This window comes from Amblyomma americanum, chromosome 7 (genome assembly GCF_052857255.1).
Source record: "Amblyomma americanum isolate KBUSLIRL-KWMA chromosome 7, ASM5285725v1, whole genome shotgun sequence".
Taxonomy (NCBI): Eukaryota; Metazoa; Arthropoda; class Arachnida; order Ixodida; family Ixodidae; genus Amblyomma; species Amblyomma americanum.
Genome location: NC_135503.1, coordinates 98,306,713 through 98,378,801, shown reverse-complemented (window position 1 = coordinate 98,378,801; position 72,089 = coordinate 98,306,713). Strand labels below are relative to the sequence as shown.

The 72,089-nt window shown below is 46.1% G+C and overlaps 1 protein-coding gene and 2 long non-coding RNA genes across 3 annotated transcripts; all 3 read left to right on the top strand.

Annotated features, from left to right (window-relative positions):
* The first annotated feature begins 24,941 nt into the window (after positions 1-24,941).
* On the top strand, positions 24,942-28,136 carry LOC144097354 (uncharacterized). The gene is made up of 3 exons (XR_013306990.1): positions 24,942-25,017; positions 26,477-26,585; positions 28,038-28,136. It is a non-coding gene; the product is annotated as an uncharacterized LOC144097354 (long non-coding RNA).
* Positions 28,137-29,005: 869 nt separating this feature from the next.
* On the top strand, positions 29,006-55,957 carry LOC144097353 (uncharacterized). The gene is made up of 4 exons (XR_013306989.1): positions 29,006-29,044; positions 51,556-51,603; positions 52,707-52,760; positions 55,830-55,957. It is a non-coding gene; the product is annotated as an uncharacterized LOC144097353 (long non-coding RNA).
* Positions 36,104-37,007, top strand: LOC144097352 (uncharacterized). Its single transcript, XM_077630092.1, has 2 exons — positions 36,104-36,385; positions 36,469-37,007. Exons 1-2 carry the CDS (start codon positions 36,188-36,190, stop codon positions 36,745-36,747), a joined length of 477 nt encoding a protein of 158 aa, XP_077486218.1. The 5' UTR covers positions 36,104-36,187; the 3' UTR covers positions 36,748-37,007.
* Positions 55,958-72,089: the final 16,132 nt, after the last annotated feature.

Genomic DNA, 72,089 nt, shown 5'->3' with positions numbered 1-72,089 from the left:
AATCATAGTCAATTTCAAACTCATCAAAGGCAGATTCCAGGTAGTCAAGAATGGAGGTGTCGTCCGCACGCTCATAATCCTTAACGCGCACAGGAATATAAGGCTTTGAACACTCGCTGATTCTAAGCGGTAAGGAAACAATAATCATCTTGTGGTCAGAGACACTATCTTCAACGTTAACGGTGTGTTCTTTTATATTATTTGACAGGAACACCAAGTCCAACAATGACTGCGAATCGGGCGTTATTCTTGTATCCTCTTGCACAATTTGTTTTAGGTTATACGCGAACATAATTTCTAATAGTTTCTCTCCGTTAGACGAATCAGGACCAACAGAACATAGGCATTGCCAATTTATGTGTGATAGGTTAAAATCGCCAGTCATTATTAGTCTCGTGTTCTTTTTCACATTCACACATAAAAAAGTGTTTACTTCATCAAAGAACTCGGGTGAAGCAGAGGGCGCGCGGTACACAGCTCCAATCATGTAAGCAACGTTGTAAAACTTTTTCTTGCACCAAACTGTTTCAGCAACTTTACAATCCATCACTACTGCAGATAAAGAGTTTTTTACTATGATACAAACGCCCACACCACGTGTGTCCCGGTCTTTTCTAAACATCATATAGTCCGGAGGAACAATGCAGTCAGAAGAAATATTGTTATTCAACCAGGTTTCTGTTATTATTACAACATGCGGACTTTGTGAAAGCAGCAAGTATTCTAACTCTGTAGTCTTATTTACAATGCTACGCGCATTCAGACTTAAAAGGCGTAGCTATATCTGCGATGACGTGTCCGACGTCGCACTCTTGATTGAGGAATCAAGGTCATCTGGGCTGCCTGGCTCATCTGACTGGTGCTGTTTGAAATTATCAGCCTTATCTCCGCGGCCTGTAGACAGCAGATAGCGTTCGTTTCGGCTGTGATCCCAGATATAGGTTTGGTAGTTTACGCGAAGTTTATCATGGATAAGGAAGACCTTTGCCTTCTTAGCCCTGTCTGCTGCCGCACTGTTCCATAGTTTTCGGCGTACTTCTACAGTTTCTTTGGCATAGTCAGGGCTAATACGCCAAGAAGTCCCTTTCAGCTTTGTGCCTTTCTTCAGGAGACTCTCCTCTTCTCTGGAATCGTAGAATTTAAGAATAATTGGCCTACATTTCTGTGGTTGGGCTTTACCAAGGCGATGAATTCGCTCCACTGTGTCAACCTGCACGCCCATAGTTTTCCGAAATATATTCTCTACAACAAGTTCCTTCAGTTTTTATTCTGTTTCCGTTTCAGTGTCTGTCTCAGTTTCAGTGACGCCTGAAGGGGGGGGGGGGGCGGCAGTTACGTGCAAGCAATGCGTATTGGCGAGGCTGCGGGGATTGAAGCTCCCATTGGAATTATGTGAGAAACGACAGCAGATACAGAAGTAGAATATGCGATAACAAAAATGTAAACCACAGATGCCCGCTCGCGAAAAAGAGGTGGAGCATCAAATGGGGGCTGAGTAACAAGCTATTAATATTAATAGTAATATTAACAACAAAGATTAGCATGAATGGTTATTATAAGAAATCAGTGGTTAAGATAGATGGCAGTATAGCTTCCGCTTCCGTTCGCATCATTGTCAATTAAACAAGCCACAGCATAAGATTTTAGAATACCACAAAAATCATTATCTCTTTACCTTGCTATATTGTTTTGTTTCAGAAGAAAAAAAGTGAAGAAGTGATATACTGCGGCGTTTCTGTGCTGTTTTGTGGAAGTGCTGGAGTGTCAATACTGATACGAAGCTTGGTTTTTGATATGATCGCAGACCATCAAGCAGATTCTGCACTTTGTTTGCGTGATAGTGTGGCTATTATTGAAAGTAAATGTGGCGCCTACAGCTTCAATATACGTTTATATTGCTGCATTGCTTTATTACAACAAGAAAAAATTGCCGGGAAAGGCAAATCTTAAAGGTAGACACCCAACCGAAATTTTCTTCTTTGTGAAGGTAATGCAGTATGAGCAGTGACCATTACAGTATCGCAATGATATAGGGTCTTAAAACCACATTGCAGGAAACGCTAGAAGTGAGCAACACAAGGTCGAGATGAAGGGACATACATAATATTCGTGGGCTCACGCACAGTAAATGTGCTAATAAACAAGTACTGAGTGAGAATAAGCATTCACTTGAGACAGGCTCCGGCCGCGAAGAAATTTTCTGTGGGTGTTTGTAGATGAATAAACAGTGTAAAAGGCTGTGTAATGGGCGAGTGGAATAGGAGAGACGCTGTCATATGTTTCCAGTCTTTGTTCATGTCCCAAATTGTGACCTATGGTTTAGTATTCAACTTACGCAACACCTGATTAATTTAAACCATTTTCTTCACTCAGCCGAGTCTGTTATAGACATAAAATTGAAATCAGTGTTTATCAAAACATTCGAATGCATGCGACCTCACCAAGTGTAGAAGACTGGCAACCAGACTGAGAAAGTGCCCAAAAGTGTAATCTTTTACTTGGGTAGAAGGTTGTATTTAGGCTACGTACTTGATCCGGATCAAAAGTTTGTGGGATGCACATTGTCGCAAAAAAGGTTTTTGTAGCTTTGACTTGTGATGTAGTCGCGTGATATTGCCACCATAGTAAAGGATATGCACGTCAGCTTATATATTGAACATTTCAGGCTACCTAATTACGTGACTAAGCCGATAATTTTTTATTCTGCACACTCCCACACCTTAAGATTTTGATGGCTACATGTGGCCGCTACAGCGGTTAAAGCCAAGTGGGGTGACCATCTCGGACGCCACAGTGACTTTTCGAAAGACAAGCAATGCAGCCATAAAACTTGATTGCTAAGGCTGCTTTCTGGTCGTCGCCTACTGAGATAGTATTCAATCTAGTACGGAATCTACCATTTTTCCTCTCTTCTACAATGTGCGAGCAGTCCATCGTTGCCTAATTTCGTGAAGCAGCATTGTGCTAAAATGCTGGTCATACCACTGGAGCATGATGCCCTCCGTAGAACTGATATCTGTTTTCTACGTTTTAAAGAGGCTCACTAATAGATTATAAAAGTGGTGATGTAGTTTTTGAGCCTAAACTCATAAAATCACGTACAATAAAACAGCGTGATGATGACCGGTGCAATTTCATGGTCTAAATATAGCAAAATGTTTCGCGCTAGTATATTTTGCAACTAAACCGCTACTTGAAGTTCTTAATGATGACCTTTAATGGCGCAAGGCAAGTTTTGGATAAACAGTGTCATGGTACCAAGAATTTTCGCCTCCTCAAGGTAGGGTCAGAGACCCATTTTCCAAGCATTTCAATCAGTCAATATTTCAACCAGGACAGGAAAAAGCTTGTTCCGATTGTACCACCCATTGGGTTAGTTGTATATCCAGAGCACATTCTGCCATGCGCCAAATCGTCTTTTGGGCGCCGAAACCATCTTCAATCAAACTTCCAACGCATGTTGTGCAACTTGTGTGCGGCGCTTCTGCTATCATTTGAGTAGCTTGGCTTCTTAAATAGAAACCGTGACTCTCGGAATCATGATTAATTCTCTAAAAATGCTTTCGTGATTTAGTGGATTTAATCCAGTTATCTTATTCGAAAACTGAACAACTGTTTATAGTTTATTTCCTTGTGCTGTACAACCATTCTGATATTTTGTTACAGAGAAAAACCCACTGACAGAATATCCTCTTTAGCTTTAGGGAAAGGCACTAACAGCAAATTACTATTGTTGTCAAACCATTATGTCCTGTAACGATGACAGAGTTGTGCGTTTGTCGATGTTTGACGGTAAGCATTTTATTTACATCGCTTTTGTCTGGTTCTCGTTTCACAGAGTGTCATCCTGTGCTCCCTCTTCGAGTATGAAGGCCACTTGTACAGGTGAGAAATTAGGGAGGCTCACCACATCGCGATTTTGACAATGGAGCCGAGTGACCATAGAACGCTACACGTGACATAATGAATGCGGCTATTGCTGCCATCATTGGACTTCCAATAAGACAAAAACTGTCAAAGAACGCTAAAAATAATTACAGAGGAATTTCGAAAAAAAAAATCTGGGGAAGCACGTAGCCTAAGACAAGTAGTGATTTTTTTTTGTATTTTCTCACCGCCTCTTTCACGGATAATTGTTAGAGATGGACGATATGCCAATTAATGATCACCTCGACCTTTCACATTAAACACAGTGATAGTCGCAGTTTTATGACATTTTCTTTACGTACTCACAATTTCAATAGAGTAGATAATTTTTCAGACATAAATGCAAACGTTGCCCAATTTGGCCAACTTTTTTTCATTTCGTAAAAATGCTTCTTTATGAGAGTCTCCTGTTGCACTGTTTTGTGCATTTGTATTGACAGCTGTTATTTTGAAGTTGAAATATTCTGCGATATTGTTTTTGACAAGCGCGCGATACACTCGTTCGATCACCCCACGTGAGCATGGAAAATCAGGACGCCTTAAGAATATATCCGCTTTATGTAAACTACCTAGAAAAGATCTATTTCCTCCAGCATATCTACCTGTATGAGAAAAATACGAATGACACTAAAAACTTGCGTTCTTGGAAAAAGAGATTCGAGTTTTCTCCTCAAAAACAGCAGCTGTTCTGCTCTCATTGAGACGGGGCCTACGGGTCGATTCTAATTCGCACTTGAACCAAATCGCGCATTACCAATTAAACAAGAACAAAAATGTTTAGGAGCCACTTTTGAAAGGAAACCAATTTCTACCGCACATAAGCAACCTTAAAAAGAAAGCTTCTCAATCACTCAATGTCCTAAATGTGCTCTCCCAAAAACAGTGGGGGTCTGTACAGCCTGCCTCTTACAAATCGATCACACTCTGCTTCGCTCTAAGCTGGACTACGAGAGCATAGCGCATCGTTCAGCAAAAGCATTCTACCTGAAACGATTAGACCCTGCTCATTATCTTGGTGTGCGCCTAAAATCTGGAGCATACAGAACATCGCCGGTAGCCAATTTATAGGTTGAATTTAATGAGCCCGCTCTACAGAATTGAACAATCGAACTTACATGCACATAAATCCTAAACATTCGTTCTCTGCCGAAAGATCTCTGCCATCCCAATGTCACCAAGTGCCCATCCAATAGATTATTGAACAACGATCCACAGTTTATTAGGACTTAGTGTACTGTGCTTTGAACATAAATTCGAAGAGTTAGCGGTATTGGATGCCCTACCAAGCATTGCCAAAATATATGAATATTTGCCAGCATGGTACAGCGTTCTTTTAGTATGTGACTTCACACGGGCACATTTGCTCAAAAAGCAAACGCCATATCAGCACATACTACAGGAAATCCTGCAACTGAAAGAAAAATATAACACCTACACTCAATTTTACACTGATATGGCTCAAAACCAGTCGTATTAGAAATGCAGCATTGCAAGGCACGAGTAAAACAATGATACGGGTTCCACGGTGTGCACCGCTTTTTACTGCCAGTGCAATGCCTTCTTTGTAGCTGTAAAGCAAATAGTAAAATAAAACATCAAAAACAGCATCGTCTACACTGATTCCCTGGGCATGATCGAAGCACTGCGCTTTAGAAATGCTGCTGAATTCTTAATAGGAATCATCTTACGTAATAAGTAACAACACGAAAACATAACATTAAATTTTCTCGGTCCCTAGCCACGTCGGAATTTCGGTTAATGAATAAGTAGGTGCCTGCGCTGCGCAAGTACGATTTGGTGAAGTACAATATGGGAATTAACCCCGCTGGGATGTTTGAAGTTAATGAGCAGTAAACTCCGAAATAAGTGGCAGGCCGCGTGCGATGAACAGATAAACATCAAACTGCTTTTTGTAGGTCCAATTTTAGAAGAATTAAAATTACCTTGACATCAGGAACATTTTACAGAAGTTATTTTATGTTGAATACGCATCGGATACACACACCTTACTCAAAGCTTCTTACTGACAAAGCAAAGCAAACACCACTGCGAAATGTGGGGTGATGAACTCACTACAACCGCATTTCCTGTACAAAACATGAAGGAATAAGAAAAAAATAATTTACAACAATTTTCAATCAGTTCATTCCTTTAGACCACATGTTACTTTTCAGTGATCCAGCACCTAATTATTTTTCAAGTTTTTTCAGGTTTCTTAAGGCAGCCAGTATTTTAGACTGTATGTATCTCCTTCAGCACAACATACCATAATCCTGTGTTTTGCGATTAATAGCTGTAGTTTTGTGCCATTAAACTCCATATAACTAGCAAACAAGCTTGACAGGAATGAGCAAAAAATAGGAAGTCGTCCAAGGTGTAGAAAACGAAGGCGAGAAGGCCATAGCGTCGCCGATCGAAGCAGCACAGAAAAGTCGTCCCCTTGAAGCCCTGAAGGCGAGACCCATCATCCTCTTGAAAGTGGCAAGGGTATAATGAAAGCCCACAACGGTGACTTTAAAATGACAGGGACAATTAGCTTTAACGAAAACGGTTCTTGATCATGGGCGATGCCATCTGGGGCTAGATTACGTAACTGTCAATTTGGAAAATTGTCAAAAACTTGTCACAAAGGTGTCAATAAGCCTCGCTCCTATTGGTCGATTGTGGCCAGCGGCCATATTGCTTTTTGCGTCATGAGTGGCTGCTGATGACGTCACAGATATGACAGAAGTGTCGACGTTGCACACCTAATTATGCAGGCGTTTATTGACAGTTTTTTGTCACAGTTTCGAGGCTGTCAATTTGACCGTTGAGTTTGTGACAGAAAATGGCGGCGGTGTAGGCAGCGATACGACTGAGGCGGATGCGCTGGCGCGATCAACGGCATAGGAGGGCGCACGAAGACGCGTTTGACTTGCCGGACGAGCTGTTTCGACGCTTTTTTCGACTGGAGAAGCAGACTGTGGGGTGGCTGTGCGACGAACTCGCCGATGAACTGGGAGGTTTGCGTGCGAGTGCTCTGTCGGTGCGGCGGCAGGTGCTGTGTGCACTGCGGTTCTTTGCCACGGGCAGCTTTCAGTCTGCCGTTGGTAGCGAGGCGCACGCCGGCATCGTGCAACCGACGGTGAGAAAATGCGTGCGGCAGGTATTGGAGGCACTTTGTAAAGTTAGTGCGCAGAAGGGGTGGGTTCCGCCGTCACCTCTTTGACACACAGCTACATATAAATAAGACACGCTTATAAGGTGGCAAAGCACTTTATTTTTCTCAGTAAATGGCACTTCGTGGTCATCTTCTGTTTCCCAAGGGGAAAAAAACAAACAACCACTCGTCACATACTGCAACACCTCACCTTTTGGCATTTTTGTCATCGATCGAAAGAGCCGAACAACACAGACTTCAACAAGTTGTCTTCGTCGATTTCGTCCCAAGCGCTTCTTGCAAGTTCGCTCGGTAGTCACGTAGCCTTCACTTAATTCGTTGAAATTTTTCTGTGCACTTAGGTCAACCGCACAGTAGCTCGATTCCAGACGCCGCGCAAAAGAAACAATAACACGGTGTGAAACAGCTGCTTCGGTGCAAAGCGGCCTTTTTACTGCCGTCAGCACACCACCGCGGCACCGAAAGTTACCCGCCAGTCAATTTAATAACACAACTTCTAACGCTTTTTGTTTTGCTTAATATCTTCGAACTTTAAACACAATGTTTTGACAAAATAAAATATTAGTTATTTTCATCGTTGCTTATTTTTTATTTCTTTTTACAAAAAATTAAGCAGACGGTCTCACGAATGCTCTCGGGGCACCGCCATGCTGTAATTGGCTGATTCCTCTTTCTGTCACGTGGTGAAGTCTCATCGTGACGGCATTTTGACGTCATTGTCAATAACGTGTGACAGAATTTGTCAGAGTTGCGTAATCTAGCCGCTGCAGTGATGTGCAAAATACAGGAGCGGCGATTAACCGTTGAAATTGCACCTGTCGTCGTGAATACAACAAAATGTTTATGTAATTAGGAGCGCTTTAAATGGAGCAGCGCTTTTTTTTTAACGAGGATTTGAAACAAAATGAATGCCGGTCAGTTGATTTTAAACAATGCATTCTTAGTCCCAGGCGCAGGGGCATTATAAACTTAACCAAGGCTCCCTGAATGGGATCTTAAAGTCCATTTCCTAACTCGCTTGCCGACGTCCGTATTTTTACTTACGTGCTCCATTGCGTGATACGCCGGGCGTCAAAACAATGAATATTTGAGAAATAGGCACAGCAAGGGTTTTTCCGCAAAAAATAATGCCTGGGTTGACAGGCTGAAGTTTATTGTGGAGGTTGAATTAGCAAGAAATGAGAACATTTTAAGAGCATGTGAAAGAGTGCGTATCGATATCTGCAACGGTGCTCTCCTTAGAAATCACGCGAAAATTAGTGGCAAGCGCGCTTTTATTTCTCCCTGCAACATTTGAAACATAAAGGATCGAGTGACAAGCGCAGCGTCGCAAACCTGGTCTTCCCTTCCTGCACCCCCACCCCCCTTGCAGGTGCACACCCTCAGGGCTGCACCCCGTGAAGTCCGAATCCCGCTCTTGACGCCAATGATACGCCGAAACGCAATAAAAAAAGTGAACAAAAGAATAAGCTTTATTTGAGAAAGAATCACGGCCGACGGGTGAGCGCAGACACCTTGAACAGGATACAAAGGCCTTATATGGAAACCCGTATAGGCGCCAAAACCTTGACAGCTAAAATATCTCCGTTATGAAGACCATCACTCAATCCCAACTGCAAAGTGCTGTGCTGTTACTTCCTATTTTTTGAATAAAAATATTTTTTGCTCGTTTTAATGTAATCCGTCGCCTTTATGTGTTTCTCTCGTTACTTTGAACCACCCCCCGGCCGTTTTCTAAAACAGCCAGATATCCCTCAAGATAGGGAACAGTAGCTCTTACTTATGCTCACTCCATCTGTCTCCAAGTAGGGCCGAAGAAATGAATTTATATGCTAAACGAATACGGCGCGCGCCTTTTTCTTAACTCATCACAGCAGTTTTTTTCTTTTTTACAACGGTAGTACCAAGCACTTCATTCATTTTTTTTGGCCCGTCTTATGCTGGCTGGTCGATACGCCGCAATTTTATCACCCTCTACTCCAAAGCAATCCTATTCTGAAAAGCTGCTTTTTAGAGGTGCTTTTTCGAGGTCTTTTCTTCTAAACAGAGACAGGGTACCATCAGTGGAATGAACGATGACCGCTTAGTGGGAAAGCATTACAACGAGACCTTTCATCAGAGTAGTTGCTCTGTTTAGTCCTCCCCATCACTGTTTGGGAAGTGTAGAGTCGTTATTTTTGGACAGAGGATATCCGCACAAGCAAAAGCCTTCGCGACGCACTAATTGAAGCCTATCTTACCAGAGCCAGTAGAGGTGAACAACTGGACTTAATTGGACCTTCCCTGAGTTGTAATTTTGTCCGAATATTGCTTTTCTTATCTGTGTTCTGTGTATGTGTTCGGACCGTTGTGTTTTCAGGGTAATTTCGCACAACATTGGGGGTTCCGATTCTACCAGAGGAACAGCCGAGTCCAACAAGAACCAAGTGCACCGCATGAGTTGTTTATGTCCACTTCCAACAACCAAGATGCTTATGTTAACTTCCTTGGTCGCGTAGAACCAAGTTTTGCTTGAGTTTCATAAGTGAATTTGAGAACAGCTAGCAGCAATATCATAGCAGTATTATTGTAGTAATATCAGTAATATCGTAGCAGAAGTATCGCAGAATGTGCGCATCTTGCAGATTTTGAAGCATGCCGGAAGAGAATATGCTCAACAGGGACCACTAGAATTTCTGACATATTAAGCGCGTGCAATCGCTCAGCCTATACTTTACAGCTGAAGCACCTAAAACAAACCTGCAGCACTTCATCCAAGGAAGGCGATTCTTCAATTATTCTCTATTAAATACGCAAACTATACTAATCGCTATTCACCACAAACTGAAATAGCAACAGAGTCTATTACCTAGTAGTTCAAGGTGTACCGAACAATATGGCATCAATATTCCATCTTCGTGTGGCTTTTATGCTGACAGCCGGACCTATCAGTGTTACCGACTTTGACCTAAGCGTACGGTTAGTTGGAAGGCGCTATGATGTGGCTGTTGCAACATGCAAGAATACATGGGACACGTCAGACGTTTCCTAGATGTGAAGTACTGATTTGGCAGCAAGTCAATCGATATTGCCGAATGAGAAGTTTCAACATATGCTGGCCAGGAATAAATACTTCAGCGTGATGACCACTGTCCTCGTGCCAGCGCTTAGCCCTGATGCCTTCACTTGCCTTAAAGCTACATTTAACTATATCTTCTCTTTCTACCTTACCAACAGGGCGTTTCTTCAAGACAGCGCAAAAGGCAGAAGTGTGATACAGATCGCCATTGAAGGCTTCTACGGAAAGGCCTGTATCTGCAACCAGTCAACGTGTGAACGCGTTTTTGTAGAAGCGAATGGGACAGAGAATCCGCCGAAAAGCACCTAAAAATTTCTTGACTCTCAGAATTGCCCAACGTTGTCTCGCGGACACGTCCCAATAGCGAAAACGCGGACCGCATTAAGAAATCAGGTTCTCAACGTGGCGTGTTTTGGTTCACGCATCAGCGCCAATTCAAGTCCCTGTAAAGGAACTCACACGGACGTTATTCGGAACGGCCTGCGTGTGTGCAATGCCTCTATTTTACTGCGGATGTACAACGACTCTCATCGGATGCTTAAGGGTGTTCATACAGGCAAGATTGATGCCGTTATGGAGACGTGTGCAGCCATCGAACATGCGGTTTTGCAGTACGCCGTTCCACCGGACATCTACGGTTATGAAACTTTCTACTCTCTCCCCAGGCTGTCTCAACCGGTTTCCTTTGTCAGCATACTGGTTGATTTTAGAGCAGGGTTCTTGTTTACAGTCACGTACCTCGGTGCCGCCTTGTTGGTTGTAAGTGTCGTTGATTTCCTGGAAAACAGACTCACCTCCCTGAAACCTACTCTTGACTCCTTCATATTGTTTGTGGCTTCCTTGTATGCAACCTCTTCACCGCTTCCCTCGACTAAGCTTTGGGGTGCTACCAGGATGCTAATTTACTCCGCTAAGATCCTTCCAATTCTTCCCCTCTCCAACTACTTAAGTAGTGAACTGAGCGCCAGTCTTAGCGCTCAATCTCATCTGTATGTTATCGACACGATCGACAAGACGGAAGATGCGCTCGACCGTGACGATCTCTTTCCATGCGTCATTGACAACTCCGTGACGAAGCTTGCATTAGAGAAATTTGAAGCCAGCAGCGTGCTTTCTGCGAAACTTCAGTCGGCCTTCAAGAAACGAGCTGAGAAGTTCTTTCTTGTAGCTAAGAATCTGGAAGGCTGCCTGATCTGCGTCGCGCAGCCTGGGGCTGTTTGTCTAATAAACCGGTTTCCGGATTGGTACGTAACATCTCTCGCGCCAGGAGCTGTTGAATCCAAGGAACGAATTTGGATAATTATAGCGGTAACACCCATTAGGAGGAATTGTGCATTAGCGAAGGCTTCCAGCGATTTTGTTAGTAGGATATTTGAAGCGTCTCTCTTGAAGAAAACCGGCAAATCGACCCGCAGGCAAGTTACGCACTCTGATGCTCCTGTCGAAAAAAACGGTCTAGTTCTAATGGCTGACTATCGCCTATTATTTGCCTTTTATTAACATGGATGGGTGCTGCTACGATGATACTCTCTGCTGAGATAGTAATCGGTAATATTTGGAGATAAGATGTGTGCTAGCTACTTTTTCATCGTGCTGCCTTAATGTATGCATACTTACGCGGCTGGTCGCGGATCTCAATATGAATCATTAGCAGCCGCTCACTTCTCTCTTTTGCAAGGCTTCTAGTTTCTTTCTGGTACCACCTAAATTCTGTAATTTTATCGATTTCAGAAAACGTTTTTTAGCATTAACCAAAATATGAAGTAGTGGATTTTCACAGTCAAGGCACCTTCATCCCCGTTATGCACCCCGGCGGTAAATTCACTCCTGGGAAATTTTCACTTCTTAAATTGTTCACAGCCACTCTCTGCAATTTGAAAGCTGGCGTCAGCTTATTCTACTGTGTGTTCCGTTTGCAGTGCTGCAGATCGCTTCATTTATTTTTTTATGCGCTATACTGTTTACTCGAGTGTTCGAGATGAAATCAGCTCTAATTTCAGGGAAAAGACCAAATCATTTCCCATTTAATTATTAACTGTTGCTAATGCAGCAATTAAATGGTTGTCCTGTCGCTGTATGATGTTGCCAGTTATAGATCGTAAGTAAGGAAGATTTTAGTTAGTGACACCTATTCGACGTTTAGACGTTTTTCTTTTTGTTTTGGTGCAATTGAGGTTTCATTCTTCAGAGCATGCAGACATCAGAGTTGCAAATTTGGTAATTTTCCTTTTTCCAAAATATCGAGAGGCAAAATTTTTATGAAGAAGAAAATTTTCGGAAATTCAAAAATTTTTAAGAACGAAAGCTACTATCACCTATCCTGAATTCCTGGCGGTTTCAGGCTGTTCCAGGGCAAATCTGCTGAAATAGGGCATTCTGTGCCAGAATGCGAATATTTTAGTTATAACATGGAAGATTCCTGGCGGCGATAGCCGGAACCAAGTGATCAGTTTAATGTCAGTTTCTCTCTTCACGCAATTCCAAAGTCAATTGGCCGCAAAGAAAAATTCTTGACCTGCGCGTAACACAAATGTGTGATTTAATTTATGCGCGAGAAATTAAAAATGATTTTTAGTGATTAATTTGGTTCCTTTTTTCTCATGAAGCGCAATCGTGCCCGCAATAGCTCTGTCGTGATGTGAAGGAACGTGGCCAAACAGTCGGGCAAACGCTAGCAGATTCATTTATATTTGAATTCCGAGCTAGCATCTCGTATCTCGTGCGTGCCGCATTTTTCTTATTTCCTGTGCATTCTCCGACGGGCAGCCGTAACAATGCACCGCCAGAGCTTTCCCCACCGTGAGAAAATGAGTCGACTTCAGAGGTGTTGAAAAGCATGGTCGTAGATGTTAAAAAGTCGCCCAGTCTTCAGGGCAAAAGTGAACGCTCACGTAGAAGGAAGGCCTCAGACGTTGCTGGCACATACCAACTAGTGGGGAATGGCCAAGACACAGGCGTTTAATTACTGGATACAGGAAAGTTTTGACGGGAAAATGAGTGGTAATAGTATGTAGTCTGATAGTTTGGAAGAGGGAAGGACAGGGGCCCTGTTAACTTAGAGATCGAAGACGGGACAATGGCTTAATGTGCATAATAATATACAATGCCTGTAATGTTTCAATGTTGTACTGACTGAGAGCGGGAAAAAGAAATTAGAATGGGAGTCGCTGCGTTTCTTGAAGAAATATATGCACAGCTGAGCGCACACTCCTGTCGCTTCGTCCAAGCAAAGAAGTGCCAATGGAAAGAACAACCGCGGAAGACGTAGGCAACCCCAGTTGATGAAATGGAATTTGCAAAAGAGGCTCCCTAAAAAGAGAAGTGGTGGCAGAACAGCAGGAAGTGATCTACTGTCTAAGGTTCGGCACAAAAAGGGCACAGTGGGGAAGCTGCCAGGCCAGGTCTGTGAAGGTAGAAATTTAGAAGGAGAACCCGGCAACGCAAGCGCGTGAAAGAGACCTCTAGTCTACGTGAGCGCCAGTCTTTGCTACTCCAAGGAAGCAGAAGATGCTGATATTCGGGAGATGATGTAAGAGCCGAGGCAGCAAATTCCAGAAATATTGTGTAGCTGCGTGTGACGATTCCCCAAGGCAGCAGACGCCAAGGACACCGCAGGCGCCTTCTCAGCGGCACCCAGCTGCACGGGGGAGAGGGAAAAGATAATAAACGCTCCCCCGCTTTTCAAGGAGAGGGGCCAGTCTGACTCCCGCCAGCAACGTCTACTGTCGTTTTACGGGGCGCTCTTACCGCGCCCTCGTTAGGGCACGTCGGTGACCCGTTCCGGCATTCGCTTCTAAGCTCACCCCGTTACAATACTATAACAATTCTGGCGACGAGGTAAAAGTTTTCCGGCATCGCATCATCTGCAACCATGCCGACCTACAGAGCATTGGAGCCATTCCACGGGGAAGGAGGAGCCTGGACGGAGTACCTTGAGCGAGTCAAGCTGTTCTTCGACGCCAACAGCGTTCCAAAGGAGAAGAAAAAGTCCGTGTTCCTGACTTGCTGCGGGTCCAGTACCTACTCCTTACTACGGAGCCTGCTGACGCCTAAAACTCCAGATCAAGTCTCTATCGACGAGATATTTTCCGTGCTTTTGGGTGACTACATTCCGAAGCCTTCCGTGGTGGCCTGCCGCTTCAGATTCAATAGTCGCTCTCGCCAACCGGAGGAGTCTGTCAGCGACTACACCACATCACTGAAAAAGCTTTCAGAAAATTTTGAGTACGGCACCTTCCTTCCTGACATGCTGCGGGACAGACTCGTTTGCGGCCTTAATGACGCGTCAATGCAACGACGCCTGCTTGAAGAGCCAAACCTGACGTTCGAGTCAGCAGTCAAGCTTCTAATTGCAATGGAGACGGCTAAAAGAGACTCAAGCATGTTGATGCAAGCTCAGGGCATGATCGAAGCGCAGACAGTTCACAGTGCGATGAGCAAGCAAATAAAACAGACGATAAGTTGTTATCGCTGTGGAGAGCCGCACTACGCAACATTACGCCAGCACGCCAAATCACGGTGCAACGCATGCAGCAAGATCGGGCATCTGACCAGAGTATGCCGCTCAAAGGCTGCCGACACGAAGCAAAAGAACGTGTCAAGGAAGCACAGTACGCAAAGGCAAACAAAGCAGCCAGTTCACAGCCTTCAGGACAGTGGAAATCTTCCTGAAATCCAGTCACAGGTCTACGAGACGTGGCAGATGAACAGCGAGAAAACAATTCCTCTGTTTGTAGCAGTTTTGCAAGTCGCAGGCAGGCCTCTTAGAATGGAGCTAGACACGGGGGCCAGTGTCTCAGTAATAGGGGAGACCGCATTCCAACAGCGGTTTCCCGAGCTCTCAGACTTAATTCTGAAGAGTTATTGCGGAAGAATGACAGCCGTTAGGGGCAAGGTTACCATTTCAGTCCAGTTCGGACGAAGAGAGGCAACACTACCTTTGTTTGTAGCTCCGGACTAGTGTCCAACCCTTCTCGGACGAAACTAGATCAGTGCGCTTCAGCTCGACCTAAATGACGTCAGATCCGTTGACTCACTTACGAGCGTTGGCGAGCTGCTTGCTTGCTACAAACAAGTATTTTCGGACGGACTAGGAACATTCAAAGGTGTGAAAGCCAAAATTGTTGTCAAGGAAGATTCACCCCCTTACTTTACGGGGCGCTCTTCCCGCGCCCTCGTTAGGGTACGTCGGTGACCCGTTTCGGCATTCGCTTCTAAGCTCACCCCTTTACAATACTATAACACTGCGGAACCTCACCGCAGCTGTATATGCACACGTTGGCTGGACAGCAACAATTGCGCCGCTGAGAGAGGCTCTTGCTAAGGAATCTGCAACCTCATTTAAGTGAAAGCCCATGTGACCTGGTACCCAAAGCAACCTTACCGAATTTGGATGGAGCGGAATCAGGAACTTAAAGAGGCGTAATGCCCGAGACTCAGTGGGTGAGGATAAGGAAGAGCAAATGGACAGAGAGTCTGTCATAACCACGACCTTGGAAACGGTTGTTTCTAATTTTCGTAAGGCTAAGAATACTGCTAGTAATTCAGCCAGAAAAATTGGAGTGAAGTCAGGAAGACGGAGAGAAAAGACCAATCCAGTGAAGGCAAAAAAATTCCCACACCTGCCTTTTAGCGATCCTGCGAGGAATCGGTAGCAATAAAAACATGACAGGGAAAGGACCTTAGGTGGTCCTGCAATAGACCCTGAAGAAGCGGGAAGGGCTGCAGCTTTGCATTCGATGGAAAAATGTCATCGAATTCAATCTGGACAGATGAGGAGTTATACATTTGGCGGACATCTGTGAAATGAATATTTATGCGATCAAGGCGGGACTGCACGTAACTTATCTGCGGGGTATCAAAACGAGCCCAAGCAGCACTAAAAAAGGCGGAAGGTTGACTAAGAAATATTATACTGGAAGCGTGAAGAGGTAAGTCGCACAATTTTAAAAATGTTTGAGCTGTTAAAATGCAAACCCTAGCTGATAACGATGGCATTCGCGCCTCAAGGTGCAGAACAGCATTGGCGACATATTTTGGAAGCCCCGGACAAAGGCGCAACGCCTCACGCTCCAAAAGCACAAGAACGCGATGTTTATAGGCAGGAGCTCCTGAGAATAAAACACACCCGAACTCCAAATTTGGGCGGACGCACATTTTATAAATCATCAGAAGCGTATTCCTTCTCATGCCTGACCTAGCACTACAAAGCACGCGCAGGATGCCAATGGCCCGAACTCCTTTTGCACAAACTTGCTGAATGTGTGGCCGCCAGGATAGAGTAGAGTCGTATATTACTCCGAGATACTTCACCGTCTGAACTTGAGATATTATGTTATTTCTATTGACCAGGCAGATATTTACAGGGACAGAAACTGCAAATACCAACACTGCGCATTTCTTCACATTAAGGAAAAGATGAATTCTTCCTAGCCAGTTGTCAAGATCATTGAAATAATTTCGCAGGGTTCGATAAAGAGTGTGAATGTCACCTGCTGATGCAAAAAATGCAATATCGTCGGCGTACACATAAGTTTTCACATTTTGAATGCATGGAATTGAGCTTACAAAAAGGTTATAAAGAACAGGTGAGAGAACTGATCCTTGCGGAACACCTCTTGTCTTTGGAAATCTCCTTGAGAAAACACCATTTTGGCAGCAGTAAAATTCTATATTTCCAAAAAAACAGAAATCCAGGCTACAAAATAGCATGGGAAATTCAGTTCCTGTAATCTTAGTAATAGAGTCGAGTGCTCAACGCTGTCGTATGCTTTACTGACATTCAAGGTGACAAGCGCAGCAAACTGTTTTCTGTTGCGAGCTAATTTAATACGACTCTCAAAGTCAGTATGAGAACGCTCACGTTTTTCGTGGGCGACTATACGACAGAAGACGAAGTTGCGGCAGTGACTTTTCCGATAGTGTAGGAATTGTTACGGCTCGCAGCACGCGACAGATGCTTTGCCGCTGTACACAGAGGGATAGAGCGATAGTTTGCGAAGTGTGGAGTGCGTACCGGGGAAGATAGTTTCTTATTCGTTGATTTTTGCAACGTCGCCATAAGAAGTTGGTAGTGCGGAGCACTATCAAAGTCTAGAAATGATGCTTGGCAGTTTCTTGACATGCTGCTTCAGAGATGGGCGCATCAGGCAGCCAACGTAGGCATGAAAAGCGGCGCAGGTTGAGCCAAGAGGTAGGTCTTGCATCAAAGCTTATGTCCTTGTAATGTAGATGCCATATAATGTGTTGCTTGCAAGACAGGCGTGTACAAGAAGGGCAGCTTGCACCTTGCGTAATATAACAGGTGCAATCGGCTAAAAATAAATTCGTAAAAGACTCGCAAATCCAGGCTTGATGTATCGGTTCAATGCTCAATACAAGTATTGCAGCATAAGTCAAGTATGCAATTATTCGTTGGGAGTACGCGATTGGTGGTAGCAGCCGGCTTTGAGCCTTAGTCTTGCGAAAAAAAATTGTCACTAAATATATTTTAGCTAAAGGGATTCGCACATAGGTAAGAGGACTTGGCCGCGCTTCGTGTAGCGTTTGGCGCGGCTTTCGTTTACTTGACTAGCAGTGCTGTGCCGAGAACATCAGAAAGGTAACCGAGAGCTGAATATGGCCAGTAGGCGCGCATCCGAAGTAAAGAAAAGGTTTTTCATACTTTTTCAAACTTTGTAGTGGGTATGCCTGGCAACAGCTTGCCCGATACGGCGATGTTTGCTCAGGATGAGGGTGACAAAAGTTCCATTCTGGTTCAGCACGGCGGCCCAAAGTTATTCGCGTGCTTCAAGGACAATTGTTGGAGAAGGGAGGCCTGGAGGCATACGGTTGGAATCGGTCGAAGAGTGCTTCTCCAAAGTATTCCTGTGGAAAGACCGGCGGCCTTGAACTGCCTCTGCCAGACGTCGATGAAAAGGGACTGGAACGTCAGATGTCGCTAGTCGTATTACCGTACGGCCAGATGTGCGCTTGTTGGAGCCTGAATTGAGCCATTTTCTTAGTGTTGTGGTCCATGGAGGTTGGAGGCCGAGTGGCGGCGTAATTTAGAGTACTGTTTCATTTTATGGGTCAGTAGGTTGCGTGACTAGAGCACAATGTTGGGCGTGCTGTTTGAAATGCATGGTGGGTAATAACGTAAGAAAAAACGAAGGATAATGCACCACAAGGGCGTGCGCTCATCCTTGTGGTGCCTTGGCCTTCGTATTTTCTTGCTCTATTACCTACAATGCAAATGGTTGCGTGTTTGAATCACATCCGTATTATGAATCACGCCCGTAGTATCACGATGCGAAGTGCTACGAGCAACCAATCGACAATGATTAAGGTAACAGAGCAAGAAATCTTTTATCAATGAGTTACTGTGCTGTTCCTTGGTTGTAGAGTTGTAGAATACAAGTGAGTACGAATATCATCCCCCATCAGTCCCCCTACAACAGCTTTTATTACCGGCACCCATGAGCTAAGTGTTGAAGTGAATAACGTGTTCAACTCCATGTTGCTGCGCACATGAGAGCATAGAAACGCGATATGGGCTGAACGGCGAACTGGATGTCAGTGGGTGTATTTAGACAACTAGGGGCTCTTCACTGTCGCCTGGCGTGGCACAGCACATAGGTAGAGCTTAAGTTCGGGGTTTAATCACACCCATTACAAAATTTAAAAAAAAAAACAGGCACCGAAGTGTTCTCATATTCAGACTCTTGATACTGTGATTTACCCCAACGAAGAGATAATACGAATAACATTGAAACATCCGCAATGGCGACAGGACGTGACGTTTTAGGCGCCTGAAGAAGTGCGACCACACAAAGTGCTGTAGCGCAGTAGTACGTCAACGTGTGTCTTGACAAACACGCTTTCTGGAGCTGTGAATGGGACAAACCATCTTAAAATTGGTTTTCTTAGTGAGCTACTGCGCTTATACGCATAAGAACACGGGATGCAAAATACAGCAAAATGGAAAGACAGCGAGCAGGTAGAGAATGCCCTCTGTATGTCCATGTTGCTTTTGGGATGCAAAGTACAGCAAAATAGTGCCAGGTGGCGCTGATGCAAAAAGACATTGACGCTGCTGGCGCAGAGAATTTAAGGACGTTGTAGTTTGCCGTTTCTCCCACTGAAGGACGTGCGGCAGAGCCCTCTCTTGCCGGGTCCCTGTCTTGTAACCAACACCGTGACAAATCTGGTGGAGGTGCGGGGTACGGGACATCTTATGTCCCGTACCCCAACGGTTAGCCGGCGCTCCAGTCCTATACCCGTCAAGAAGCCCGTCCACCGGGGTCGCCACCAGATTCGAGGCTTACCACCCGAGCCTGACCCATCGGGTATGTCCTCGGAGCAACTTGGCGCCGTCTTAATTCCTGGCGCGACCACCCCAATGCCTGCCGTGATCACCCCGATGCCTGGGGCGCCCACACCCTACTTCACGCTCCAGAACCTCCGCATTCCGAAGTCCTTCCACGGTGACATCTTTGAGGACGTGGAAGACTGGTTGCAGCACTACGAGTGTGTTGCCGTATTAAACCAGTAAGATGGCGCCGCCGACCTCAGAAACGTCTACTTCAGTCTAGACGATGGGGCTCGGACCTGGTTTGAAAACCGTGAAGATCAGTTGTCCTCTCGAAGTGAGTTCTGGCGTCGTCTCCTAGATGCATACGGCAGCTCACATCGTCACGAACGGACAGAACGCGCTCTGCAATCTCGCGTTCCGCTTCCAAATGAAAACGTTGCAGCGTATGTAGAGGACGTGAAGCGCCTCTCTTTGCTGGCCTTGTCCGCAGCCCTCCGAAGACTGTAGCCGAGTTTCTCACTGAGTCTTCGAGGATTGAAAGGGTTCTTCAGCAAAGAGCGTCCGCGTACGATCGACCCGTGTCCGCCTCCGTTACCGGCGAGTTACCATTCCACGGCACCGACGTCTCCCTGCACACGCGATCTCATACGTTCGATTGTGCGCGACGAACTCCGCCAGCTGTACGGGGCCACTCCCACAGCTCCAAGCTCATAGCGATTTTTCTCCGCGAGAAGGTGCAGCAAGCGCTCCTGCCGATGAGGCTCGTCCATTCCCTCCTCCTGTCTCGCCTGACCGTCGTCTCACCTACGCCGAAGCCCTGCGGTGCCCTGCTCCGGCTTCGGCTTCCTTCGTTCCAGCTCCTGCTGAAGTGTCGGGGCCGCCTGCACCCGTGCTGCAGCACGTGGAAGCTCCCCGACCATCCGCGCGCAAAGCCGACGTGTGGCGCACATACGACCGACGCCCCCTATGCTTTCACTGCGGCGAACCAGGTCACCTGTATAGGCACTGCCGCTACCGCCGTCTAGGCCACGAAGGCTTTCTCGCCGATTCTCCTCGACCCCGCTATGGTGAACGACCCTGGGCCGTCGCGGATTTCCTTCAAGACCACCGTTGGCTTCCGTCTCGTCGCCAGCAGGCTCGATCTCCATCCCCCAGGGGTCGTCCTTCACCATTTACGGTTAGTTCTTCCCAGGCGGCGCAAGGCCGGTCGCCCAGCCCACGGCGGGAAAACTGCAGCCAGCGACCTTAGGGCGTGGGCTCGATGGACATCGTTGTGCGTGGGACCCCCCATTGACGCGGACACGACATGCTGACGCCTTGACGGTTTCGAAGTCCACGGTCACCGTTCACTCCGACACAGCGACGCTTCCTCGACACAACGACCCTTCAACTGTTTCGAGGTCCGCAGTACCCGCTCGCTTCGACACATCGACGCTGACACATGACGGCGCCTGGACGATTACGACGCCTACCCTCTCCGGTCCCTCCGACGCACTGGCGTCGTCAGAAAGCACACGCCACGCCGACAAATTCCCGGTGCCAATGCCTGCAGACAACGACGCCTGTGCCCGATCATCCCCTCCGGAGCCTCCAACTCGCGAGCGGCTTTCCTTAGACATACCTGTGATTCTGGATGGTCGCCACGTTCGAGCGTTATTAGATACTGATGCTGATTATTCTATTTTAAGCAGCCAGCTCGCCACCATTCTTAAATGGGAGGTGGCCGGCTTGGCCGAGTCACGGAATGTCCCCTCTGCGGGAACGATGCGGCCACGCGCGGAGGCACAGGCGCCGGGACGTGGCGGTGGTTTCTCGCCCTCTAGTGCTGCTTCGCGCGGATGTGCAAGTAGCAAGGCCACCCTTGTGACCCTCAGAGGCTCATGTCCGGTTGTTTCCGATGCTGTGTCTTGGTTGTATTTGATTCCATCGTACAATTTCTACATTAATGCTCCATCGACAACTCAAGACGAGCCACTATGCTGGCGAAGCGCCTGCATGCGAGCGGCGCAACTACGCGGGAGCGGGCCGCATTCAACGCTAGCGCGTCTCGCGTTACTCTCCGCAGCGATGTGCACTTCACACCGTCATGTGCGCACCAATGCTCGCGCTCATCCCTATGTTATTTGGATACAAATAAAGCACTTGTGACACTCCTGACATGCCGGCTGGCCGTTCCCTCTTCGTGGTCCATGCGAGACCGCACGCTGAATACTCTCGTTTTTCTTCTCTTGGCTGCAGTGCACCAAAGCGGGTCTAGATGCTGAAACTTCGAAAACAAATGCAATCTCGTTTATAGCATACCACCCGCCGATTGTTACGCGATGCCTTCTTTAGCTCAAGGCCTAAAAATCCACGACAGTGAGCGATAGAAAACTGAAGTGGTTATCTGGCGATAAGTGTCATGCCAATCCAGAAACCGTGTTTTCCGGATAACAGGCGTTAATAGACGACGCAACTTGCGGCGTGAGAGCTCAACCTCAATAATTACTTTCTCGCTTTGGACAAAAATTACCTCGGTGAAAATTTCAGAACTTTAAGACAATAAATTCTTCTACGTAACCTGCGATTGTTTGTAAATTTACTTGGACCTCCTCAGGGTGAAATTAAAGACTGTTTTTGGCTCAAAACAATTTTATTGCAACTTTGGTATTTTTTTACTTTGATATAGGCAGTTTCATGACTTCTAACACTGGTTATTGGTACTAGACATCTAGAAACGCAAAACGGCTTTTTCCGAACTTCCGACAGCGACATAATGTTTAAAAGGAAAAAAAAGGATGATATTGTACACTTTCATAACTTATTTCGATTTTTTAAAGATAATTATGCAAAATAAAGGTGTTTGCTCTGAAGTATAGCGAAAGCCGGAATATGTCAAAATGTCAATGAAAACTAGTGTGAAATGGTTTACGAAAATTTGAATTATTTATGAATTATTGAGCGGTGCTTCTTTTCCCGCCCTTTCTAAATATTCAAACTGCACTCATCTCACGAAAAAGTTTTTTTTTGTTTTTGTGCAATAATATTTCAAGCTTTGATTATGCACATTAGGGTAAGCTTCCGTATATTTTTTTGAACAAGTTGGGGATGATCGAGATCACTGTCTGGGACTTTTGGCGTGGAATGACCCAATAGCGAAAGCTTCATAACGATAACATAGCAAGATGACCTAAAAGCGCACCTTCAAATAGCGCTTCATAATTGCCATAGGGACGGCACAAATGCGCAGTGGTCACGCGAATCAGTTTTTGCTGTGTGGTTACAACAGGCGATCCCTATTTTCATGCATAATTAAGTTATCTTTGTGTTTTATATAATTGGTTTTTGGAGAAAGGAAATGGCGCAGTATCTGTCTCATATATCGTTGGACACCTGAACCGCGCCGTAAGGGAAGGAATAGGTGCCGTAGTGGAGGGCTCTGGAACAATTTCGACCACCTGGGGATCTTTAACGTGCACTGACATCGCACAACACACGGGCGCCTTTGCGTTTTGCCTCCATAAAAACGCAGCCGCCGCGGTCGAGTTCGAACCCGGGAACTCAGTGTTTTTGATTCCAAATTCGCGCTATCAGAAATTTTTTGGCCAGTGCTGTCTTCCAAAGAACGCTGAGAGTTGCGGAACACGAAGCGTGGATTTTATCATCGTTGAAAAAGTTAGTTTGGTCTAAAATAGACATTAAGTAAAATCTTGAGCTCTGATCTTAAACATGATGATAGGAAAACTTCGCCGCATGTGCACGTGGTAGACGCGCGAGTAGCCGTGGGTGAGTAGAGGGTCCCGTGGGAAGATAACTACCTAAATGTTTCTGGCATCCTGACGTGAGGATGACACTGGGAAGGCGAAAAATATTTCTGGCATCCTGACGTGAGGATGACACTGGGAAGGCTGTTTCATTCATTGTTTTTTCCTGATCTAGATATAGCATTGTTGATGCCGTCGATGACCCTAAGGCTCAACGCGTGAGTTGTTGACATCAAAAAAAAAAGAAAAGATTACGTGTCTTGGCGATGCAAATTTCGGGCGCAACTCCAAACTTCCACTGGCGGTCTCTGAAATTAGATCTCGTCACGTGTTCTAGTTCCACCAGTCCACAAACAGCCATTAAGATTCAGGTATGCGGTTTTCGTCGTCGTCTCCCTCATGAATAATGTATTCCAGATAGCGAGCTTCTTTAATAAAAAGGTATCTGAAAAATTACAGATATTCTTTCACCGAAGCTATGCGCTCACTTCCGTGGTTGCAGCAACTCGGTCTTTCAGAAGTTAAACATACGCTGTGCGCCCTAGTATTCGTTCAAATATTAGCGACATTAATAAAAAGGGCGCGCAAAAGACCAGCACATCAAGAGGAAAAGGCGAGAAAGAAGTGTAGAAAGTCGCAGCCTGGACTTACCGGAGGTCTGTCTTCATATTTCACTACAGGCGCTGCTCCTTGAAAACTTCGAACAATCCGAAAACGGAATTCAGGCAAGTAGTTGAAAAGCAGTTTATAGACCACATACGGCCGACAACTTTTTAAAGCACAATGCTTTGCGGTGCAACTGCCAAGCGGAGTGTCAGTCAAATGCAAGCAATTTGTTGGTTCGCGCGTTTAGTTAAGAGTCCATGTATGTTGAAAAATAAATCCATATGGTGTACAGCGAAATACAAGGTTGGACTACAGGAAATCTAGGTATTTAACATAAGGAATGCTGAAAGAGCGAAACCATGATTGGCCCAAAACTGGTCTTCTCTCATTTTATTGTTTTTGTCACATCGAATAGGATGAAGCATTTTGTATAATGTCGTTTGAATGGGTTCAATTTGAGAAATAGCCAACTTATAAGTAGGGAAGGAGCAGATGCACATGTCAGATTTCTGGAGTGTGGAAGCAAATGAGGTTCCCGAATATTTCTAGAATTTTGTGTGCGTCTTAAATGGCCTCTTGAATACTTCATTATCACAATAGTGTTGCAACAGTATTTATGGTTATCAGCGAAGATTGAAACATAAGCTCTTTTAAAGGTTTAGTTCCTATAAAAAAGGTTTTACCAGCCTGCGTGTTTGTTCACCCTGAAAGTTGCTTTTTTTTCGGCATCATTTGCTTGGTAGTCACCTAAGGAAAGATGCACCTTGATTGTTCGATTTAGTTTGGGACAACACTTTATTTTATGGCTAAGCAGAACGTTCAGTTGGGCGAGTTGGTATATAAGCATCTTTTGTAAAACAGCGCGAATAACGACGGACAAGAACAAGAAGCTCGTCCCGTGTCCTTCTTGTTCTTGTCCGTCGTTATTCGCGCTGTTTTACAAAAGACTTTATTTTATTCCTGCTCTTTAACTATTTCCTTTCATGGTTATAAATCCGGAGTGCTTCAATGTCTGCAACCGAAGTTGATCTTTCAAATACTTCCACACCTAAAGTTCTGTGGACGCACTAAAACTTGTAGCTAAGTGCCCAAGCTGGCGGCTTCAGCTTTGTGTTTTTGCTCCATGTTATTATCCATATTATCTTGTGTACTTGTAGTTTAAGCCGTTGCAAGAGGAATGTGCTGGAGCAACGCCAGGACGACACTTCTATTGGTCTCTCTTGTATGCATGGTAAGTGCTGATTGTCTTCCTAGATTTTGGAGTTTCACAGAACTATTTGTGCTGTTTCCTTGCAATTGAGGCTATTTTAAAGCTTTTCGTAGCCTTATCGGGTCGCAGTAGGTGCCGGGAATTGCGAAATAAAAATGCAAAGGCGCTTGCACTCGGAGGGGATGATGTCATTGTCGGCGGTATTGTACAGTGAAAGAACAGCAAGCAGTGCATACAATCTATGCTTGTATGCTTATTGCTTCTATGCTTGTATGCCATCTATGGTTATTCTGCTATGCACTGAAACCAAATATTTATTCTGCAAAATAACATCGGTAAAACATAGGGCCGCTTTTCTTACGAGCGTTTCCTTGATCAGCTACGTCCACTGGCGACGAGAACAGGGTGTGATAAAAGTGTTGCCCTTCAGGAGAGCATTGTATATTTACCACGTGAGATTCCATGTGCGGATTGCGCGCTTAACACTTCTTCGTTCTTAGAAAAGTGCCAATAACACTAACAAGATGACTTTCATTTCTACGCTGACGTTTGATACACCGCAGGCACGATATATAGGAATAAAGCAGCCGTTTGGATATCAGTACTAGGTATTACAGGATGCACTGCTGCCACAGTTTTTGAGGCCTTGGCACTCTTTTTCGTGCATCGTTTTTTCTTAGGGCCCCAAGATATTAGCTGCAGGGCTGCTGGGAATGGTAGCTATCGTAACCTACTTCGCTGTCGGTGGTATCTAGCGGGAGATGTCACGAACAGAGCGCTGTGGCAAATTTCGCCCAAGGCGAGAGTCATGTCTAAAGCAGTGTTGCCCTCAGTACGCCCGCTTAAAGCTCAAAACCCTAAAGAAATGCCCTCAATAGTGTCGGTATGCTCTTGCCCAGCTGTCTCGCGCATGCCGTGGCGATCTCTCATGTGATTCACATCGAATTAACATGATGAAAGAAATGAACGTGATGCTTTTTTAGTAAGATGAGCAGGCACTCCTTGCCAACAGCGTGTGCTTTGTTCGTAGGAATCCAATTATGACATGATATTTAAAAACGTTTTGTTGTTTAAAAGAGAATTTGCTTTTTTGCAATTGCGAAGAAAACAAAACGCCTAGTTTTTAATATTTATAACCTGTGTTAAAAAAGACAATGTGGATCGGAAAGTGAAATAACTACATTGATTTGAATAATGCTCTCCCAAAACTAAGCTCTTCGCTGAAAGGCATTCATAGATGTATTTCTGTTGCCAAACATCTTCGAAGCTTGCGTAGGTGACTCTGTGATAACAACTTGGGAAACGACTGAGGCCGCACTGACCTACCAACAGTTGCAGACCAATGAAGCTCCTGCTTTTATACATGACTTCTCGAACTGTGTATAATTGTTCACATAATATCAGACCTAAGCAAAGCCGCCTTACCAGTGTGCAGTGAGCGTGTACAGATCGCATTCCTATACTCTCTTGCTGCTTGCAGTGCATGAACGGGTTCAACCTGTCGTCGCGGGCGTTCGGCTACCGGGATAAGCTGAAGCAGAACAATATATCCGCATATCTGCCAGATGTCACTGACCTCTCAAAGTGGTGTAAGATATACAAAATGCGCACCTCCTTGTGATGCGTGAAACACGAATTGCCTCTGTTCTATTCAGGCTGATTCAGTCGCTTGTTTGAGGTCTTGCCTCTGTTCACACTTCGGAATATAATAATTTCACGAATTAAAATGATAAGAGAGACCTGATATATTTTCATTGTTGCAGGCATATTTTTAGCGCGGTGCGATTTGAACCTTTTTCAGTCATACCACCTTGCCCTCTATTTTGTGATAGCTTTGTAAAACGCTATTATACTTGCTTAGACTCTCATTAAAACCACGTGACCAAATTTCAGTTATATAGCAGACGGCACGCATTCTGTAATTTCGCTTGTAAGGCGCTAAGTTTTTTATGATATTTTGTCTGCAGTAAACGGGCGGAAAGCCTCGGACTCAATCATCATGGGCCTGGCTGGAGTTAGCTTAATCTTCGACTTCGTGCTATTTGTTGGCGCTGCAAGGGTATGTACTTTTGCAGACGCAAGCGCCAAGAAAGATGCACTGAAAGCTTGTACTGGAGATTGTTTCCTGAATTGGAGGTGGTGTTAGTATGCTCAAATTTCCATACCTAGTGAATCTATTAAGCGCCTGAGAATTAAAAATGGATTGTTTATTTCAGTTTGTGGTATTGAAATATGAAAAATTGTGTACTGATTGTTTTTACTGAATAAAAAGTCCCCTGACGGGTAAGCGTTAATCATATGTGGGCATTAGGTAAACGTTACCGCACAGCACTGCCTATCACTCTGTTTTGAAATTGCCTTACTTGTGCCTTGACGAAGCGTATGCCGCTGGGATTAGATTCTGGCAACCCGTTCCAGCATGCTGATTTCCAACACGCACGGCGTGCGTGTGTTGTGAGTGATCAATGTCCTGCACATACCTCCTCTGCCTTGCGCTCTCAGAGACAGGGTATGAGAAACAAGGACGCGTGAATAGTAATTCAAGGGACCTAAGCTGCATCAAAGGCAAAGGACCGAATACACTTCGAAATAAGCCGGGCGTATATGGGTGACATTTTATTGAATACTGTGAGGTTATTTCGGGCATGCAATTACAATGCCATATTAAGTGCACGAACAAACAAGATGCGTGACACAATAAGAGAGTGTGAGCATTCATACAAGAAGCACTGAACATGGTGGTTTCGTTCAGTGCCACAATTCACGACTGGCATGCTTCTAACGAAAACAAATGTCCTTAAGATATCGAAGATGCTTATTGAGTGTACGAAAGCTTGGACAGCTTTGCAAAGAGGGATGGTTCTTACTACAGTCATGTTAAAAATGGGAGCCATTTTTATGATATACACAACTATGATCTGCATATGCATGCTATGTGGTACTCGAATAGGGTATCATGCAACAACAAATTATAAACTGTCACATAGTGCGCTTAGGCGCTTACTGTTTCAATCACTTTCTTATTCCACTTCCGTCCTCAGGAACATGCTGGAATGATAGAGGTGTCCGGGTTCTGGGGTTCTATCGACTGCGCCGCAGACGCCGTCATTGGATTCTTATCGGCCAACTACACCCTACCACTAATTGTGAGTAGCAATCTCAGGCGTTCTTTTCTGCTATGAATAGCGTATATTTGTAAGTGTAGCGGTCTTTGGCAATTCTTGCGGTATCCTAATAACCAACAAACAATGCTCAATCTAATCTACGACGTATTAAACACGTCAACAACTTCAAATTGCTAGCTACTTGTTACCTTCAACCCACACCTAAAATTTTGCACTGAAATGAGTGGCAGGGTACGGTATAACAGCAGCACGGCACGGCTAAGATCCATTCATGGTATGCACAGAAGCTTTATGCTACTGATAGGGTGTGCTTACGTAGGAAAGTATTCAGCACAAGAAGGTCTACCTCTAGTTGCTTCGTGTTACCCGCTGTAACTTACAGCGCCCTCTACCTTTAACTTGCGCTTGGGCCCTAAAGTGGAGCGGCTTCGGCTGTGCGTGGCAGAAAAGCCTTAATAGTTCTTCTTGCAACATGGGTTTAATGGACACCCTTCGGTGATCCTCTGTGTTTGTGAGTGTGGTAGTGTTATGTATGCCTTGGAAAAGGCCCATTCTGCTTTCCTGACAAGCTCCCTAATGCGCAAATTGCTATAAGAAGGAATTGCCACTGCGTTTTTATTCCCTGGCTTCCCAAAGCTTATTGATGACAACATGGCCAAAAGTATAGTAGTATATATCATTCCTCTTTCAGTTGTCCTACCATAGTATATTCCTCGAGAAAAATACGGTCGACTTCATAAGTTGTGAACTGCTGCACACAGTGGCATTGAACGCTGGAGAAAAAACTTTAATAACAAACTGGACAAGCTACCACGATACCTTTCCGACGTGGATATTGATGTGCAAAGAGCCGCCTAGCTCTCAACTGATGTTTTGTATTCTAGCTTTTGAAAGATGAAAAAATGGAAGATGAAGAAATGGCTGTAAGTATTTACATAGAGTGTAAATTAATGGTTAAGGTCTTGTAAATACAGTAATGAAATGAATCTTGCGTAGGGCGTCAAACCCAACACATTTTGCAAAGAACCGCATCATTCTGGTATTGGCGTTAGCAGTGTTGACTTAGGGCTTTGATATAATAATCGAAATCTCTGTATACGATCACTTTTGTCTTTTGTTCCTATCAAAATGTTTCCTCCGCTGGTGAAAATAAGAATTCCCAAATAAATATTTGTGGCAGAGTGCCGCAAGGCTCATGCGCTGAGCGAATTCGACGGATTGCACGCTTCTAATCATTCGTCACCATCAGCTGCAGATTTAAAGCGGCGGGTGTCTTGCAACCTCTTCTAATCCGTGGGTAGTTTAGCAGATCCTGCCTTTACGAATGCTTGTTGAGATTTGAGAGGCCTTTGTATCTGGATGTAACAAATTCCAACTTTTATAGTTAGTTGGAAATTTAATCGAGACCTTGGCGTCTGCGGGTCTTCCGCTTCTTCGATGTCTGTTGTTCTGCTATTCTACGCTTCTAATAGCATGCCTTCCACGACTGAAGGTGGAAGGAAACTAGCAGTGGGCGGATGGCTCATGGGTTTTCACTGCGAAATAACTATGTCGATCGGTCAACCACGAGCAAGATCTAGGAATGTTTGTATGCTTTCGGTGTTTGTGGGTTTGTACCACGTGAAAACAATAAATAAAAATATAGCATCCACTTCTGGGATTCAAACTTACGGCGGCAAGAACATATCGGCTGCGCAGGCGGCTGCTCCAGAGCACTAGGCTACGACCCCAGCCGAACCTCACTTTAAACTGCAAAACAGACTCGCGCTGTGCATTGTACAACGTCTTCAGCCACTAATACTGCAACCAAACTAATATTCGCGCTTGATGATAAGGACATAGACATGTGCGCAGCATGGGTTGGCGTTGACAACGCTGTTGGAGAAACGCGGCACTAGAGAATTACTAGAGCATTGCCAATTTTGCTGCAGAAAACACAGCACTAGCTGGACCTTAGGCCCCCGGCTAACGTTAGGTAAACTGACGATGAAAAAGTTGAACACGCGCATTACTGGCTCCCTGGGTAAGTGGAAACCTTAATCGGCTTTCAGTTACATGACGGTGGTGCACAACGGCCAAAAAAACAGTGCTTTCGCGCAATATTTCATGCTTAGCATGCTAAAGCACCAGAAATTTTTGAAGCTTGCTTCCTAGAAGTATTTCGCAATACAGAACCTAAAGTATGTATTTTGTTATCTGAACTAAGGGCCGCCGCAAACACAAAGACACTGAAGATTGCTGGAGCTTGTCTTCGTTTCATAAATTCTAGAATTCAGCTGTAGACAGAGTACGGACAACTTTATTAGTCGTAGCGAAGAAGGACGGAGAACCTGTATTTAATGAACTAAATGAAATGCACTTTAACATACCCAATATATTTCTTGAAACAAAGCTTTCTTTAAAAAGCTTGGCGCCTTTTAAAGAAGCTTAAGTGTTTACAGCAGCGCGCCACTGCACTTTGTCATAAATGCTTATTCACACCCCCAATGTCCTTGTTTTCTGACACAAAACCTTTTCTTGAGAAAGTACAGGCACTGGCCGCTTTACTGAAGTTTCCCCTGTCCAGACGCATTAGTACCGCCCATCCACTATCTGTTCAGGAAACTAATGCTCAGTACTCTAGAGAGTCTAAATTTCTTGGTAGTGTCAAAGAAACGCACTTTGACGTCTTTATACAAACAACCAATCACCCATAAGCCCAACAAATACCAGGAATTATTACAGCGGGCACTCATACACAAGGGAAAAGGACAAAGCAGAAAGCAGAACAGGGGCAAATTAAATAAAGGTGCGTTCAAAAGTCAAAATTGCTCTGAAATCAGCAGTTCCCAAACTATCAGGGGGGATAAATGCACGCAACCTGCACGCACCCTACCGTGCCCGCCGTAGGAGGTAGGTCCATGCGTCTTGGACGATCTCACGAATTATGGCACTGTGACGCGCAGGAACACTGAAATGCAGAAAATGACCGATCTGGTGACTCATTTTTATGAAGACATTCGACCGACTAATGGCGTAAATTTCTGAACAGAAGGCCACAAACGCAGCTGATATGGACCACCTTTCATGTTTTGATACACTAAAACGTAGCGAGCTATAATTTTCTTGAGGCACATCGTCAGAAGGCTAAATTTATGAAGCATTTTCCAATAGACGTTTCATAAACGCAATGTTGCTGCCGAGGACCGATTTATCAACCACGCCATCCCCCCCCCCCCCCCCCCCCCCCCAAGGGTTCCTGAGAAGGTAAGCTTAAGCGTGCTTTAAATCTGAGGAGGCAACGGCTCGCGCTTCAGCCCAGAACTCATGGCTAGATTTTCCTTGAACATAGAGATGTGAACAGCACATGAGCGGATTTTAAAGCTACCTCATGAGCAGGCAACCGTAGGCTCTTGACCGTTAGGTCTAGTGCGGGAACATTCTTCAGAAGTAGTTCTGTGTGGAAGAAATCAGCATTTGCTCGAAATTCAATTGTTCGCACGGAGACGACACAGTTATCCGCACACATAACTGCTGCGAGGTACTGATCATGTGGAATGCCTATGTTTTTCAGATGTGAAATTGTCACCTGTATTTACTTCTTGAATATTGTAGTTCTGTTTGACTTCTGAGAGGCACAATTAAACGGTCTTCCTTAGAAGCCTCTGTTTCAACCATGTGAAAAAACAATGCACCGTGTGTCACCATCATTGCGCAAATTTTTGTAACAGCATGTCTAACGAAGAGCAGATTGAATAATCGTAACAGTCACCGCGTTGAAGACGTTCCTGGCTTCTTTTTAACGATTTGAAAATTGACCTATGTTGAGAGTGCGGTAAAATCGACGGCAGGAGCATTTTCAACACCCTTTTAAATGACCATGCGTTAAATGGTCTCCGTCATGTTTTCCACCGAGTGTGCCCCAACGCAGCGCACTAGTATTGTTGAGTCCCGTTGTTTGGTTCTACCGCATGGGAATAAAATCACATGTCAGCGGACGTGGGGTTTTTAAAAGCAGCTTAATCAGTTATAAAATACCATTAAATAAAAATCCATAGAAAGGGGCCAAATCATATGCCTCATGAAATTATCTTCTTTTCATCAGGATTCGTATAGACTGCATCATGTCAAAGGGCGATCGGCAAGCGGTTTCCTTTGTAACGGCTCCTGCACAGTGAAGTCGGAATTCTGTGCGCTCTCTAGCTGTTGTTTTATTCTGTAATATAACCAAGGGTCTCGGGAGCGAATTTCTAGAGCAACGAAGAATTCTGAGTGGCCGATTCAGTAAGCGATCAATAAGGAAAACAATTATTGTGGGCAAATTGCTTCAGATATGCCCCTCCACACTGGTCTAGTAAGAGACAGGTTTTGAAAATGTGTATGAGTGACGACCATTTTTTTAGAGAACTTCACGTAGACTTTTCAGTGCAGCCGAGATTATTGTTAGGTTTATCTGCTGGTAATTATTTAGTTTCTTGCGCTGTGGCTTGATTATTCAGGTAAATCTGTGAGAGAACTGCACACGTGCTGAAATATTGAGCGGTTATCAAGGTCAGATAGCTCACCGTTATGAGGAACCGCTCAAAACCACGCATTTTTTTCATGTTCACACTAAAGTGTTTATTGCGTGCGACAATAACGACTATCACGGTTCATTTGACAGGATACTCTCTCGTACAAATGGCGAACACACTTTCTCGATAGTTACACCAGCGTTTATATAATATGCCTGTCTACGATCGTTATTAGCACATCTTTCCCGCTTGCTACTTTTTACGCCATCCAAATTTAAAGGCGTGTTTGTATCTTTTCTCCTATTTTGTGTTAAATGTGCAACGTAGACTGTTGACAAAAAACCTGAATTTTAATTTTCTGATCTTCCTTTCCTGTAAATTTTGTATCTTTGTCCTCTTCGGCGATAGTTTCATTAGATAGCTCCAAGTTTAGGCTGCATACTTCTTAAGGCTTCTTCAATTTTTCAAATAATTCCTCTCAAATCTTAGCGATCATGTAGCCAACCGTGCAATCTCCAAATAAAGAGCATTGTGTCCATGAATCAAAACCAAGTGGTCCACGCATTGGTGAGAATGGTCGTTACTTGTGTTGTCTCTGTCCGCCTTATGCCCAGGGCCAATCCATGCATTCATTCGATCATTCGCTGTATGCCTCGATAATGTTTGCGGGAACATTGCCTCTATCTAAGTGAAATCGCACCAAGTACATAGAACTGCAGAGTTAACAAGGTATTATTCTAAGCCTCACAGCAACATTATAATCTACTCTATCACAGATACAAGGCTGTCGAAACCTTTACGCGGTTATACTTTACTCCCTGAGTAATGTCTAAAAGGTTCTGTGAAAAGTCACACCAAAATATTTCGGAAAGGCGGGGGGTAACTCCCGCTGCATAACTAATACAAAAATTCTGTGCCTGTTCATATACCGTCCATTTCTCTAGGTTAAGCTCCTTTTAGCTCAATTGCACTAGAAAGTAAAATATTGGTCAACTGCCGCTACAGCGCAATTGGTAGAGAACCGTACGCAACATTAGGAGGACAGCGGATCATGCCAACTCGCAGCAAATAGTTATTTTTCATCTTTGAAATCGGTTGTTTTCTGTCATTACTATTTTCTAATTAATGAGCAGCACATATAAAAAAACTCCTCTATTATATCCTATGTTTCTGTGAGTGTGGGCTTCCTTTCGTGGCACAGCCTTCGTGAAAAGTATACTGCCGAAGGGATTGGCTTCTAAATGATGTCAGGACGGCGCGAAAAGAACAAGGACCAAAGAGGCACAAGAACACAACACGAAAGGCGCCAATTTAGCTTTTTAGCTTCTAATCCCTCTTTCATACTCAGGGACCGTAATGTTACGAAGGCGGGGGAACGTATGTCCTCAACCATCCCAAGCTTAGAACTGTCAAATTTTCTTAAGAGCCCTGCTACACAGCTTGGCAGCAAACCACTTGGGCTACATATTTTCGACAAAGACTGTACGTCATAACGAGCCCGTCTGTTCCCACCATTTTATATTTAAGACTCTTTCTTGGCTTAGTCACGGAAATGAACGATCAGGATTTGCTTATATGTTTTCACTGAATATTTAGCAGGACCATTAAGTTTCAACCACTCGCCTTCGGGATACGACATGTTACCAGCGTTAGGTAGCTTGACAAATTATTAACACAATGGTGACGCCACTGCCACTGGCGCTGAACAAGTTTTCCACCGTCTCTGAACTGCCAACAAGAAGTGCAGCGGATCGCAGTAGCGTACGGATGATGTAACTGCCTGATCCGTGGCTCTTGGGAAGTGCACTCTGCATCAGGGTCTGGGTTACAACCTGCGGTTCGAAATCTGTTGCCCAGGTAGCCCAGTTAGTGCACAGCACTGTGGCCGCAGAGTTGCCGGAACTTGGTTTGCGCCTTTGTACGTACTAAGAGCATCGTCGTGCTTTATTTAAGTATAGGACAAGAGAGTAAGCAAGTGACGACGCGGGTGCAGAACCAACAGAACAGGTGCGCAAGAAAAACTGCCATTTGTACCTATGCTCACAGTGATTTGTATACATGTATGAAGTTATCTTTTCGCTATGGAAGAGGCCATGCGTGCCGGAACGGCGACGTCTGCGACTCTGACAGTAAAAAAATCGGTTAACTTTTATAATACATTTAGTTCTGTAGAAAACCGCAAAATGCACATAAGTACTCGAGTGTGCTTTTGCATTTACGCCAGCGCCACGCAGTGTTAGCTTTGAGGTCTTTGCTGACGCAGCCGGATATCATTCCGTCCGATGAAAATGGGGGACGCCCGCATTTGCTTTCTATCAGTGGTCGCTCAGTCAGGAGGGAGCGCTCTTCTGTCTGTACCGGTTTTCCGCCTTAAGGCCGTTTCACATGATGCGATTGTTGCCGCAGCGCAGTGCGATTTCTGCCGCTGTGCGACAGAAATGCGCGTCGTTCTCGTCGCAGGGCCACTGCGACAGACTTTCAACAAGTTGGTCGCATTGTCGCAGCGTCGGTGCGGTCGCAGCGATGGTCACAGTAGTCAGCCAATAGGAGCTCAGCGACATGACAGGAAAATCTCGGAAACGTTTTATTGAACTTAATAATACATCACAGCTCAATATTATTACCCATGATTACGAAATCAACGCCTGCCACGATGCTTGACATTTATTGCAGCCGAAGAATTTTCGCCCACTGAAAGGCCGCACCGACGCTAGGGCGCTGGTGCCGACGGCACCGACTGAATTCATCGTTGTCATGTGAAACGGCGGCTGCGATTACCCTCGCAACGACAGTGCGACCGGGCCGTAATTTTTCGGTTCCGTTGCACCATGTGAAACAGGCTTTAGGCCACATTCTCACAGCCGGTTTTTCGCTTCCTTCGTCACCTCTGTCGCCGCCGGAGCCGACGGAGGGGGATGAATTTGGACCGGTTTCCCCCCCAAATAGGGCGGCCGGTGCCGCTGGGCCTTGCTCTACGTTTCCGTGGAAAGAACAGAAGCGTTTGGGTGCAGGTGGGCTGGAAACGCTGATTGGTCGATGGGATGCGCTTCTCCGTCACGTTTTTCTGCTTCTCCCTCGTTCTCAACCGGATGTGGGGTTGCCGCGCGTCTCTCGGCCTGTCCCTAGACGGTCTAGGGAATCGCTAGGTCCGGCCGTCCGCCGTGCTTGCGTGGTGCGCGGGCATTCGCTTCGTGAACCTAGGCGGCGGCGGGCGCGTTTCGGGAGCTGTCCAGGTATGGCTTTTTTGCGTGGTGCGCTCGTCGGCGACAGCCAGCTGAAATTTCTGTGCAGTTCTCGCTTACGGCTTTCGCCGTTAGTGAGAACCTGCACTTTCAGCTTTAGCGGCCACGACGCAATCAGCCTAGCTGAAATGATTCGAGAGACATGCTTTCGGCACGCCGATTTTGTTGTCCTATATGTTGGCGGCAACGATCTCGACAGAGCGGATGGCCCGCGAGAAATCGCCAGCCACATAAAAGGTACGCATTTTATCTCAAATTTCGCTTCCAGCCACATAAAGGTAGGCATTTTATCTCAAATTTCGCTTCATGAAGTGCTGTACCGCTTACCTACATGTCTTGCGCATTCCAGGACCTCGTTTTGCTGCTGCAGGAGAACGTGGCCAGTGTCGTGCTGGTCTTCAAAGTCTTGCCACGCCATTTCGATGAGCCACGTAAGGCGCAATTTGAGGACCGCCGGCGTCGCCAGCTGAACCGCCGTCTGTCAGCCACGCTGAAGCGCTTGTCGGGCGTGCACATTCTCAACCCCGAGGTAAGGGTTGAACAACATTTTCGCAAGTTTTCTCGAGCAGAACTCACCAAATTGCGGCGCTTGTAACGTAACTTTTTTTGCAGCATCGTTTCCTGGATGCTTCTGGCAAGCCGATGCTGTCCTTGTTTGCCGCAGACCGATATCACGTGGCGAGAGACCGGGGCATCGACCAGATGTCAAAGATTATCGTCGCGGCCCTCGTCAAGATCTACGGACCAGGGATAGCGTCGGCTTCAAGGGCAAGACCAGGAGAGGTGTACGTCGTGCACCGGTGTCGTCGGTGCGGAGCCAAAGGGCACAAGACGGACCACTGCTGGGCCTACTGCTCACCGCGCCGCCACGCCGCTGCAGGTCGCGGTTGAAGTGCTCCTGCAAACGGCCCTTTTTAGGGCCACCTCATTGTTTCCTGGCAGATCGCGAGCGTCCCGTTTCGTGCCCGTATTCCCTCTCTGTCGAAATCGACGCCAGACATCAAAATCGCGCGGTGTGAGCTAGTAAATCGCTGGTAGAGACAAAAACTCGTGCTTGTATACAGACTTACCCGTCTCCAGTGCGCCTTGGTTTATTTCCGTAGGCACTACTCGCGCTTTGTAGAAATCGACGCCAGCCGCGAAATTTTACATGTTAGACCTCGCTACAGCATTAGCGCAGCGTGCTTTCGTCTCGTGACGTCCGAACTTTTATGCAGCGCACCTTTGTTTGCTCGTTACTTTTGTTCTTTTCAGTCGTTTCCTGAATCCGTCCAAAGAGCCGGGCTAAATGGATGATTATGGAACCACATGGCGATTGCACTGCATACAGCACGACTTTGGTCCCTGTGTTTAAATAAAAACATCAGATGTCGAAGGTCATGGTCGTGTCCAAGGATGGCTTCCACAGCTGGGGCCTAACCATAGGGACCGCACACGCTTTGTCGTTGCCAAGTGGAGAGGCCCAAGATGGCTGGCATCCTTAATAAAGATCCCTTCTCGGGGCCTCCCTCCTTTGAACAGGATCCTTTCGGAGATCTGAGCCAACTCAGATCAGGATACCCGGCTTCTTTCAGCCTCTCTACCTGCCCCAGGAAGCTAGCCTCCGCTCTGTGTGTACAGGATTTCCCAAGAGCTCTTTTAAGCATGAAGTCGCTATACCCGCCTTGACGAGTGTGAAATGCCCCTAACTGACGTTCAAGAGAGGTTTTTTTTTTTTTGTCCTGGGGTGATATTCCCAACAGACCCTGCTCTCTAGATAATGGATCCTGAGGTATAAAAACTTTTTTTTTTATGGCGCAAGGGCATCTATGGCCAAATACGCCTTGACACAAGGTATTTTCTTTTTCTCAAGGTGGGGTCAAAGACCCATTTCCCAAGCATTTCACCCTAAATAAGCCGAGCACCAGACCAGGGAAAAGCTTGTACCCATTGTATCCCCGGTGGGTACCCGGCGGCACTGGGGATCGAGCCCCGCACCTCCCGCATGCGAGGCGGATGCTCAACCACTTGGCCACCGCTGCGGTCGGTCTAAAAACTGTGGGGCAGCTGAGCTGGGTAGTTCGAAGGTGAATCTCAGGCCACTACCTGTATCTTTGAAGATTTTGACGACGTCCGGAACTGCCCTGGGAGAGTTCGACTTACGAATGATTAAAAAATCATCGGCGTAACGGAACACTTTTAGCGCGAGGTCAGCAAGATTTTGTGCCAGTTCTTGATCCATCCTGCTCAAGTAAATATCGCTCAAAACGGGTGCCACATGGGAGCCGATGCACACACCCGATTTTTGGACGTACACCTTTTCGCCCCGCCCAACAACGGTTGACTCTAGGTAAAATGATAGCAGCTCCAGGAAACTTTCTATGAAAACCCCCGCACCCCGCCACGAACACCAACTCGTCATTGTCTTTTACAATGCAGTCTTTCACTCTCTGCATGAGCTGAGCATGGTGTAGCGAATAAAATAAGTCCTCCACATCGATGCTGAAGGTAGAGTACTTTTTCTTATCCAGCCCAGACAGGTACTTAACCACACTTGCGGAATTGTTCACCAAGAAAGGATCCGAAAGCTTGAGTGAGCTCAAATGTCGCTGTAGAAATCCCGACACAACATGCTGCCAAGTGTTGCGCTCGGATATGATTGTCCTGAACGTTCAGGGAATGGAATTTCACACCGGCTCAAAAAAGTTGGGGCGAGATACGGGGCGGACGTGATTTTCATGGCAAAGAATAAGCTTTCAAGGATTTGTAGTGCTGTGCGAAATAAGCTCGAGCCTGAGAGCAATCGTGCTGGAGCTGAGTGCTCGATAGCGCACAGACAGAAAACCAGGCTCACAGAGTGTAAGACTGGAGCCGTATACGAAGTCCCCCTCTCGTGTGGGAAGAAGTACATCGGCCAGACGGGTCGATGTATTAACGAGATGTTAGCAGAGCATCGCAGGTCGTTGAAGGGCGCACCTTCCTCTAATCTCGCCTTGCACTGCAAAGAGTGCAAAGATTGCTTCCCACGATTGAACAAGACCAGCGTCTTGTTTAAACACAGGGATCAGGTTTGCAGGGAGTTGGTGGAAGCGTACCAGGTCAAGAAGGAATCAGATGACTGTGTAGCATCACCATCTGTAGGCCTCATTGATGGGGAGATACCTTTTTTGCGCAGTTTCTTTAGCGCAAGCAGGCGGTGTGGAGCGCTAGCTTGGCAGGAGTGTGCCTGTGAGTTCGCTGTTTGTTTTGTATCTTGTCTCTGACGATGCGGAGATTGCTTTTAGGTTGTGATCAGTGGCATCACGTTACATGTGCCAAGATGGTGTGTGATAGGGTTCGCGCTTTTGGGTTTTTAGCATGTTTTTCGCGGGATGAAGATGCATATATAGGCCTTTTTTCCTTGAAGAAAAAATCAGATGATAGTCTGCGCTCGTGTCGTGCCTTCTTGTTCTCTGTCTTCGTTTCTTTGCGCAGTTAAACATGATACATACCCAGCTCCAGTGCGCCTTTGTTTATCTCCGTAGCGACTACTTGCGCTTTGTGGAAATCCACGCCAGCCATGAAAATTTACATATTAGACCTCGCTACAGCATTATCCCAGCGCAGCGCGCCTTCGTTTCTTTGCGTTCTAACTTTTATGCAGCGCACCTTTGTTTGCTCGTTACTTTTGTTCTTTTCAGTCGTTTCCTGAATCCGTCCAAAGAGCCGGGCTAGGTGGATGATTATGGAACCACATGGCGATCGCACTGCATACAGCACGACTTTGGTCCCTGTGTTTTTAAATAAAAACATCAGATGTCGAAGGTCATGGTCGTGTCCGAGGATGGCTTCCACAGCTGGGGCCTAACCATAGGGACCGCACACGCTGTGTCGTCGTTGCCAAGTGAAGAGGCCCAAGATGGCTGTCATCCTTAATAAAGATCCCTTCTCGGGGCCGCTTTAGTGTTTCCTGGCAGATCACGCGCTTTCCACCCTGTGCACATGTTCTCATTTCCAATTAAAAGGGTCCTTCAAACCCTGCAGAAGGCTTGAATTAGCAACTGCTAATAACAAGATGTTGCATGGTACTTGAGAAACAATAGCGGCTACAATGACCAAGGTGAAGAAGGGCTGCGAGTTACACGGAAATAAAAAATGGTTGGGGGTGCCCACATAACAAGCTGGAATGGTTGGACAGGACTCCTAGTTAATTGCATTTGGAAGAGAAAGACAAGGTTTAATTTTGCAGTGTAAGCTTGCTTCTCTTGACCCCATGAAAAAAAAAGGATGCCTCTGGGAAACTATTTGCGGAATTTCCGCCCCCCCGCCTTCCGATTCAGAAGGGGAAGGGGGGGGGGTGACGGCCTTTTCTTTGTCGGGCTCGGCGCGACGCACGATGGACAAGACGGCGAACAGAAGGGGGCTGTCAGTGACGCATGTTCTGCGCTGTCATTAGGACGAGCTGCCCGGCCTCTCCGCGGCAGCTCCCCTTTGAACCCCCCGCCTGTTCAATCGGAGGCGGGCGACGGCGGGGTGGTGCTGAAAAGGAGCGCCCTTGGGGTCAAGTGCCCCCCCCCCCCCATAGAGACAGAGACGGCCGAGCGCTTTGAATCTCGCGTATTGTTCGCGCCCGAACCGAACAAGACGCGGCGCGCGGCTGAGACCAATTTGAGTCAAACCAGGTCCAGATGTGGCGGTGGCCAGCCGGTTTACCGGCTTCGGGCTAAGCCGCGCGCGAGCAACGCGCAATTCCCCTGGAAGGTCAAGACAAGCGGTCATGCGGGCACAGCGAAAGCGCCTCGCGACAGACGATCTGGCGACACAGCTAATTGAATACAGCGGGAGCGGCCGATCGTCAGCGAAAATCAGTCGCACGTGTGCGCGCGATATGCAGATATGCAGCTAGTGGTGCTCTTGTAGCGTGTTTCGTCTTTGTAATTGTTTGCATAGGTCGTGATCGCTTATGCATCTTTTTCGAACCTCAAACGTAGTACTTGCCCAGAAGATGGCACGATCAAAAATGGCAGATGGCAAATGGGGCAAAAAGAGAACATTAAAAAAATAATCGCTTCACTAGCAAGAAGGACAGTGGTAAACCGGCACGATAAAGCGCAAGCTTCACGAAACCTGGTGAGAGGATCGGTGGTGAATCCTTCGATGTAGACGGCTCAAGTACAACTGGCTACGTCTCATCGACTTTTCTCTACCCTGCAGCTTCATGCAAGATGTTGCTGTGAACAACATATCTAATGCACGTGCAGCAGGCGATTCCTCCTTTCTGTTTTGTTCATACGCTTCGATCAGTGATTTGATGCTCCCCTGCTCCACGTGTTTTATAAATACTGTCGGAAATCGTACTCGAATATAACAACTTCGAATTCATCAATCAACACTATTCACAAATTAACGGCACAGCCATGGGTACAAGGATGGCCCACACCTACGTCAACATCTTCATGCATAGTAATAAGTAAATTTTTGAAAGATTGTCCCATTAAGCCCACCCTATACAAACGCTACTTGGATGACATCTCTTTAATTTGGACTGACACACCTCGTCCACCCCAACATATCTTTCACTTACACGTGCGCCCACACCACAATTAACTTCCTAGATGTTGAGATTTTGGTAAACGAAAGCTCACTCACCACCAGTGTATATAGAAAACCGACGGACCGTCAACAACACGTACACTTCCAAAGCTGCCATCCTCGTCACTCTAAAACAAGCATCCCATACTCTCAGGCACATCGATCTAAAGGAATATGTTCCCAAGATGAAGACTTCGTAAAAAATTCCAAACGCATGCAAGAAGTCCTCATTAAGCAGCGATACCCGTCGCCATTGCCGACGATGCCATTCAAAGGACATCTAAACCCAACCGAGAGCAAATACTGGAGTGACGTCGATACAGCGAGCAAACAGACCATCAGGCAAATCTCGTACTTCCCTTCACCAGTAACCCAGCCGCCTAACGTACGTAAACAAAATCTTCAAAAAAACATTTCAACATTCTCAAACAAAGCGAGCTAGCGCCTCGCCAAAATTTTCACTGCTCTCCCTCATGCAGTCTACAGACGACCGAAAAACATTCGAAACATTCTAATACACTCAGTCACATAAAGAGCCGGTTCTGGGGTGTCGACCTTGTGGAAAAAGTAGATTCCAGGTCTGCAAACACATTACAAACATCAAGCTGTGAAATAAGCACAGCTTCAGGATTCAAATGGAAAATTAATGACAACTCTGATTGGGATTTCTGCAACGTAATATACCTCCTAGGATGCAGTGTGTGCAGTACGCAGTACATTGGGCAGACCATTAACTTTATACGAATTCGCTTTAATAACCACCGCGCGCATATTTTATCCCTACCTCTTCTTGTTAAAACACATATATTAATGAGAAAAACGACCCATTTGATGCAATTAAGTTAACAGTCCTACAGGGTGGGTTCCACAACAAAGAGATCTCGAGCAACGCGAGTCGTACTTTATTTACAAATTTAATAACAATTCCTCACCGCATTAATGAAAGTCCGGATGTATTGACCTCCATCGCCCATTGCAGAGCCAATGCTGACCTTAGGAATTCCGGCGCGACAAACCTCGGTCGTTTGTCGCCAGCGCCATCTTTTTCAAACTTCGCTGCCCGCTTACACAAAGCCCTGAATTCATCCCCCACCCCTGTCTTGCCAGTTCGACGCACCACCTTGCCGAGCTGGGTGCAATTGAAGAACCAAGAACCCTTGATGGGCACAAAAGAAAAATACTAGAAAAAGGAGAAAGAAATAAAGAGAAAAAGAAAAGCGCTTTGTCCCCTGCCGCCCAGCGAGCTTGCGCGGGAGGCCAGCCCGGGGGAAAAAAGGAATAACGAGGGGAGGGAGGGCATCCGGGCCCTCAAAGCAACAATAACAGACTTTGGCGGAGTCCCGGAGCAGATAAGAATCATAGATGCATGTACTGCCCGTGCCGCCGGCCAAAAACGAGCAAACAAATAAACAATAAATTCAGACAGGGCAGGAGACGTTCCAGGAGCGTCTTCGGTACAAATAGTGAAGGCGGAATCAGCGGCGCAGTTAGCTTAACTACACACACGTGCACTGTGCATGAAACACACACACAAAAGAAAAAGAAAAAAGGCGGCAAAACATACGAGTTCGCGAAAGTGTCCTGTGGGGGGGGGGGGGGGGGTAAAGGTGAATGGCAGGAGCATTTAATCAAGGGTTCTTGGTTCTTCAATTGCACCCCGCTCGACAAGGTGGTACGTCGAACTGGGAAGACAGGGGTGGGGGATGAATTAAGAGCTTTGTGTAAGCGGACGGGCAGCGAAGCTTGAAAATGATGCCGCTGGCGACAAACGACCGAGGTTTGACGCGCCGGCACTCCTAAGGTCAGCACTGGCTCTGAAAGGGGCGATGGAGGTCAATAAACCCGGACTTTCATTAATGCCGTGAGGAATTGTTACAAATTTGTAAATAAAGTACGACTCCCGTTGCTCTCTTTGTTGTGGAACCCACCCTGTAGGACTGTGAACTTAATTGCATCAAATGTGTCGTTTTTCTCATTAATATATGTGTTTTGACAAGGGGATGATGGGTAGGAATAAGATATTTACTTATGCAAGAGTGACTAGCTATGCGCAAAAATTTCCGTGTTTCAATTTTCAAAACTGCGAACTTTGACCGCAGCGTCCCGGACAAATAATTCCAACTCCCGACCGCGTTTTTAAATTCATTCTAAACGGGGTACGTGTTTACTGGTACCTGCAGTGGTCGGCTGCGCAACTATATATATAAGCTATCGCGTGCAGCTGTCATATTATAAAAGAAAATCCGCACAAAACAAAAATTACGCAGCAACGGGCTGTGGCGAATGATTGCGCGCAATATTTTTTCGCGGGTTAGTGAAACGAACAGTTTTGTTTTAAATCACGAGAGTTGTATCAAAAGCCTTTATATGTCGTCATTAATTACGATAGGTACGACGACACAGTGAATAGGAGTTTATATAGACTGTCGTCCTTCAGACCCAATGCTTTTCTCCTCCAAAACATCGTGTAGAACAAAACCGGACCGCCAAATTTTGACACGGTTGTACGAAATTTGTGCACTAACGAAAGCTATGAGTGTAGTCTCCTGCATGTAGAGAATGTAGAATACAAGGAAAAATTATAATATGTATGCTCTAGGTCAGGTTCATAGTCCTACAGCACTCGATTGTAAATGCAGGCACTCGACGGAGCGCTGATAGACGGGCGTAGTCACCTGTAGGCGCATTTGCGTGGCTTTGCATGGATAGTACGTGTTTAACCTCTCAGGTCTGCAAAAGCTGTATCGGGTCCGCCAGGCAGTGGCGATTATAATAAATGCACAACGAAGCGCGCCGTTCGAGCGCACTAAAATAATACACCAGCAGTTCAAGGATATCATATATAATAAAAATATAGAAACGCGCATGCAGTGTGTGAAAGCGCGGCGCATCAGGTGCGCTTTTTGAACCCGCGCGCGCTGTCAAAAACGTGGGGAATTCCGAGAAAAATCTAAGGAAAATATCTCTCTTCCCAACCGGACATGACGTCATTAAAAGTGACGTGACCATGACGTCACGTGACGTTTTAGGCGTGACGTCACATTTTGTTTGACCAATCAGCGTTTCCAGCCCACCTGCCCGCAAACGCTAGTCCCAGTACCGGCCAAGCAGGCCACCGCCACAGGCCGGGCTGCCAGCGTCATGCGCCTCCGGGACATGAACGTTTGAGTGCAGTGGGGCCGTGCGGGCGCCCAAGGACCTGCGCGTCCTAAACTCCCCGGTGTCTAATAAAGTTTCGACCACCACTACCAGGCACAAGAAAAGAAGCCCCCCCCCCCTTTTTTTTTCTTTTCTTCGTCGTTAGATTCAGGTGTCTTGCGCCCCGAAAAGCGCCCGCTGCCAAGGGACAGAGTGCGGGTGACGGTTTTATTTCATTTAGCAATATACGAGGCGTTCCGGGTAAACGAGTCTCCGATGAGTTTAGTGTTTGCATTGGGCGCGGGATATACGATAAGCGAGTTTGCATCTATGGCGCTCAAGTAGCACCACTGTTGTGTATTTGGATTTCTCGCGCTACCGGTCAACGCGCAGGCGAGCGTTAGCCGACCAAGACAGAGCTGGAAGGAAGGAGGGGGGGACGTTTTTCCCGGAATCCCACAGAGGTCCCCACCTAGGTCTGAGGGGTCCTCACCGCCGGGCGAGACGGGTCTGGACGCTCGCGTGATGTTGAGAACAAACAAGCGTAGCGTACGGTCAGGTGCGGGCGCGGCGAGCAGACACAGCCGCGGCGGCGCCGAAGCCCGAGGACGGGGCATACCAACGGCTCTCGAGAAGTGGGCCGGGTTAACGAAACGTAGGTGTGCTGACGCACGTTCAGAGACAGCAACGACAGGCTGGCGCCGCTTTCCAGATTTTGGGGGGACGCCTGTCAACAGTCGGCACGAAGACGAGTAGTTTGTTGCTTGCGGCTGTAACGGCTCGGTTGAGATCGATAATTGCCGTAATGCTGTGAGCCGCCAGGTCACGGGTTTTCAGGAAGCCGGCGACACGTGAGAGTGTCTTTGATGTGTTTTCGTGTTCCTCTTTTTACTTGGTAAGGGAGAGAGTTTGAGTAATACTGTAGAAGTATGGGGCGTGGCACGTAAACTTAATGAGCCAATCATTTCGAGGGCCCGTTCCCGGAATGCCGTTTTTTAAAAGCAATTTTGATGTTCTTATCGTGCTGGGTATTTTAGGGAGAGGGGTTTGAACCTTGCGGAACCTGCAAGACATGTCATGCAGTTTGTATACAAATCATGTGTTAGTGTGTTGTGATTGTGTGTGCCTAATGTGGGACAGGCTCCTAGGTTTCAAAACCGGGCTCCGGAGCCTGGAAAATTGTTCGGAGCTAGATTTCAATCCCTTGCATCTTCGGCGATGCCAAGCAGGGAAGATTTTCTCTCAGCCAGTTCTATGTAATCATGCTCGCCGTTTATTCTGTTGTAAATATGTGAATTCCTGTATTGTTGTGTCGGCCGCTGTGTCATTGTGCGGGCTACACACTGCGCAAGCGTGAAGTTTCTTTCCATCTCGCCGTGTCTCCTCTCCATTCCCTCTCCCTCCTATTACTTGCTGTATAACCACCCCCGGTTGACAATAAACGTGGGTTGTTACCTGTCTCGTTCACAGGCGTGTAAGCTCTTTCTGTTCCTGTCGTGGCCTATCGGGCGCGGCTATGCTACAGTGGCGACGAGTCAAAACGACACCCACGCCGTCAAGGCAGACCCAGAACACTCCGGTCCTGAAGACAGCCCTGCCAGCAACTTCCATGGCCGCCGAGATGCTTCCGAGTTTCGACGAAAGCACAGATAAGTGGAAGCCGTACTTGATCAAAGTGGAGGCATATTTCGAAGCAAATGGCATCGCTGAGTCAAGTAAGAAGAGAGCACTTCTTGTGGCCGCATTGAGCACGCAGACTATTCAAATGGTTATGACGAAGTTGTCAAAGCTTTGAGTGAATACTATGACCCTAAACGGAACGAAATTTCGGAGAGCTACAAATTCAACAGTCGTTGCCAAGTGGAAGGAGAATCTATTCGGGCTTTCCTCGTCGAGATCCGCCGCATCGGAGACAACTGTTACTTCGGCAGTTGCCTTGACAGAATGATCCGAGATATGATTGTGTGCGGTGTACGCTCAAGTGCAGTACGGAAGCAACTCCTGGCAAAGGAAGATCTAACGGAGAAGAAGCCGAAGCGATAGCAATTGCTGCTGAATCCGCGGAAAACGATGCACAAGAAATTTCGTCAGAGGTAACACCGCTATTGAAAATGCAAGCGCGCCACCGGCCAACACCGAGAGACAGCGCCGAAAATGCAGCGTGTCGGCAATGCGGCAGATGTGGAAGCTAGAAACATGACGCTAACAGCTGCAGCTGGGCCAAATCGCGCTGTTATCGCTGTGGTCAACGAGGATATCTCGCAAAAATCTGTCCCAATCGCCGCGACAAGCAACTCAGGCCTGCTGCACCTGCGCCTCATGGCCAAATATTAACAGTTCAAGAAACCACATCGGAAGATTGCTATGAAAATGCTCATATCTGGACTTTGCTGTCGGCCCGAAGAAGGTGTCTCGAGCCGCCAATTCGCCTCACATTCAATTGGGGTGGTGTAGTACTGGCAATGGAAGTTGACACAGGATCACCAGTATGCGTCATAGCGCGACAGGTTTTCGATAGGCATTGCAAACACTGGCCAAATTTGAAGCCTTCACATCTAAACTTTCGTGCTACGCTGGACGGCTGCCTGTTTTAGGCGAGCTTAAGCTAACTGTGGCGCACCAAGGTGTGCCAGTTGAATGCACACTCATAGTACTAGACTGCAGCGGACCAAGCCTGTGCGGGCGAGACTTGTTAACCATGCTGGATAGGGCTGGTGTTCCGGTACTGGAAGTCGGTAAAAGAGAAGCGCCGGTGGCGGAAGAAGCCATCAGCCACATCAACGACTTACGCAGTAACTACGAGGATGTTTTCTCGGAGGAATTGGGCCTGATGAAGGGACCGCCAGCCAGCTTGGTGCTGAGGGACGGAGCGGTTAGCAAGTTTTGCAAGGCGCGATCGCTTCCGTACGCGCTCCGCGACAAAGTGGCTAAAGAGTTGGATCGCCTAGTGTCACTAGGCATAATTTCGCCCATGAAAAATTTGCACTGGGCGACCCCCATAGTACCACTGCTTAAAAAAGATGGCACAATCCGGATTTGCGGGGATTTTAAGGCCACCTTGAATCAGGTTTGTGGAGTTGAGCAGTATTCCCTTCCGGTGATTGAAGACATGTTCGCGTCGTTAAGCGGTGGTGAAGTCTTCAGTACACTCGACCTGAAAGATGCCTACAACCAGGTGGCACTAGACGAAGCTTCACGCAAGCTGTGCGTGATTAATACGCACCAAGGGCTCTTCTGTTACAACAGGCTGCCGTTTGGCATTTCCTCTGCTCCTGCTATCTTTCAAAGGAAGATGGATACCATACTAGCGGGCCTGCCTGGAGTGCAGGCATACTTAGATGACGTGCTTGTGTCTGAAAAGGCGGCACACAAAGGAGCTCGGCTGAAAACAGTGTTGCAGTGATTTCGAGAGCACGGCGTAAAGCTGCGATACGACAAATGCAATTTCAGCCAGCTATCGGTTACTTATCTGGGACACCGTATCGATCGCCTCGGTCTTCACCCGACGGAAAAGAACGTGGAAGCTATCATGAACGCACCGAGCCATCGTAACGGGAGCGAGCTGCGTTCATTTGTCGGAATGCTTACATTTTATTCAAAGTTTCTGCCGAACATGTCAACAGTGTTGTCCCCGTTCTATCAGTTACTAGAAAAGAATGCGCGATGGCAGTGGAACCACCCCCAGGAAACTGCGTTCGTCAAGCCCAAGCAGTGTCTGAAGGATGCCGGAGTGCTTGCCCATTTTGACCCGTCAAAGGAGCTGAAACTAGAGTGCGACGCTTCCCCACACGGCATTGGCGCAGTATACTGTTTCATACAGTAGCAAGCGTACACAGACCGATCGGATTCCGTTCAAGGACTCTCACGAAAGCCGAGCGGAATTACTCGCAGCTGGAGCGTGAGGCGCTGGCACTAGTTTTTGGTGTCACGAGGTTCCGAGACTATCTGTTGGGCCGTGAATTCACCTTGGTTACAGACCACCAGCCGCTCCTCGGATTGCTAAGGCCCGACCGCCCGACACCCTCTATGGCTGCAGCCCGCATTCAGCGTTGGGCACTCTATCTCGGAGGATATAGTTACAAACTTCAGTACACTCCCGGAAGGCAACTGCTGAACTCGGACGCCCTCAGCAGGCTTCCGTTGCAATCACGCGGTCCAAGTATAGAGCCCCAAGAGCCGCAAGAGTACGTTTTTTCTTTGGATAGCCTAGAGGAAGGCACAGTCACGACACGAGAGCTGAAGGACCTTACAGCCGTCGACTCGACACTAGATCGCGTCAAGCATTACGTGCTACATGGTTGGCCTAGAAGCTCGAAAGGCCTTGAGCCGTGCTTGGCGGTATTTTTTGACCGTCGACTTGAGTTGTCCTTGGCACATCGGTTAATTTATTGGGGCCATCGAGTGGTTATACCTGCCGGTGCGCGAAAAAGATTGCTACAGCTGCCGCATGAAACCCACCAAGGGTCTTCGCCGATGAAATCCATTGCGCGATCGTGGTTTTGGTGGCCAGGCCTAGACCGAGAGATTGAGGGAATGTCGGCTCAGTGCAAGAATTGCATAGACAATTTGCCTATGCCGCCAGCCGCTCCACCCGCAAGCTGGCCACAAGCATTTGAGATGTGGTCGCGCATCCATGTAGATTTTGCGGACCGATAGAAGGCAAGATGGTCCTTGTGCTAATCGATTCGCACACCAAGTGGATAGAAGCGCTTCTTCTGAAGCAAGCTACCACGTCAGCTACAATCCATTGTTTGCGGGACATATTCAGCCGGTTTGGCGTGCCCAGAACGATAGTTTCCGATAACGGAACACAATTCACTAGTCGTGAATTTGCAGCATTTGTCGAGAACAACAACATGTCGCACATTAGGACCGCCCCCTTCCACCCGCAATCTAATGGGGCTGCTAAAAGTGCTGTCCGAACGGTGAAAGATGGTCTCCGGAAGTTGAGGGGAGGCAAATTGGAGCACAAACTTATCCGTCTACTGCTCAATTACAGAAGGACGCCCCAGAAGGGCGGGAAGTCGCCATCAGAGATGCTTTTCGGCAGCGGAAAGCGTCACTAGGCCGACTAGGCTTTCTGCTGCCGAAAACAGATGGCGCCACTGCCGGTTCTCAGCGAAAAAGCGTCGTCTGCGGGTTTTGGCTCGCCGATCTCTCGTAGACGTTACGTTTTCGCATCATGTGCGCCTGAACTAAGTAAGTACCATTGTCAAACTTGCTACGATACAAAAGTTACCATAATACGCAAGCTCTGTGTGCAGTTTCACTGCAAATGAGCCAGCGGTTGAGGCGGGGAAATTTTTGAATGTGTCAGCGACAAAAACGCACAATACCGTATATGTTCGATTTCGTTCACGTTGGCCAGAATAATGTGACTGCAGTGCCCGCAGCGCTTTAATAGTAGCTGGCTATATTCGTATAAATATGTTTGGTGCTATACGCGTGGTGTTTCGCTGTAAAAATGCGGAATTGCGCAAAGTTATTCAACTGACTTCTAACTTTTGCCACCGCCTGCGCGATCGCATGTTTGTTCTGCGATAATAGTCAAGCAAAGCAACGCGCAAGCAGACGACAGACGACTTTCACTGCCCCTTCGGCATCACCTTCGGACTCCGCCACCGCCGTTTTTTGTTTGCTTTTTTCCACGCGGGAGAAATGTGGGAAGAGCGAGCACCCGCCCTAACTGGTTTGCCGGTCTCCGGCGCCTATTTCGATTAGAACACCGCGCCGCTCCGTTGCTGCCGCGGTTTTCGGCTCCGTCGTCGCCGCGCCGTAGAGGAGGCCGGCTGTGAGAATGTGGCCTTATTGTTGCTCCGCGGGCACGGCTAAGCTTACGAAAACGCTGTTCGTGTCCACTGCCGCCTGATACAGGTGGGAAGAGCTTGCTTAGCATTTTAGGATTTCGATTCGCGTTCCAAGCCTGCCGTTTGAGCGAAACAATTCTAATAATTTGTTTTTGTTTTCTAGAGTCTGCATGGTAACATATGCTAATAACTTTAGACAGCTTGACCGACCCCACAGATATGATTGGATGGCAAAATGAGACAATGAGCAACAAAATGTGTCAAGAATACTGAAAAAAAAACACCCAGAAATTCTGGACAAAAGAATCTTTCAGCGGGAAACCGTTTATGAACGCCATATTTTATGTAATGCACGATTTCACTATAACAAATATTATATCCGCAGATCAGCCGATGGAGGTCTTGTATTTTTTTCTCTTCACGTTTTTGCTGTTTTTCATGTTTCCTAATTAACCCTGTCATTTGCCAGGGATTAGTCACGGCCTAATCGGATAAACCGCGGAACCACAGAAATCAATCGATGCCATTGGCTGGAAGGGCTTCATTTAGGGGCGTTTGCTGCTTTATTCTTGAGTTGCATCTGACTAGTCAACGCTGAGCGTTTCGCTTGTTCCTCGCTCCCGCCTTTTTTCTGAACTGTAGTTCCTTCATATGTGGCTCATTTTTGTCGCATTCTCGCTCATATCAGCCTCGGAACTGGAATTGAAAGTCGGAAATGCTACAGAAACATCTCTCCCTCGTATCAAGCTGCCTTAGAATAACGGTGTCCGGCGGTGTGACGGTAATTCAGATTTACTAAAAGAGCAATGACGTCACACGTACGTATTGGACCGAGTCTGTGACGTCGCGGTGTCACGTGGTGTGTGACTCCGTACAGGCGGACACCACGTTCCGAGGTCATTAGGAGTGACATAAATTGCGATTATGAGGTTGTAATTGGTCGTACTGGTAATTATAACACAAAAAAAGTTAATGAAAACTTTTGCAATTAAAGTAATTTCTTTCTTCTTTATCTCCTTTAGAAATTCAGTCGTCGAGTGGAGGAATCGGCCATTGACATGAAGTTTGCGGGCGGCGCTACAAATAGACCTAGAATTGTGATGGTGCATGTTTTGGAATGAGTTTTGGTGGAAAAAATTCTGAAATGTTTCAGTGGTTATAACGCACAACGCAGTTAACTGACGACACTACCATGTTATTGCAGGCAGTGGAAAAAAGAACCCAACTGCTAATTAGCCGGGTTCCACCAGCGGTGAGTGATCACAGCAAATGATATTGAGACATTAAGTTATCGTACTCTGGAGACACCATTTCATTCCTGGTTACGAGACCTATTGCCGAATGTATATTTTCGTAAGAGAAATCTTTTGCTCAATTAAATTGATTCTGAAAGTACCAAGCAACTACGAATTAAAAAGACAGGTTTGCAGAATGCTGCATAGAGAGAAGTTTAGAAAAGGCACGAAAAACGATATTATTAGGGAAAAAATATGACATGCCGAACAAAGTTCCTTTAGGACAGAATCAGGGTTTCGGGACCGACTTGGAACCACGCGATTGCGTGGATAGACCAAGTGAAGCGCTTTGTAAACCTTTTTGTGTTTCGGGGCTACATTTCCCGAACAGGGGTCGCTGCTATGTAAGTCACTTGAAAAGGTGATGGGCGGAAGTTACGAGCTAGCAATGCTTGTTGGCTGAGCTTCGGGGAATGGACATTGCGATGTCGTGAAGGCTATATATCTACGCTTACTAAAAGCAGCCAGTTCTCTCAACATGAGACTTTAGTCTGAGCACTCTTCTCTCTACTGCGCCTCCCTGACAGGCAGATGTCTGTCTAAATGTTCACCGGCCGGCCGATATTCTTACAAGGCTAGCCAGTAATCAAGCACCCTGCTAAAATTCCTTGTGGATTGCACTGTCTGTAAAAAAGTAAATAATAAATAAATAAAATAAAGCATTGAGGCACAGCCGTGTATCGTAGATGCAGCCCCAAATGGGGGCTGAGTACCATGCTACTACATGCATGGCTAATAGTAATAATGATATTATTAACAGTTACATTATTTGGCGAAGATGTTATGCTAGACCATTACATAAGAGAGATGGTAATACAGCTTCCGTTTCCATTCGCATCGTTTTTTGATGGTGGTTGGGCACTTTTGCCAATTTAACTAGTTACGGCATAAGACATTCAAATAAAATCAAAATCATCATCGCTTTACCTTGAGGAATTGTTTTGTTCCAAAAGTAGAAACGAGGAATAAGTGATACATTGAAAAGTTTCTGCGCCATTCTGTTGTGAAAGTGTTGGAATGTTTATACCGATACAAAATTTTGTTCTTAATATCACCGCAGACGGTCAAGCAGATTCTGCACTTCGTATACGTTATAATGCGGCTATTATTAAAGGTAAGAATTATGTTATCTTTTGCGTGTGGTAAATGGGACGCGAAGAACATCAATATGCACGTAAATTACTGCATTGCTTTACTGCAGCAACAAAAAATTGTGTAGATGAGCAAATCTTAGAAGCTGGAAATCACCCGCTATTCTGTTTATTGTAACGGTAATGCAGGGACTAGCAGCGACCATCACAGTATTGCAGTGATCAAAAGCTCATCATAAAATCGCCTTTCAGCAAACGCGAGAAGTGAGCAACACATGGGCGAGGGGAGGACCACGCCAGACATTTGTGGACTCACGTACGATAAATGGTCTTATCAAGAAGGACTGACTGAAAATAAGAATTGGCTTGAAATTGGCTCTGTCCCAGAAGAAATTTGCTGTGGTTGTTTGTAGATGAGCAAACGGTGCAAAAGGTTGCGTACAGCCCGAGTGGCGCAGGACAAGTGCTGTCTAATGTTATCAGTCTTAGTCCATGTCAGGAATTCTGAGCGATGGTTTATTCATCAACTTTCGTAACAGCACGGTGATTTGTACTTTTCTTCATTCAGTCGTGTCTATAATAGACTGAGCATTGTAATCAGTGTTTGTTACAATATTCGAGAACATACAAGCTCGCCAAGCGTAGAAGACTGACAACTAGACTGAAAAATTGTTGCTCTTAAGTGCAATCTTCTGCTTGGGCAGAAAGTCGCAGTTACGCTATGTACGTACGATCGCGGTCAAAAAGATTACGGGACGTGTATTCTGGGTAAAGAGTTCATTGCAACTTTGACTCGTGATTTAATTGCTTGCTATCGTTACCAGCGGATAAGGCATGAACGTTCGGTCATATATTTCCACATTTAAGGAGATTCAATAACATAACTGTGCCGAAACAAATTTTGGCCGCACACTAGCGTTCATGTGGCGACTGCGAAGACGAACATCAACGCGGGAGAGCATCTCGCACATCACGGTGGTTTCATAATAAATGGCGATGCACTCATAAAATCTGATTGCGAACATCGCTTCCTGGTCGTCACCTACCGAGAGAGCGGACACCTAAGCGCGCAATCCATCAGTCTTGTCTCCTGCCGTAAAATGTGGGTGCAATCCGTCGGTCTCGGGCTTTATATATATAGCAATTGTGTAAAAAGTTGGTCATGCAACTTCATTGAAAACGTCATTTAGTGAATTTAAAATGAAGCGATGAAAATTTATTTAAGCATTGCGCCGGATGTGCTAGAAAAAAGTACGGGCTTCGCTGCCTAAGACCGTTCAGTGAAACTTATGTCTGTTTTCTCTTCAATAAAGACGCGGAGCAATAAGGTGCAAAAGTGGTAATGAAGCTTTTAAGCCAAAACTGTTCAAACCAGGCACGAGAAAACTGCGTGAGCCGTTCACATAATGTGAACAGGACCGGCGTAGTCTCGCTATGTAAAAATAGAGTATAAAACTTCCGTGATAGTATGATTTTTTGACTAAATAGCGACACCTTTTATTGTGCAAGGGCAGCCTTGGCCAAACAGTGCCATGTCACCAGGCATTTTAGTCTACACAAGGTGGGGTCAAATACCTATTTCTCATGCATTTCACCCATGATAAACCAAGCACGAGGTAAGGAGAGAACTTGTACTGAGTGTACCACCGATGAGTACCCGGCGGAACTGGGGATGGATTCCCGCACCTTCCGCAAGCCAGACGGGAGCTCATACCACTAGACCACCTCCGCTGTCAACTTCATATTCCTTGAAGCGGAAGAATCTGTTTGATTCACATTGACAGCAAGAATAGCATGACTTGGCGGTATCGCATGTAATGTCGAACCCTAACCACCATGAAACTGTTCTTAAGGTTCGTTCACAGTTGGGCATTCGGCGGCGCGATCGAGCGAAATCCACAACGCCGAAATGATGGCTCGTTAACACTTCCTTGCCACACGTCGCCGCTCGTCGACTGTGTGTACACAGACATGGCAAGAAGTTAATCGATGCTGTCTACGTACCATAACCGTATGCACGCTTATGTACGCTAAATGCAGCTATTTTGCCGGACGTTACGACATATCTAACATTCTCTTTTAGAAAACAAGTTTAGCCTAGTTGCGCCATCTGGTGGTTAAGAGGGGAACTATTGTCAAGATACCGACGCCCCTTGTAAGCCTAAAAGGGGCACAATCATCGCTCAAAAAAAAAAAAAGAAATTAAGCGAATATATCACTCCTACCTTTTGCTTACGGGTGAGATGAGACAAAGCGAAAGACCGCTGGCCCATTTATGGCCAGGGCACGCGCTGAGAAAGGCAGTCACAACGACGAATCAAGTCCGAAGCAAGGCGTCCTGCATGGTAGAGTGTCCTCCAAGTTAGTCGCCGCGGGATTGCAACCTGGTACTCGCCGTCCCATTGGCTGATGAGAATCAGCGGATTTTTTTCCGGCGACAGAAATCCGTTCTGGACAGATCAGTCTTTCCGGTTGGTATTTTGGCAAAATCTCTGCCGCGGCAGTGGATACCGGTCGCTCTCGCCGCCGTATGTCCAAGTGTGAACGCGCGTCTAGAGACTCAGAATATGTCGTTTTCAGTTACTCGTTCAATATGTGGATTCTCTTGGGCTAAATATATGTCCAGCACACTGGCTGGCCTTTGCAAAATCGTCTTTAGGACGCCAGAACCATTTTAGTCCAATCTTCCAACGAACGTTGTGCAGTTGGTATGTTCCGTTTCTGCTGTGACATGAGGAACTTGCCGTATTCCATAGAAACCATGAGATTCGGATCCATACTCATTTTTCAACAACCTTTTTTTTTCAGGAACTATCAGTTTTGTTTAATTTTACTGGTTTTTAAAGAGAGAAACTGTTCATAGTTTATCGTCTTTTGCCGTACAAACATTCTTCTAATATTCTATTGCAGAATGACTTCACAGATGGAATATCGACTTTAATGCTTTAGCATAAAGGCGCTTAGAGCAAGTTAAAAAAGCCTTCGGGTCAACTCACTGTAATTGTCGAAAACTGATATGCTGCAACGATGACAAGTTGGAGCTTGGAAATGTTTGACTTAAACTAAGCATTTGATTTACATCTATTTCACAGTGTCATCCTATGCACCCTCTTCGAGTATGAAGACCATTTGTACAGGAGAGAAATTAGGGAGGAGCATCACATATTGATTTTTACCAAGGAGCCGACTGGCCATGGAATGCCAGCTTTGACATACTGAATGCGGCTGCTACTACGAGCATTGGACTTCTAACAAGAGAAACTCTGTAATAGAATAACGTAATAAATAATGGCAGAGGAGTGTGATAGAAGCCTCTAGGGAAGGAACGTATCCAATGGCTAGTCGTCGTGATTTTTTTTTTGTAAACTCTCGCCCAATCTTTTACGGGTAATTGGGTGGGATGGAAGATATGTGAGTTAACGATCACCTTAGAAGTTCATGATAAACTCAGTGGTAATCGCAGTTTTATGGCACTTTCCTTTCGAAATGACAGATTTAATAAAGCACACCATTTTTCATGAATAAATGCTACAGCAGCCTAAGTTCGCCAAAATTGAAAAATTATTGTCAAGTACAATTTTACACACAGATACGCATCTAGGTTCACTTCATATTTGTTTTAGTCATTGCACGCCACCAATATGTAATGGAATGCATCGTATTAAGAGTGCATCCAAGTCGCTGTTCTCACTACAAACCTTGCTCACGATATCAAGGTTCGTACAAGCGATCTACCAGTAAGGAAACGAGAATAACTTTAGAAAAACTTAGGTTTTAAAATGTTCTGCTCTATGACCAGCGTGTCAGCCTGGTATTCATTTCTCCAAAAAGGTTTCGATTACCGGAAGAAATGTCAATAAAAGACTCTCTCTCGAAAGTTTGTGCCCAGCAGCAAAAGGGGAGTTTCCTTGCAAAGCGTAAAATGGTTCCTGTAATCCAAGCCACCTGAACTCCTATTTTAAATGCTTTATTTTCCTATAATGTAAATTATTGCCATCTTACATTGCGAGCTACATGTGAATCTAATATAGACAAAATATTAGTTGTCTAACAAAATAGTGCCCATTGTTGCTAATGCGCCCTATAAATCTGGCACAGGAGGTGTTTGTTTAAAGCAAAATATAAAACAAACTCTCACTGCTACAGAACGGGCTGCGTACTTGCTACTATTCTCTGAAACATACAAACAACTTATTGTTAAATCTAGCGTTTTTAAAACGAAATATCTCGAACCGCAACACACATGCTGCTGAAGAAAAGTATATCCTTAATTTGAGAAGGAATTATAGCATTCAGATGAACGCAGACACCTTCAACAGGTTACAAAACCCTTCCATGGAAGCCTATATAGGTGAAGAAAACCTCGAGAAGCAAACCCAACTGCAAAGGTACTTGCTGTCTGTTGCTAAGTTTTTATGTATAAGATAAGATGTTTTGTTTGTTCAAATGGAGCTCATCGAATTTATATATTTCTCTGATTGGTTTGAACTACCCCCCGTCGCTATCTGAAGTGAGCCAGGTATCCCTCCAGATTGGGAACTACCGCTTTTCCTTAAGCTCACTCCATTTGTCAAGTACGCCCAACGAAATGAATGTATATGTTAAAAGAATACGGCGTGCGTTTTTGTTAAATCAACAAAGCTATTTCTTTTTAGAACGGCAGTACCAAGCACTTAATTCGATTTTTTTTTGGCACGCCCAATACTGGTTGGTCGATACGCCGCAATTGTACCACCATGTGCTCGAAAGCAGTACTCTTCTAGAGAGTCTTCTTCGAGGTGCAATAATATATTTTTTCCCCAAATAGAGAAAAGGCTGAGCGCTGACCGCCTAATTGTAAAACTTTATATCGACACCTTTCATCAGTGTAGTTGTCGTACCTAGTACTCGCCATTTTTTGGAACGTGTAGAGGCGCTGCTTTTGGACAGAGGATATCCGCGCAAGCTAAGGCTTTCGCGATGCAGTAATTGAAGCGGCTGTTACCACAGCCAGTAGGGGCGAGCAAGTGGACCTAATAGGACCTTCCCTGAGTGGTAATCCTGTCCGAACATTGCTTTTCTTGCCTGTGTTCTCGGTGTGCGTACCATTGTGCTTTCAGGGTAACTTCACAGAACATTTCGGGTTCCGGTTCTACCAGAAGTACAGCCGAGTCCATCAAGAACTAAGCGCACCGTATGAGGTGTTTATGTTAACTTCCAACAACCAAGACGTTTACGTAAACTTCCTTCGTCGCGTAGAACCACGTTTTTCTCGAGTTTCATAAGTGAATTTAATAACTGCTAGGCAGTAGTATCGTAGTAATGTCAGTAATATCGTAGCAGTACTATCGCAGAATGTGCGCACCTCTCTGGTTTTGAAGCGGCCTGAAGACAAAATGCTCAAGAGGAGCCACTTGAATTTCTGACACTTTGAGCGCGTGCAATAACTCAGACTTAACTTAAAAGCTGCAGCGCCTGAAAATGACCTGCAGTACTTCATGGAAGGAGTGCGACCTCCAATTATTCTCTAATAAAGTACCCAAACTATACTAATAGTATTTCAGCACAACCCGAAAAGTAACAGTGTCTGTTACCTAGTGGCTGAAGGTGTACCGAACTAATGGCATCAATATTCATTCTTCGTGTGGCTTTTATGCTGACAGCCGGACCTATCAGAGTTACCAATTTTGACCTCAGCGCACGGTTAGTTGGAAAGCGCTAGGACGTGGCTGTGGCAGCGTGCAAAAAGACATAGGACACGTCAGGCGTTTCCTGGATGTGACGTACTGATTTTGCAGCAAGTCGATGGATATTGCCGACTGAGAAGTTGCAACATATGCTGGCCAGGAATATATACGGCAGTGTGATGACCACTGTCCTCGTGCCAGCGCTTAGCCCTGATGCTGTTACCTGTCTTAAAGCTACATTTAATTATTTCTCTTTCTACCTTACAAACTGGGCGCTTCTTGAAGACAGCGCAAAAGACAGAAGTGTGGTAAATAGCGCCATTGAAGGCTTCTACGAAGAGAGATTTATCAGCAACCAGTTGAGGACAGAACGCGTTTTTGTAGAAGCGAAAGGGAGAAAGAACCCGTCGAAAAGCACTTCAAATTTTTTTACTCTCAGAATTGCCCAACGTTATCTCGCGGACAGGTCCAATAGCGAAAACGCGGACCGCGTTAAGGATTCAAGTTCTCAACATGGCGTATTTTGGAGCACGCATCAGCGCCAATTCAAGTCCCTGTAAAGGAACTCACCCGGACGTTATTCGCAGCGGCCTGCGTGTGTACAATGCCTCTATTTTACTGCGCACGTACAACGACTCTCTTCGGATGCCTAAGGGTGTTCATACAGGCAAGATTGATGTCGTTATGGAGACGTGTGCAGCCATCGAACATGCGGTTTTGCATTACGCCATTCCACTGGTCACCTCCTACGAATACGAAACTTTCTACGCTCTCTCCGGGCTGACTACACCGGCCTCTTTTATCAGCATGCTGGTCGTGTTTAGAGCAGGGTTCTTGTTTACAGTCACGTGCCTCGGTGCCGCCTTGTTGGTTGTAAGTGTCGTTGATCTCCTGGAAAACAGATTCGCTTCCCTGAACCCAACTCCTGACTCCTTCATGTTGTGTGTGGCTTCGTTGTATGCAACCTCTTCACCGCTTCCGTCAACTAATCATTGGGGTACTACCAGGATGCTAACTTACTCCGCTAAGATCCTTCCAATTCTTCCCCTCTCGAACTACTTAAGTAGTGAACTGAGCGCCAGTCTTAGCGCTCAATCTCATCTGTATGTTATCGACACGATCGACAAGACGGAAGATGCGCTCGACCGTGACGATCTCTTGCCATGCGTCGTTGACAACTCCGTGACGAAGCTGGCATTAGAGAAACTTGAAACCAGCAGCGCGCTTTATGTGAAACTTCAGTCGGCTTTCAAGAAACGAAATGAGAAGTTCTCGCTTGTCGCTAAGAATCTAGAAGGCTGCCTGATCTGCGCCGCGCAGCCTGGGGCTACTTGTCTAATAAACCGGATTCCGGATTGGTACGTAACATCTCTGGCGCTAGGAGCTGTTCAATCCAAGGAAGGAATTAGGATAATTATTGCTGTAACATCCATTAGGAAGAATTATGCGAGCGAAGGCTTACAGCGATTTTGTTCGTAGGATATTTGAAGCGAAGCGACTCTTTCTTTAAGAAAAGCGGCAAAGCAGCCCGCAGGCAAGTTACGCACTCTGATGCTCCTGTCGAAAAAAAAAAAAAACGCTTTAGTTCTAATAGCTGACTATCACCTACTATTTGCCTTTTTTCTAGCATCGATGGATGCTGCTACGGTGATACTCACTGCTGAGAGTGTAATCAGTAATTTTTCGAGGCAAGATGTGTGCTAGCTGCTTTTTCATCGTGCCGCTTTAATGTATACATACGGATGCGGCTGGCTGGTGATATCAAAACGGATGATTAGCAGCCGCTCACTTCTGTGTTATTCTTTCTTTCTGGTACCGCCTAAATTCTGTAAGTAATTTTATTGGTTTCAGAAAACTTTTTTTAGCTTTAACTAAAATATCGTGTAGTGGATTTTCACAGGCATCACCGTTGTGCACGCCGACGGTAACTTCACTCCTGGCGAATTTTCGTTTCTTAAATTATTTACAGTCGCTCGCTGCAATTTCAATTCTGGTCTCAACTTATCCTATTGTGTGTTGCATTTGCTGTGCTGCAGAACACTTCTTTTATTTTGTTATGCGCTATACTGTTTACGCGAGTGTTCGAGATGAAATCAACTATAATTGCAGTGAAGTGACCAAATCGTTTGTTATTTCATTACTGACTGTTGCTAATGCAGCACTTCAAAGGTGGACCTGGTGCTGTGCGATGTTCCAAGTTGTAGCGTGTACATAAGGAAAAATTTATTTAGTGACACCTAGTCGACGTTTAGACGTTACTTCTTTTAGTTGTGGCGCAACTGAGGTTTAAGTCTTCAGAGGGTGCAGTCATCATAGTTCCATTTGGGGAATTTTTCCTTTTCCAAAAAATGTGAGCGGCAAAATATTGATTAAAAAGGAAAATTTGTGGAAATTCAGGGATTCTCAAGGACGAAAGCTGTTATCAACTACCCGGAATCCCTGACGGTTTCAAGCTGTTCCAGGGAAACTGTGCTAAAATTGTGCATTCTGTGCTAGAATGTGGACATTTTAGTTTAGACACGGAAGATCCTTGGCAGCTATAGCCGAAACCAAGTGATCAGTTTACTGTTGGGTTCTCTACCCATGCTATTCCATAGTCGGTTAGTCGCAAAGAAAAATTCTTGAGCTGCGCGTAACTTATATGTTAGGGTCAATATATGTGCGGAAAATTCAAAACGATTTTCAGTCAGTGATTTAATTCACTGGTTTTTATGAAGCTCAGTCTTGCCCGCAATAGCTCTGTCGTGATGTGAAGGAACGTGGCCAACCACTCGGGCAAATGCTGGCAGACTCATTTATTCTTTAACTCCGAGCCAGCATGACGTATCTCGCGCCCCTCACATTTTTCTTATTTCCTGCGCATCGTTCAAGCGGGCAGCCGTAACAATGCTTCACCAGAGCGGCCCCCATTGTCAGAAAATGAGTCGAACTTCATACGCATTAAAAAGCATGGTGCAGGATGTTAAACAGGCATTCCAGTCTGTAGGGCCAAATAGAACGCTCACGTTGTCGTGGGTCACTGAGCGGCCGAAGACGAAGTTGCCACAGTGACTTTTCCGACAGTCTAGGAATCGTTGCCGCTGGCCGCTTCTGACAGCGGCTGGGCCGTTGTACACACAAAGAAAGTGGGGTAGTTAACCAACTGTGAAGTGTGTACCGGCGAGGACAGATTCCTGTTCGGTGATTTTTGCAACGTCGCCATACGAAGTTGGTAGTACGGAGCACGATCAAAAACCGGAAATGATGCTTGGCAATTTCTTGGCATACTAGTCCAGGGATGGACGCATCAGGCAGCCGACGTAGGCGGAAAAAGAGGTCAGCTTGAGTGAACAGGTAGGAGTTGCATCACAGCTTATGTCCGCATTTTATGTGCCATATAATGTGTTCCTTACAAGCCAGGCACGTACAAGATGGGTAGCTTGCCCCTTGTGTAATTTTACTGTAGTCTAACGGGTGCAATCCAGAAATACCATGGTATAGTACTCGCAAATCCAGGCTTGGTGCTTTGGTTGGATGATCAAGCCAAGTTGAGTTGCCTAAGTAAAGGATGTCATTGTTCGCTGGACACACGCGATTGGCGGTAGCAGCCGTCTTTGAGCCTGGGTCCTTCAAGAAGTATTGCCATTGAGCATGGCCGAGCACTTTCCATGGAGGCCCATGGACGCACCGAACGGCGTAGGCAGGGGGGCAAGGGCTGTGTTCATACTTGTATATGAATAAATATGAAGCATCCACAATGGCGACAGGCCGTGGGGTTGTAGGCGTCTCAAGAGGCCCGCCCACACAAAGTGCCGTAGCGCGATACTACTTCAACGGGCGACATGACAAACACGCTTTTAAAACTCTGAATGGGACAAGTTTTCTATTTATAATTGGTTTCCTTAGTGAGCTACTATGCTTACGAGCAGCAACACCGGACACAACAGCGCAGGCAATAGAGCGCTGGCTGTCCATGTTTCACTCTACTTTCCTTGACGTACATAAACGGAGCGGCATGGTATTGAAGTTAACTGGGAGCGCTGGTACCGTCCCCTCGCATAGTTCTTCTTAAACTTTCATTGGCTGCGATTTCTTGGAATTTCTGATTTAGCGGTGCCAATGTGAATGACCATGAAATCACCTGGACGTAATGTTTCATTGATATGCGGATCATTTTATCCATCACTGTACACCTATGTATCACTGTTGCGGAATATGTGTTTTCTATAATTGTGCATTTCTTGAAATGTTCCACTTGCTCTCGCCTTGCATACTGATCTTTAATTTAGAGTTGAATAAACGTGGTTTGCAGTGTGTCAGATATTTTTTGTTTGGTTCATATAAAAAATACTGGCTGAATATAGCTTGCTGTGGCCAAATGCCGAGAGACATCTTACAAAGTAACCACTTCCGCAAGAAATGAAAATGGCATCTGTTTATTTTAAACGACTAAACACTCGTAACAAAACTGTTCATACCTGGGCGCTGGTGTATTCTTTGATGCCTTACAATGAAATCCTTCTGCTTTTATGTTGGTCAGCTTGCATTTATGACGAAATGTGCGCTTATAAGTAAAGTACTTCTAGCTCAATCAATCAATGAGTATGCAATATATTCAAGGCAGGGCAGGCTTTTGACAATTAGTGCTGAGTAGTGTAGCTGCAGACTTGCTTAAATAATATCGATGGTTGATGAGGTTTAACATCCCAAAGTGACTCAGGCTATGCAGGATTCCGTAGTGGAGGGCTCCGGAAAAATTTCGACCACCTGGAGTTTCTTAACGTGCAGTAACATTGCGCAGTACACGTGCATCTAGCATTTCGCCTGCATCGAAATGCGACCGCCACGGCCGTGATCGAACCCGCGTCTTTCGATTCAGTAGCCGAGGAACATAACCACTGAGCCAACGCGGCGACGTTAATTATTATTGAGAGCAGTGTCGCCTCATAAAAAGAAATGTGTTCAGAACGGGACTGGTCCCGTAGCCGTGTATGCAACCCGTGCAGTTTCCTCAAGTGCGAAAAAACGCAGAAAGATTATCTTGCTCGCCTTTTGAGCAAGCGTTCTCGGCCATAGGCTTTGTTTATTTTTATCCAACTCTCCCAGACTCTTAAAAGCGGATTTCAATCATGCAAGTTACGAATCAATGCGTTTTTAATGCGCGCAGAGATAGAGAGAGAAAGAGAGAGAGAGAATCCTGCATTTAAAGTTTCTATTAAAGATGGCTATTAGAGCTGTATAAGGCACAGAATGAGAGAGTACACAGGGTACTCACGTCTTTCACGCAAAATAGTGAACTGCGAATTTCAGCAGACAGGAGCACTTGTAATTCAATAAGAGTTGCAAGATAAGCTGATATAAAAAGTGCCTTTAAAGGAAGAAATGTACACAACAAGACGCCAATGCGTCTAGTTGTGTACATGTGTATCCACGTCTCAGTCACAGCCTGTTTTGAGCTGCAGGGTGGTTCAGAGTGTTAAGTGACGAAGAGGCGCATAATGATGATAGCTTGTAAGGACGGTACAACATAAATGGCAAAGTCTCGGTGAAATGCTGTCTGCCAAGATGAAAGAGATCAGCGAATGAGTCCTGGTCCACGAAGCATCCGAGCCGCAGGTCACCAGGAGCCGACGGCCAAGGCCCTTGGACGCTTCGAACGGCATGGGCAGGGGGGCTGTGTAATCACACGGGAGTGGTGTCTCGGGTCCGTCGGGTCTGTAGGTCGGGTGAGCCATGGCGTCTGTTCCATTTCGTTGTGTCGGGTGGTCGGGGCGTGGGAGCAACAGCGAGGTCGGTTCGCGTCTGGCAGGCTGGGGCACTGCCGGAGCCTGCAGCCGACGGATGGTGGGTAGGTAGTTCTCAAACATTGCTGGCACATACCCACTGCGTGGGAGTGGCCAAGACACAGGCGGTTAATTGCTGAATACAAGAAATTTTTGACGGGAAAAGAAGTGGTAATAGCATGTAGGCTGATATATTGGAAGACGCAAGGACTAGGGTCCTGTTAACTTGGATATCGAATACGGGACAATAGCTTGATGTGCATAATAGTATACAATGGCTTTAATGTTTCAATGTCGTACTGACTGAGAGCGGGAAAAAGAAATTAGAATGGGAGTCGCTGCGTTTCTTTAAGGAAATTTTGCACAGCAGAGCGCACCCTCCTGTCGCTTCGTCCAAGCAAAGAAGCGCCGATGGAAAGAAGAAAAGCGGAGGACACGGGCAAACCCAGTTGATGAAATGAAATTGGCAAAAGACGCTTCTTCAATTGAGACAAGCGGCGGCAGAACATCGGGAAGTTATCTACTGTATCATGTTCGGCACAAAAAGGGAACAATAGGGAAACCGCCAGGTCAGATCTGTGAAGGTAGAAAGTTAGAAGCGGAACCCGGCAACGCACAGCGGGAAAGAGACCTCTAGTCTGCGCGAGCGGCAGTTTTTGCTACTCCAAGGATGCAGAAGAAGCTGATATTCGGGAGATGATGTAAGAGCCGAGGCAGAAAATTCCTGAAATATTGTGCAGCTGCGAAACCTCATCGCAGCTGTATATGTACAGGTTGGCAAGACAGCAACAATTGGGCTGCAGAGAGAAGCCCTTGCTAAGGAATCTACAACCTCATTTAATTGAAAGCCCATCTGGCCTGGTACCCAAAGCAACCTTACCGAATTTAGATGGAGCGGAATCAGGAACTTAGAGGCGAACGCCCGAAACTCAGTGGGTAGGATAATGAAGAGCGAATGGACAGAGAGTCCTTCGTAACCACGACCTGGGAAACGGTAGTTTCTAATTTTCGCAAGGCTCAGATTACTGCTAATAATTCAGCCAGATAAAATGGAGTGAAGTCAGGAAAGACGGAGGGAAAAAGGCCAACCAAGTGAAGGCAAAAAAATTCCCACACCTGCCTTCTCGCGATCCTGCGAGGCATCGGTAGCAATAAGAACATGAGAGGGCAAGGACCTTAGGTGGTCCTGCAGCAAAACATGAAGAAGCGGGAAGGGCTGAAGCTTTGCATTCGATGGGAAAATGACATCGAATTCAATCCGGTTAGAAGATGAGTTGTTATACATTTGGCGGACGTCTGTGAAATGAATGTTTATGGGATCAAGGAGAGACTGCACGAAACATATCTGAGGAGTATGAAAACGAGACCAGGCGGCACTAAAAAAGGCCGAAGGTTGACTAAGATATATTGTACTGGAGGCGTGACGAGGTGCGTCGCACAATTTTAAAAAATGATTGAACGGTTAACAGGCGAAACCTAGCTGATAACGATGCGATTCGCACCTCAAGGTGCAGAACAGCATTGGCGACATATTTTGGAAGCCCCAGACAGAGGCGCAACACATTACGCTCCAAGAGCACAAGAGGGCGAAGTTTATAGGCAGGAGCTAGTGAGAATAAAACACAGCCGAACTCTAAAATCGGACGGACGTACATTTTAAAAATCATCCGAAGTGTATGTCTTCTCATGCCTGACCTAGCACTACAAAGCACGCGCAGGATGCCAATGGCGCGAACTCCTTTTGCAGAAACTTGCTCAATGTGTGGCCGCCAGGATAGAGTAGAGTCGTATATTACTCCGAGTTAATTCGCCGTCTGAACTTGAGGAATTGTGTTATTTCTATAGACCAGGCAGATCTTTACAGGAACAAAAACCGGAAATACTAACAATGTGCATTTCTTCACATTGAAGGACAGACGAATTCTTCCTAACCATTTGTCAAGGATATTGAGGTAATTTTTCAAGGTTCCATAAAGAATGTGAATTTCGCCTGCTGATGCAAAAATACCATATCGTCGGCGTACACATAAGTTTTCACATTTTGAATGCATGGAATAGAGCTTAGAAAAAATTTAAAAAGAACAGGTGAGAGAACTAGCTGATCCTTGTGGCACACCTCTTGTGTATTGAAATCTCCTTTGGGAACACCATTGTGGCGGCAGTAAAATTCTCTATTTTTCAAAAAAATGCTGAAGTCCAGGCTACAAAATAGCTTGGGAATTTGAGTTTCTGTAATCTGAGTAACAGAGTCAGGTGCGCAACGCTGTCGTATTTTTTACTGACATCCAAGGTGACAAGCGCAGCAAACTGTTTTCTATTGCGAGCTAATTTAATACGACTCTCTAGGTCAGTATGAGCACACCAAATTGAACAACCCGGCCTGAAACCACTTTGACACGGATTCAGGAGAGCATTTCCCGTAATGAATGACATGACACGGCTGAGAAGGACCCTTTCCACCAATTGCACTAGGTTCGATGTTTAAGGGACACTGAGGAGAACCCTATCAAAATTTTTTTGTTAGCAATATCTGATAGTTCGGCATTTCATGGCTTTGTTGACGCTTGCCTGGGAGCGAAAGATGCATTTATTTCAAAGAAATTTGGATTCGAAGTTGGAAAATGTTTTCCCGGCGCTCCGATTCAAACTCGAGAACTCTTATGACGACACGGAGAACTCTTATGACGACACAGAACGGAGTGACGTGAACGTGACGTAAACGGAGACTCCGTGATTTCTTTTAGGTAGCGGTGCGGTGCGCTACCTTCCTTTGCAAGCCTCAGAGATTCGTGACGTCCATGAAGTAAGGAAAATTCCTCCATGGTGGCGCCTCTTGTCCTAGGAAGTCATCACGCTTGTACTTGCGAGATTGGCCTGTGGCGGCGATACCTGTATTTTGGTTCTTGCTATTTTCTACATTACAAGAACTTTGTTTTCAGGAAGAGTGGCGTTATTTTGATCAGGAGCTGGTATTCTACGAATACAAGCCAACTTCAATTTCTCCTCAGTGTCCCTTTAAGAAAATAGGGCGTATGTTGTCTAAATTAAGCCCTCACGTTGCTTTTTAATCAATGGAACTATTTCAGCAAGAGCCCACTCATGAGCTCAGCATAGAGACCTCAGTGAAATCACTTGAGGAGCATGTGAATTTAGCAAGATAATGTAGAGCAGATGTAAAGCGAAGCTCTAGGCAACACGCAATATCCTCTAAGGATTTTGCAATGTCAGCAGGGGACTGAACGGGGGTTAAATCTTGACAGCTGGTGGAATCACCTTATTGCGCTTCATGAAATTTAGCAAACCTCGTTTATTTCCTGATTGCGAAAGCAAATCATAATGATTTGTATTAAACCCCTACTTTGCACGGGCGTCAGTGCGCTTAAGTGTTGCTTCAACATACTTATAATCGAACAAATGTTTTGGGCATTGATTGATGAAAAGTTTCTTCCAAGCTCCTTTCCGTAGTCTATATGCACGCGTGCACTCAGCATTCCACCAATTGTTCGCGATTGCACCCTTGGTTCTCTTAACCAAAAAATCAAACTTTTGCCTTGCAAGGTTTTTTTACATAGATGTGTAGCCTTGCAAGGTGCTTTCGGCACTTGTCTCACTGCAAGGGTCTGAAGTGATTTGAAGAGCTGATTTTAGCGTGTCTTTAAAGCAACTGTAATTTATTAACGTGCGGTGATGTCGCTCAAGAACAATCAATTTACACGAAAACTTGAAACTAATTGGCAAAAGATCACTGTTTGTTGCACAGTCAACAGGCGCCCAAGACGTAACAGAGACTCCTGGGGAGGAAAAAGTTAAATCCAAGGCAGAGCGGCATTGACTTCGAACAAACGTAGGCAATCCGGAATTGTTGCAGATGAAGTTGTCAGAAGCCCAATCAAATAGTCTAGAACCAAAGCTGTCTGTTTTAAACCCCCACGTCACATCGGGCGAATTGAAGTCTCCAAGTAATAAAACTTTAGAACTGCTACCAGACATGAGTGAGTCAAGGTGCCGAATGTCATGCACACCAGATGGGAAATATGCATAAGCTACCGTAAAGGGCTGTTGACCTGGGACACTGAGGTCAACCGCAAGGATTTCACATTCATTGTCCGCATATTGGAAAGAAATGCACACCCTGCGACAAATCTTTGCAGAGATGAGCACTACCAACCCCCTCCCCCTCACCCTCGTGATGACCGGCCATGCCAGAACGGACGGTAATTCCTAAGATGATAATTGAAATTTGTAGTTAGCCATGTTTCCTGTAATGCAACCAAATATGGTAGAAGCTGAATGCATAGGCAATTTAAATCTGTTGAAGCTGAGCATAGAGATCTGCAAGTCCACGGGAGTACACTTAAGAACCCTATCTTGGAGGGAGTGCCGCCTCCGCGACTGCCTTTTCTAGAATCCTGCTCTTAGGATTTTGGCTTGCGTTACTTTGTCTTCGACTGGGGGCAAGATGAACCTGCAACATTCAAAGGAGACCCACTTCGGTTCTGGGCGCGGAGATCAGACTCCATATCCACACAGTCCATAGAGGATGCGTCCATAACGCTGTTGGGAGGAGAGGCCTGAGAGGTCTTTTGTTGCTTATGTTGTTTGTTGCCCTGTGGAGCGGAATTGATTAACACAGAAGGAGGAGCAGCTTCCGAAGCCAAAGAAGGCAAGAGCGGAGTGGTGGGCACATGCAGCATATTGGTCATTTGGGTAGCTATTACCTGCGAAATGCACATGGATACGGTTTCCATAATGCGATCCATTGCATTTGCAACAGTTTTCTCAACTGGCCCTGTAATAGCGTGGGACCAACTGCCATCCTTTATGGGTTGGCATTTGGCGGCCAACACTAGAGTAGCCTTAGGCTCTCTCCTTGTCGGCGGCAATAGCTTCTCTTCGCGCGCATCTGCGCTTGTCTATAAGCTCGAACACCTGAGCTTCTTGTGCACGTGCAGGACAGTCAGCCTAATCAGCAGGGTGAGCACCACTACACAAACAACATTTCTCTTGCTGTTAGGGATATTCCTCTCGGCCATGACCTTCCCCACAAGCACAGCAGCGTAAGGCCGATTTGCAGGCTTTGCTGCTGTGGACAAATCGTCAGCAGTTTTGAAACTGAAGGGGTAGAGAGTTAAAAGCAACTTCTCGAAATACCAATCCACACCTTAATCTCTGACGGGGAGAATATTCCTGCAAATGTGTCAATGACGGACTCCGTAGAAATCTTTACTCCGTCGACCATCCTGCTGTATCGATGGACAGCAATCACTCCTGCAGGCGAGAGGTTCTCAAGCGTTTCTATAGGGTTCAGTCGAGAGTCGAACCCCAGACCAAGCCCTTGGAACATGCTAGATGAGGCGGAATGAATGCGCTCACCGGGTGGTTGGCGAAGGACGTACACTCCAGCAGGTCTTCAATACAGTCCTTTTCGGGTGACCTGCACAAAATACCACCCCTGCCGAACTGCCGGACATCAATGATGCGCATGAAGTGCTTCGATGCGGATTGAAGAGCCGCTTGTACTGCCTCCGTGTTGTTCAGTCGGATAGCGCCTCCATCGGAAGGCACTAAAGCGACCGGAATGCTCGAAACTCCACTGCGGAAAAAGAGATCAATTAGGAGATGGTCTTGAGGAAGAGATGCCGACCAAGAGGAAAACCCCTGGCCGGGAGAAGAAGTAGATATTAAGCTCTCGTCCCGTGCCCAATCACGCCAGAACAGGAGCAAGCAGGCGCAGACAAAAAAGGAGAAATTTAGCAATCTAGCGCAACATCGCCAGGTACTTAGTCGCTACCCCGCAGCGCAGAAGAGTTCGACTGAAGGATGTAGACGAAGGGTTCTGAAGAACGACCACCAGGAGAATGTGAGTTGGGTGATACGCCGCAAGCTCCACCAAATGTTAAGTGGCGGCCACCTGAAGAGTGCTGTGCGGTGAACGATGGACAAGAGGCGATTTAATGTACGATTTAATCACTTTGAAACGGTAGGTTTCGTAGTAATCAACATCCTTAGCTGAAGAGACCTGCTGCGCAATTAGGTCGCTACTTCACTGCCTACCGAAAAACTGTTTTCAAATGCTTCTACAGCGACAGTTGTTGACCGCCCTTTCCTGGGATTCGGGCGGAAAATCTGCAAGCGTCGACCAATCGTTCTAAAAAAAGGTCGTTTCTGCCCCGCTACGGGAGCCTTGTCCAAAAATGAAAGATAGAAAATGAAGGTAAGTTATATATGTTTCATGGTAGGGCGTGAGCATATCGGGGGTGGATTTCCTTCTTTTCGATTAAGCCTGTGTGCCTTCATCTGAATATGAAAACAATTCAGGTAAAGGTTTGTCGTCTTGCTCTTTTCTTTTCCAACTACCTTCGCGCCATCCCAGTGGATGTCATGGCCCTCGGAGGCATCATGATCAGCCAGTGCGTTGGTTGCCACGCGTTGTTCTTGACATCAAATTGCTGCTGCGATATTTTCCGCAAATCGCCCGTTTTCCCAATGTCAACATGCTCACAATCATCGCAAGGAATCCTGAACACAATGTCCAGGAACTTCTCCTTCTTTACTTTGTCTTTCGCTGTAACCATCCCGTGTCTGTGCTTCCGCGTGAGTACATAAGCGACGCCGACTTCGTAGGACCGTAATACGCGGGATAAGCTTTCGGTTAGTCCAGGGTTTCGCGTCGTATAAGTAGTAGTAGTAGTTATTCTTGCATCTTGTAGTCGTCGGTGTAGCTGCCAGATGTGCTGCCATGGGGCCACACAGAGGATGGTTACTGTAGAATGAGGAGGGTATGGAGAGAGCGTAGAAATGTGCGAGCGGTGGGTTGTCGTTACGACAGCCACCATTTGCGCCTTTTTACGCTCTCGCTAAACCTTCCTCCTTCAACGGTAACCGCCCTTTGAGCGGCTCTCATGGCAATGCATCTGCCAGCTTCACCGACGACTACGAGATGCAACAACTACTACTACTTCTACTAATACGACGCGAAATCCAGGAAAGGGCGTTTAACAGATGTCAATGTAAAAAAAAAAGGTTTTTTTCCACAAACCTCATAAGATCGGTCGCTTACGAATGCAGCATTAAAACTTTATCAAAGCTTCTGACTCCATTATTAATAAGTTTGTACTGAAGAAGTTTACCATGCATATAAAACGCAGCATCGCCGTTTATATAATTCGAGTTTATTTTAAATAAAATCTGCCATCTGCCGTGTAGAGGTGCTCTTCTGGCTCGGCGCCCTGGAGCGCGCCTCTCCGGTTTACGACGTTGTTGAATCCCTCAAGCCGTCTCCCGATCTACACCGCCGCGGACGCGAGACTGTTCATGCCCAGCGCGTCAAGTCATATACTACCACACCACCATCTTACAGTCACCGTACGTCGCCAGTATGATGACGAAGTCGATGGCCTCAGGCTTAATGGCACTTGTCTCCACTGGGCTCATTGTAAAGACGAAGATGATAACTCACGCCAAAACGAAGACGAACATGCGCTTCAGGGGCATTGCTATCGCCGGGAGTGTCTGCGCTAGACCTGCTTCACCTCAGGCCATCTTTACGCTACTCCCTTAGTTCTGATCCCTCTCAGTATACCCCCTCTTGCACTGCAAATAATTCAATAGTCCAATGAAAAGGGCATCTTAAATACAAAGAAAATTATTCGCGATTATGCGTGTCGAAATTCGGATGATCAGCACTATCTGTGAAGACAATCACGCTTGAAATCCAGCGATGACTGTCGATGCAGGCACTGATGCAGGCTGGTCTGTCCTTTGCCAGAGCTCGTGACTGCCAGTTGGCGGCAACTGAAAATTGCAGAGAAAGAACTGTGTACCTGTGAGGGTTGTGAACGTCGAAATTCCGCTGTAGAAAATAAGACCTCTTCCTAATGAATAAAGTGTTATATGTTACTTCAAAATAATTCTAGTGATAACA

Bases quoted from the DNA above. Each gene is read 5' to 3' on its own strand.
- LOC144097352 (XM_077630092.1), top strand. From the start codon at position 36,188: ATGTCTTGCGCATTCCAGGACCTCGTTTTGCTGCTGCAGGAGAACGTG. The intron at 36,386-36,468 runs GTAAGGGTTGAA...CTTTTTTTGCAG, and splicing joins TGCACATTCTCAACCCCGAG to CATCGTTTCCTGGATGCTTC.